Below are 72,089 nucleotides of genomic sequence, written 5' to 3' on the forward strand. Positions count from 1 at the left end.
TACGCCGATTCAGAAACGTACATGCGCCCTGCGCATTTTTTTACGTCGTTTACGTAAGGCTTTTTCCGGCGTAGAGTTAGTCGAACAAAAAGCTGGCCTAGCCAATGTTAAGTATGGACGTCGTTCCCGCGTCGAATTTTGAAATTTTTACGTCGTTTGCGTAAGTCGTTCGTGAATGGGGCTGGACGTAATTTACGTTCACGTCGAAACTAATACGTCCTTGCGGTGTACTTTGGAGCAATGCACACTGGGATATGTCTACGGACGGCGCATGCGCTGTTCGTTAAAAATGTCAATCACGTCAGGTCACGAATCATTTACATAAAACACACACCCCTATTCCTCATTTGAATTAGGCGCGCTTAGGCCGGCCCATTTACGCTACGCCGCCGTAACTTAGGAGGCAAGTGCTTTGTGAATACAGCACTTGCCTCTCTGACTTACGGCGGCGCAGCGTAAATACGGTTCGCTACTCCGGGTCAAAATTAGGCCGCCCTACCTGAATCCAGCTATATAACACATGTTTCATTGCAATGCAAAGCCACTTCTGCAGGGTTAGTGTAGGGATTAGGGAATTTCAGCTTAGATGCATAGACTTTATTTTGTATAAACAGTATTTAGCAAAATTTGGAAGCGTAATATCTATTTAAAGGTATACTTAATTTCAAATTTTTAAACTTAGGCCTTGTACAAGTACAGACTATTTGGATTTCGTTTGCAATCTCTCGATCTGGGAACCCTTTTTGTTTACTCATTTGTAATGCTCGTTGTTGTCTCATATGTACTCAAAAGTGGTGTAGTAAAGAGTTTTCTGGCCATACATGGCTCATTTTCTTTCGTTCAGTCAACAGGCTGAATAAAAACTTTTAACCAATTTCCCCATCCACACATTCAAGGTGGATGGAAAAGTAATTCCCCCTGTTTCATTGTTTTATGACAGCAGGACTCCCCCGCTGTCAGAATACACTGATTAGCACTGCATCTGATTGGTTTCATGTGCTGATCAAATGCTGTTTTTTCAGCAGGACCATTCAACAGAAACTGGCTTATGCTAAACAGTGATAGCTACACAGATTGAAATTCATCCGTTTCCTGCTGAACCGGACAAAGTATGATACATGTATGGCCAGCTTTAGTGCTAATTCAACTGTGTTGCTTCATTACAACCACCAATAACATTTAGACCATTGAAGATTTAATCTTATTGGACATATATCGAGTAGAGAAAAAAGAGATTTCACAACACAGACTATAGGGAAAAGACATACTTGCTTCACATTGGAAAAGCTCTCTGGGTTCTGCCTGGAGTGAATCACTAAGAACTCAGATTAAAATAGACTGAATGAACTTTGTGACTCTGGCAACACTGCAGTTTTCTTATATTATCTGTTAACTGATTGATTTCAGTTATTGCCTGGATTTGCTCATTAAGGTGCTAAGACATATCAATAAAACAGAAATTTTAATTCTACATTAGTGTTCTCTTCACTGCTACATGCTTACCGGATTTAATAAACTCCGATAACCATATTTAATGTCTGTTTTTTTCCAGAAAAAGGGGCATTTATGCTCAATGCTGAAGAAAAAAGAAAGGATATGAATCGGTTGTTTTCTTATGTTAATCCCTTGACTGCTGTGGTTTCCAAAACATAAAATGTAACCATAACAAAATTAAAGCTGTAGGTATGTATTTTACGTATGATTCAAGACTTTTATCAATCAAGTAGATTTGACTATTCAATAATAATATTTTTGCATGGTGCTGCTGTTCTTTAAATATTATGGTTTTATTATTAATAATAATAATAATAATAATAATAATAATAATAATAATAATAATAATAATCTGAGTGACCAAATTTAAAAAAGGGTGCTTATGGGTTAAAATTGCATTATATACTCTTGTTCAGTCATACTGATGATTTTCTGTTGGGACCTTGAATACACCCTTACCTAACTGTTTCTGTGCTATTGAGATCCTTAACCCACTAGTCATTCAGCTATAGGAACATCTTTGCATAGTAAAAATACATATTGCTATTAAATGTGTACTGTCTAGCAGTACACTCTATTAGAAAATAATCAACCACAAAAATGCATAGCACTTAAAGAGGAGTTCCACCCAAAAATGGAACTTCCTCTTAACCCACTCCTCTCCCCCTTACATGCCACATTTGGCATGTAATTTTTTTGGGGGGGAGTGGGGGCTTCAGGAGAAGGGGACTTCCTGTCCCACTTCCTCCTTCCGCCGAGGGGCTGCAAAGGCGATACGTCATATCGCCTTTTGGCAGCCCCTCCCTGTAGGCGATCGACTGGGACACGTGACAGGTTCCAGGCGATCGCCTGTCCAATCAAACAGCGCAGCGCCGGGCCGCGCACACATGAAGCCGAAAGCTGTCACGGCCGGGTGCCCAGAGTGACAATGAAGACGCCGGCCGGGGAGGGGGGGAGAGGAGCGGACCCCCGGCCGGCGCGTCGCTGGAACGCTGGAGCAGGTAAGTGTCAGTTTATTAAAAGCCAGCAGCTACACTTTTTGTAGCTGCTGACTTTTTATAAACTTAAAAACTTAAAAAATGGGTGGAAAACCCCTTTAAGGAAAGTGTGCTTTGCCCATGTACGTCAAAACAATTTTTTTTCATTAATGCTTTACCTTCTAAGCAGATAGTCACCTTTACCTAGTCATTGTAGTTGGACCATACACAATTAATGCTGTCATATGAGAGCAAAGTCACACACTCCTCCATCCCTAGAAGTACTCATTGTTTTATTTTTTTAGCTCCCGGAAACTAAAATTAGTGGCAAGGGGGCAAAGTTATGGTGCATTTGTGCAGCTGGAGGGGTTGGCACTAAAATAAATCCTATTGTTGTTTTTGCCTGTGTTTTCCAAAGAACAGGTTTCTGTTAAAGCATATCTAAACCCAAAAATAAAAATGTTAATACAAATTTTAAGCAAAATCCTGCAAATTACACACTTCCTATCCCTGGGTGGTTACGTTTCTTTCTCCAAAATGTCTATGGAAGGAGCCATGATTGTCACCCAGGCTGGACTTCAAACATTACAAAAGAAGTCAACTGAACACTTTCTAGCTACTCGGTGTAAAGAAAAAAAAATTCTAGTGTGTCTGCACACAATCCAGAAAAAGCCATCATGGTAGCCACTCAGATATGTTTAAAACTTGCAAAAAAGAGAAAGGTGTATGCAATCAAGTTTTCTAATGTGTTAAGTTTTAGGCCCCTTTCACAAAACTCAACTGGACCATCCATTGTTCTCTATGGGGAGGCAAATGTAAATGGACATGTGCCTGTTTGTTTACACCCACCTACATCTGATCCAATCTGGTCTGCCAAAAAAAGATCCATTCCCCATCTGTCTAACAGATTGTATCTCAGTTATCTACCAGATTAAAGCTGAAGTTAAGGTATGGATGTTTTTGCATAGTTATAGCAGTCCAGCTTGGGCCAAGCTCCCAGCACAGTGACTGTGTCCTTCAGGACAGCTCTCAGTCTTTGTTTATTATTAGCTGGTGGGATGGGCTTCAAGTGGTTGTAAACCAGTGAAGAAATTTGAGAAAATCTGTGCGGGTTGGTTGAATGTCCCAGGGTTGGCCCCGGTCGATTTAATTATGGACCAACTGCTATTCTAGGGAGCGTGAGGAGAAAAAGGGGTGAAGTGGGGCAAGGATGGTATTAATTCCCTGCAATGGTACTGTATGGTGGTGGAGAAGATGATGTAATTTTTAATGCAGTGTGATAGATTTCACAGATGTGGTTTGGCCACGTGAGCCTCTCTCGTGGAGTACAATGTTGTGTGGTGCTGAGTGAAGTTTTTGCTATGTATCAATGGTATGATGATGTAAGGCTGAGTTGATCAAGCACACTGTTTGGGTGTACTGTACTGCAGTTATTCAATGTATTGTTCTCTTATTTCTGGCTGTTCAATAAAAACCCTTTCTGATTTAAAGAAAAAGTGATTGTAAACCCATACAGACCACTTTAACCTACAGGTAAGCCTAGATTAAGGCTTACCTGTAGGTGCAACAAATATCTCCTAAACCTACATGGTTTAGGAGATATTTGCAGAAAAGACTGCACCGATGTCTATGGCGCATGTGCACCATAGACAACAGCGCAGGCGCACTGAGCATGACGTTAGTGAGGGCGGGAGTGACGTCATTGCGGCTCCGGCCAATCACAGCAGTGATACCCGAAAGTAACTCGGGTATCAATGGCGGAGGTGAAGAACGAGGGTCGCTTCGGGGGCTTCGATCTCAGGTAAGTAATTCATAATGAGCTAGTATGCTATGCATACTAGCTCATTATGCCTTGCTCTTGCAGGGGTTTGTTTTTAAAGAAAGGCTTTAGAGGGTTTACTTCCTGCCTTGTACAGACGAGCAAACATGTACGATGAAACCGGTCCGCCGGACCGTTTTCACCGTACATGTCTGCCCGGGGATTTCTGTATGGTGGCTGTACTCACCATCATACAGAAATCCGCGCGTAAACAATACGCGGGGCGTGGCCGCGCCGTCGCCGCGACGATGACACGGCGACGTGGGCGGCCCTGCCATTTCAATGCTTCCACGCATGCGTCGAAGTCATTCGACGCATGCGAGGGATGGCAGGCACTCGGACATGTACGGTAGGTCTGTACAGATGACCGAACATGTCTGAGCGGACAGGATTCCAGCGGGCTGTTTTAAAACAAGTTCAGAAATATTTGCCCGCTGGAAAAAGGCCCGGCAGGCAAATGTATGCTGGAATCCTGTCCGCTCGGGCCTACACACGACCGAACATGTCTGCTGAAACTGGTCCGCGGACCAGTTTCAGCAGACATGTTCGGTCGTGTGTACGGCCCATTTCAGATCATGTGACCACTGAAACAAGCAATCACATTGATCACAGGATTTGGAGGTCTGTCCCACTTCTGGGTAATAAAACCAACTTAAAGGACCACCAGGAGGGGCAGGAAGGGGTTAATCTAACTGCCTTCATTGGACATGTTTTATAACTACCTGGAGGTTCGTTTTTAAAGCAAAAACACAATAATGCTGAAATAAACTATCCATAGTTAAATATTTTTACATTATACCAATTATTTTGATTTCACACAACATTTTAACAGTGTGTATTACATAACATTCAGTGTTCCCTAAAAAGAGATAGCAGATTAGAAAATACTTATCGAAAACAAAACCCCCTTTACTAAGACCACAAAGCAATCTTGAATTTCTTGGTCTATGTTTTCTTAGCATGACCCTTGGAGGAGAGCAAATTAACCTATAAATGTGTGCCATACAGCAGTACGCATACTTTAAAAACTGAAATTTGAAACTGGAATACCCCTACTGGCATTTTAGATGAAAATTCATTCTTTAAATTGTACTTCCTTTATATTATTTACCCATTTTTCATGTCTTCACATGAAAAAAAAATCAAAACCATTTGGCAAAAATGTATATAACAGTAAACAAACTTAAACTTTTACTGGTATATAAAATGCTTTTCTTGATTAAAGTTTAGATCAAACATATATCGAACACACAATCTGTTAGGATTGATTGTCCGGAATGATTGCAAGATTATGAAGTTTCTTGATATACGTAAAATACAAATGTAATTCTTATTGCAGCATTGCTGACCAACAAAAAGCATAAGCTGATTTTTAAAGTGCTACAAATTGTGTCAGAAATGACACTTGTTCAGGTTTATCAGATTGGTTTGGATAATTATTATTTGAGAAGTGTTTGATCTCACTGATGAATACTTGATTAGATTTTCATGGAATCAGTCAAGCAAACCATTTAACATTGCTCATGTGAGACGACGATGATTTAGCTGTCCAGCAGCAACCAGTGAGCCTCTTAACGGGTCTGCCTGGCTGGTCTTTGGGGAAAAAAAGAGGTGGAAAAAGGCCAAGTGTATGGGTAATGACATTGGATTACCAGGTATTTAAGCTAAGATATTTCTCTTCTCAATTATGTTCAGTCCTTATCTTATTGGTCTGGTTGCCATGTCTGTACAGAATCAATCTTAACTCTAGAATATGTTTGTGCTATTTTAAAAAGAAGCCATCCTGACACCATTGTCATTTCTGAAATCTCTAGAGGCTTAGCTGTTATAAATAATATTTCATATGTGGAATGCTTATGTGAATTTCACGGGGAGATAATCTCGCCTCTGCCTAACTTTGATGCATTAAGATGGCTAGAGTTTTTTTTTATGCTACTAAAGTGCTTTTATGCCAGAGCTGGCAAATTAACTTAGGAGTAAGAAATGTAAAATGCAAGGCCGCTTGGACTGTGTCAGAAAGGGTTTTATATTCTGGTTGCTTGTATGCTTTTCCTTTTATTTATTTGAGCACATTTCGAATAAAATGGCCGTCTTCTGTCAACGAGCTATAGAATGCATAAGAGTAACAAATGGCGGCATGCTCTATGAGGCTGGATAAAAGCTATTACAACCTTTTAAGGATGCTGAAAGGATGAACTGAGCAAGAAGATCTCTCATTTTATTTCATGTGACTTGGCATATTGCTACACTAGTATGGTTTAGATGTGGCTTTTTATTTATTTTAAAGCTAAACTATTGAGAATATGAACTAACATACATTACACACTGTCTCCTGATTCATTGTGATAACACTACACTTTTTTCTTTTTAAATACTTGTCAAAACCAGAATGAATAAAAATTACTGATAAAGTTACATTTTATGAAGAATATAATGGTTGCACAAGCAGTAGCCCCCTTCCCCTACATGTTATGTATTCCTATATAAATATATATATATATATATATATAAATATATATATATATATATATATATATATATATATATATATATATATATTTGTGTGTGTATATATATATATATATATATATATATATATATATATATATATATATATATATATTGTAACGGAACGTCCCACACTCCGCTTGAGTGTTTCCGTCATATACCGCTTCCTATCAGTCTGGATATAGATATTGGATATTCCAGCTGCTCTCAACACACAACAAGACGAGACTTGTTTGTGTGTTAAACATGGAGTGTTTATTAGAACCAATAATGCAAACTTATATACAGTTTAAAGAGTAGGTAACCAGAACATAAATTAACATGAGCTAATTAACTAATCATTTACCCAGACTAGGCGACTCAGATATGACCTTTCAGAGTAGACGTCACGTCTCCGCTCACCTGCTATACAATACACATTATCATAAGTGTAAACACAGGACATCTTCACACAATAGCAGGGTCAATTAGCACAGAGAACAGACAGATGGCTGGAGGTGATGGCATTAGCATCTAACAGTATGTGTCCCAACAGTATGAATGAGTCACTCACGTTGAGTTCAGAATCAACAAACAGTAAATAGTTCTTTACAGATATCCTGGAATATATTGTGGATAATAATTACATACTAATCCCATCTCGGGTAGTCCAAGATATCATTCCTCAGTCATCCTATGCCCCTAGTGGACATAGGATGATTTTAGACATAAGAGGGTCCGATGATGTCCCTGGTGAGTCTGTCACATATATAATTTCCTGCTGCGCGCTAACCTTCTCCCCACATCTTTACTAGTCTGTATGTATATGAGATCCTTGCACATGCACGCTGCAGATAGGAGCAACCCAAACTAGAGATCTGTGAACTGATTCACCCTGGTCGGAATTTATGGTGAATGTGGACAGTTTTATCTGAATTAGAGTTCACTGGTAAGCTCCATCTTTTTTTTCAGTTTACCAGATTCACTCTCTGAGCTGGGAATAATGGTCCACTTTAATCACTTCAGCCCCGGAAGGATTTACCCCCTTCTTGACCAAGCCATTTTTTGTGATACAGCACTGCATCACTTTAACTGACAATTGCGCAGTCATGCTACGTTGTACCCTTTTGGTGGTATTTGATCAACTCTGTTTTTATTTTTTGGAGAGCGAAATTAAAAAAAATTAACAATTTTTAAAATTTTGCTATAAGAAATATCCCCCCAAAACATTTCTTCATCAGTATAGGCCGATATATATTCTTCTACATATTTTTGGTAAAAAAATCGCAATAAGCGTATATTGATTGGTTTGGGCAAAAGTTATAGCGTCTACAAAATAGGGGATACATTTATGGGGTTTTTACTATTTTTAATTTGTTTTACTAGTAATGATGGCAATCTGCGATTTTTAATGGGACTGTGACATTGTGGGGGACAGATCGGACACTTTTGACACATTTTTGGGACTATAAAAATGCACTGATTAATGTGTAAATGTCACTGGCAGGGAAGGGGTTAACACTAGGAGCGATCTAGGGGTTAAATGTGTTCCCTCCATGTGTGTTCTAACTGTGGGGGGATTGGACTGACTTGGGGAAGAGACTGATTGGTGTTCCTATATATTAGGAACACACGATCTGTCTCCTCACCCCTGACAGATCATCGCGGTAACAATATAGCATTAGCATACTTATTCTGCACAAATAAAAAAGCTTTCTATTTATCCTGCACAGCCCTTACCTCAGTGTCAGTACTTCTGTCCATTACTTTCTGGACATACCTTAGAACAGTGATGGCAAACCTTGGCACCCCAGATGTTTTGGAACTATATTTCCCATGATGCTAAATTACACTACAGGGTGCCAAGGTTCGCGATCACTGCCTTAGAACGTGATACAGGAAAGAGTTCACCAGCTGAACTCATTAGCACACACATCTTGCACCATTTACCCTCCTACTCCAGAAGATCACTACCACCTACCTCTGCAGGTGCACATTTTTTAAATGCAATCAGTGATCACTGTTCTCACTAAATACCCAGGTATGGATTTTTTTTCTATCTTAATTTCATATGCATAAAGCGTTTATTTGGCAGAGTGTGCAGGAGCTGAGCGATCAGATATGTGGATAGAGCTGTAGTATTGAAAACAGGAGAGGTATGTCCTGGGTTCTGTAAAGCTCATAATACACTATACAATCTGATTGTACAATCTTCTTTAGCTCTACCATCAACTATGTAGTGCAAGGATCTGCCTGATATGATACAGAGCGATTGTATAGATGGTGTGTCCTCCTATTATATTGTTTGGTAAATCTAAAGGAGATCATACAAAGATTTACAATCAGATTGCATAGTGTATGTCCTGCTTTATACAGGTACATACATAAAGGAGAAGGATCCATTTCTGTGTCCTTGCTGTTTGTCTGACCAGAGATTGATACACTACACCTGCTCTCAGCCATTCAACCTTCCATCATTGCTTGTGATCACTGTTCGGCAAAATTTAAGATTTTTGTTTGGCAATGTCAATAAACTTGGTATCTTTCTTGGATAATGTTGTTTATTTAGAACTTCTTTTGCCCCAAGATTGTGTGCATAAGTCCAGCAATCATATTCCCCATATATAAAACAGTTTCCTGGAATTTTACACTGTTTGGTTTACTTTCTTGTCATTTATTTGTCCCACTACCCTGGTGGCCACTTCCAAGACTGCCCAAAGCTATCCGTGCATCTGGCTTTGCAATTGGCTGCAGTTTTGAATCCATATGCTTGTGTTGGGGGTACAGCGCCCATCTTGTTTTGTAGTTATGGTCTGTTATCTGATTGCTCAGTTCCTACACACTCAATGTGTAGAGTGAAATTAAAGTCAATGTAAACCCCATTCATTACATTTTAACTAAGCACATATATCTGTAGTGTTTACTTATTTATATCCAAAGCTCTAAATGTTGTTTCTCTCTGGTGCTTTGTTCCTCTGTTATGAACATAAGTCACTTCTGACAAGTTCTCTGAAACATGAGATAACATGAGCTAAATATCCACTTCCCGACCTCCTCATGTACGTATACGTCAGCAGAATGGCATGGACAGGCACATGTACGTACCTGTACGTCCTCTGCTAGACGTGGGTGGGGGGTCCGATCGGGACCCCCCCCGGTACATGCGGAGGTCGGGTCCATTTGGGGAGCGATCCGGGACGACGGCGCGGCTATTTGTTTTTAGCCGCTCCGTCGCGATCGCTCCCCGGAGCTGAAGAACGGGGAGAGCCGTGTGTAAACACGGCTTCCCCGTGCTTCACTGTGGCGGCGCATCGATCGGGTGATCCCCTTTATAGGGGAGATCCGATCGATGATGTCATTCCTACAGCCACACCCCCCTACTCTAGTAAACACACACACACAGTGATCCCTAAATGTTACAGCGCCCCCTGTGTTTAACTCCCAAACTGCAACTGTCATTTTCACAATAAAGAATGCAATTTAAATGCATTTTTTGCTGTGAAAATGACAATGGTCCCAAAAATGTGTCAAAATTGTCCGAAGTGTCCGCCATAATGTCGCAGTCACGAAAAAAATCGCTGATCGCCGCCATTAGTAGTAAAAAAAATAAAAAAAATAAAAATGCAAAAAAACTATCCCCTATTTTGTAAACGCTATAAATTTTGCGCAAACCCACTGATAGACGATTATTGCGATTTTTTTTTACCAAAAATAGGTAGAAGAATACGTATCGGCCTAAACTGAGGAAAAAAAAATTTATATATGTTTTTGGGGGATATTTATTACAGCAAAAAGTAAAAAATATTGCATTTTTTTCAAAATTGTCGCTCTATTTTTGTTTATAGCACAAAAAATAAAAACCGCAGAGGTGATCAAATACCACCAAAAGAAAGCTCTATTTGTGGGGAAAAAAAGATGCCAATTTTGTTTGGGAGCCACGTCGCACGACCGCGCAATTGTCTGTTAAAGCGACGCAGTCCCGAACTGTAAAAACCCCTTGGGTCTTTAGGCAGCAATATGGTCCGGGGCTTAAGTGGATATTTGTGTTGGGTAGGGTGCTTAGAGGGAGATAAGCAGGGATCTTGTCTATTCAGAATACAGCTCTGCATGTCTCTTCATTCCTCTGCCTATGTGGAGGGGGAGTGTGTCCCTTTCATCCAATCAGCTCTCACACCGTGTAAATGCAGTCTCCCTACCCACCCCTATGTACTGCTGAAAGACGAAGAAAGATTTTTTAACAGGATCTGCACTTTTTAAAGGGTGTAGGAAGGGAAAGACAGCATATATATGCATGTACAACACATGTAGGAGGATTTGTTTAATCTCTGTGTATCATCTGAGGCTATTCACTTCACTGGGTATAAGTGAGGGTTTATAACCACTTTAAGATAGAAAAAAATGATGCATGTGTATCCTGAAGTAGGAGGGTAGATGATGCAGTGCTAATAAGGTCAGATAGTGAACTCCTGCCTGTGTCACATCCTAAGGCAGTGGTTCTCAACCTGGGGGTCGGGACCCCCTCGGGGGTCGAATGACGATTTGCCAGGGGTCACGAATCCTGGGCTGTTCCTGAAGACTGCACCACTCTCCCAGTCTTTTCGCGGCCGCCCCGCTGGGCTGTTCCTGGAGCCTGTGGCCACCATGCGGGCTGTTCCTTGGGCCATACAGCCTCTTCGCAGCCGCCCATTCAGTCTATGGCATGGCTGGGGGCAGAGACTATAGGTAAGCTGACTGGTGAGGAATGTGAAGTGGGAGGGGCTGGAGGAGACCCTATCGCCTGATTTTAGCATAGGTGTCACTGCTATGAGACACCACAAAGTCGGAGACACTGTGAAGCTGGAGACACAGTGAGTAACACTACCTGCGATTATAGTTGCCATTAAAAGTCCCCACTACAGTTCTCAGATCAGCAGATGACCTTCATCAAGAGCATCTAAGTTGGCTGATCAGAACTCTCCCCAGCATTGCCACTCATTCCATTCCCCCCACCTAAGAGTAAAAGACAGAATAAAAATAGAGAATACATGGAAGGGAGAGGAAAAGAGAGGGAGGAACAAAGAAAAAGGGAGAAAAAGAATACGAGAACAAAAAAAACGGCTAGAGAGAGGGATGGGGTGAAAAAACAAGAAATTAGGATAGAGAGAGAGAGAAAAGGGAAAGAAAGGAGAACAAAGAGAAAGAGTGGAACATCCTAAAATGTACCGGAAGGGGTTTTAATACTGTATGAGTGGAAGGGACTCGAGGAGCGCTAAATGTCCGTGGGTTAGGGGCGCAAATTACTTGTCTTGCATTGGGTGCTGACAACCCACACTACGAAAATTATTTTACTGTTAGGGGTCCCCACAACTTGGGAAATGTTATCAAGGGGTCACGGCACTAGAAGGTTGAGAACCACTGTCCTAAGGTCTGTCCAGGAAGTAATGGGGATGTTTTTTATACACTGATACTGGGTTAAGTGCTGTGTAGGATAAATAGGAAGCTTTTTTTTCTGCAAAAGAAGTATGTTAATGTTATATTGGTTCATAGGGGAGCTGGAATTTAGAAAAAAGGTGAACCTAGCCTTTAAGTTTCTCACCTTCAAACCACATTGACAAAGATTCCCATTGGGCCTCAGTGTGCCACCAGAAGCTCACCCATTTTAAAGTGTGTTATTTTTAATAAATCAATATTTTTTTACTCTAATCATAGTTGCTTTAATGATGAGTTAGAGTGGCTATAAGTTGCAAGAGATGCTCCCATATTTGAGCTTAGAAATTTGTTGAGTAGCGAGATTTGTTTTGGGAGGAATGTTTTCATGGGGTGGGACTTTTAATAGGGGGTATGGGATGTGAGCAAGCAGATTTGTGCCGGGTGTAATTTTATCTTGGGTTAGATCAGAGAGAAGAATTTAGCTGGGGTGGGAATTTTGTATGAGGTGTTTTTTGTTATTTTCTGAGGGATTATTATTACTTGGAATGCGGGAGAAGTGTTTTTCTTTGGGTGGGTGAAGATGGGATGGAGATGTTTGTTGGGGGTTAATGGTGCTCTGGGGGTTAAATATTTGGTTTAGGTTATGGGGTGTGAGGAATTGTATGTAAAGTTGGAGTACTCTTGAACACTGCATTAGGAAAGCAGGGCTGTACATTACATTTGCCTAAACACTACACTCTTGGCTGTATGTTAAGTAGCTATATTAAATGGTGAGTAAAGCTCTTGGCTTTCACACTGGAGAGACAGCAACAGCTGTTTCAGGTTGGTTTGCAGGCGCTATAGCGCCTGCAAACCAATCCAGTGTGAAAGAGGTCTAACACTGTTAAATTTGACAGTTTCCTGCTTAAAGTCCCTGGTTGTTAGGAGTCAGTATCCACTAGGGGCCTAGCAACCTGTGATTCATTCACACCTGGGTATTCCTGGCAGCTGATTGTAAACCAAAGTGTAGGGGTAGTGTAAATAAATGTGTGGGCCTCCCCTCAAAAATCATACAAGGGCCTTCAGATCTGGAATGGATTTTAAGAGGCAAACTTGAGAAAAAAAAAATTGGGACCCCCAAAATCTATACCAGACTCTTATCTGAGCATGGAGCCCAGCAGAATAGGAACTGGAGAAGAGCATAAAGCTCCCCCTCTCCTTAACCATGCCAGACCTCAAGCCCTCTTAATGGGGAGGGTATATTGCCAGAGGGGACATGAGGACAAGTTTCTTTGCTAGAGGGTGTTGATGAGGGCTGGGCCTCTTCCCCACAACCCTGATTCATCGGTTGTGGAGGCCTAAAGGAGGATGGATTATCAGAATCTGAAATCCCGCTTTATATAGGGACACTTGAAGATGCAATCTTCCCCCCTAAACATAAATAAGTAAGGTGTACACAGTACCTTCACTAATTCACAAAAAAGTACCGTAAGTAGGAAATAAACATGCCACACTTTAATTAATAATAACCCCTCCAAAAAAGTCCCACTAAATAAATCCATAATCAGTCACATCGCCCATTGACATTGTTTACCATGAATGACAGCTTCTTGTCCTAACATCAGTAACCAAATATGGAATTTGGGTGGTCTCCATACCTTTCGTGCCATTCATACCAGACCTCCATGAAGGTTAGGGGTCTGGTATGTATTTTTAGAGGAAAAAATGTTGGGTGTCCCACATTAAAGTGGAGTTCCACTCTCTACTCTCCGCCTCCTCTATGCGGCACCGTCACCTAAGCGCCTTCACAACTTGTTGCGCACTGAGCATGCACAAGTCGCGCTGCACTCTCTTAGTGGCCAGGCAATCCTCTGGGACCTGTGATGTGTCCCAGAAGATTGCAAAGAGGGAGAAGGCGAGAAGGAGTAACCTAGGGGGAGAGGAGGCGTTGCCTAGGTGGTGAAGCGATGGAAGCAGGAAGTGGGAGCTGGGTACCTGACAAAACGAGTTACCCACTATCCCCCCCCAAAAAAAATTACATGCCAAATGTGGCATGTAAAGGGACGAGGAGTGCTTAAAGCAGAAGTTCCACTTTTGGGTGGAACTCAGCTTTAACATTTATAATAGACTCTCTCTCTATTATAAATGTCTGGTGTAGATAAAGGGAATACCAGCCCGCTTTGTTTATAAATACAGTAGAACATAGAGGCTTTTACTTTTTTACAGAATTTCCATCACGCTCTGGGTGAATCCACTGTCACCTAAAGGCAGTGCCGATCCTGACCTCCCTGGGGCCCTAAGTAAATTACATGACATGTCACATTAAAGTTAAGAAGCGGGGGGCGCTGCCGACAGTGACATGTGACATTAAAGATTAAAGTTGAGAAACGGGGGGAGGGGGTGTTCGGCTGTCGGAAATTACATCTTACATTAAAGTGAGAAGCGGGGGGTGCTGACTTCTTATGTCTTCTCCCATGCAGCCAGCGAGTTGAGAAGCCGGGTGAAGGGCCGAAAAGCGGCTTGCATAGTGAGCCTATAGGGCGGATTGACCCTGCCTAAAGGCAGTGATAAAAAATCTTCTAATTGAGATCTCAGACTGCATTATTATTCAAATAAAATTAAAGTGTCTGGAGTTACAATTTAAGTTCTTATTTAACCCCTACCAATACCATACCATGGCTACATTGCTTGCTACTTTTATATTGAGGAGACCTACAGTAATCTAAAAAGAACAGTTAATATTCTTTGTTATTGTTTTAAGTTGATATATAGCTGTGTTAATTTTATTCCATTGGCATACATCTGTACAGACATGCTTTCCAGTAAATGCTAATAGAAAATATGAAGGAAAAATAATCCTCAGCATAATCATAATAATGGTCACAGTGCAGTAAATTGACTGCTTGGGTAATTACCAGTTCCTTTTTTTCTTTTCTAAAATTACTTACTGTAACTCTCCCAACAATAAAATGAAATCCATAGCACAGCTCTATTGTCTATTGTTTTAGATAATGAATGCATTATACTTGGCTAAAAAGCCAGTTGATGATGACAATGACTTTACATTTAATACATTAAAATAAATGGTATACTTTGTTTAGAAAAGAAAACAGCATATTCAGCTTTAGCTTCAATATCCCACTTGGATAACATAAGAAATATAATGTAAAAGGTAATAAAAATATGAAATAGTCACCAAACTTTGTAAACATGTAAGCCGTTTACTGTACAAAAGGGCTTGGGCAATGGAAACTTATTTGAAACAGCATTAAACAGCAATAAAGTGACTCAATCACTTAAAAAAAAAAAAAGCTTTTTGAAGTGTGCCGGCACTGAATTAGGCTTTATGCCAGACATGTCCAAAGTCCGGCCGGGGGGCCAATCGCGGCCCCCCCTGGTGATTTAATATGGCCCTCCTGTGGATTTGGATATATATAGCCATTGCAGCCTCACATGTGCCCTGGGGGCCACAAAAGATATATACCGTATTTATCGGCGCTGCCTCGGAGGGGACAGGACGTGTGCCGTCCTAATACATAAAGAGAATCTCCTGTTTACTCGGCGGCGTCTGTAATAGGAAGTCCCGTTTCCTGGGATGCCATTGGATGATTGTTCGGTTTATCATAGGAGGCAGGACTTTGTATTAAAGAGGCCACAAGTAAACAAGAAATTCTCCTGTTTGTAATCTGACGGCACTCGTCCCTGTCCCCTCCGAGGCTGCAGATAGGCGTCGATCAGACTGCACTGATAGCAATGGTAAGGCTGCATTCATGGCACATGTGAGGCTGCATTCATGGCACATGTGAGGCTGCATTCATGGCACATGTGAGGCTGCATTCATGGCACATGTGAGGCTGCATTCATGGCAATGGCGAGGCTGCATTCATGGCAATGGTAAGCATGTGCGTGTTATACGCTGATAAATACGGTATATCCAAATAACACGCCCAAGCTCAACCTTGGTCCTGAGCAGCGCTTGGGGATTTGTTGGGGCCACAAAAGAGATTTATACAGAATATCCAAATAACACGCCTGAGCTCATCTCTTCACCACACACAGCTACGAAGGCAAGAGAATTCTTGTTGGGCAGTGTATTAATGCTCGGGCAAACACACTTAGATCAAATTTTAATGGTTCAAAGAATGTCAAGCAAAATGGTCGGCCCTCGAGCATGTTCACTTCATCAAATGTGGCCCTCTTTGAAAAAAGTTTGGACACCCCTGCTTTATGCCATACCACCTCATATATACGTACAACTTGTTTTGTGCTGGGAGCATGGTTAGTTGCTCCCAGCTCCTGGTCAGTGTTTACAATCAGGAACTGATCGGACAGGCTTCCTTTCATGTGATCACTGTGAGAGCCAATCACAGTGATCTCATAATCGCAAAGCCCAGAAAACTCCTCTGGCCTGAAGATCGTCTTAAAGGAACCAACAGTAAAAGCTTAAGCATTTCCTCCAGTTGTATAAAAGGTCGAATTAGTTTTTTGATTTTGGAATAGAGTAAATAAAGAAAACCTGTGCAGGGCAAATAATATAGACTGCCATTGCTGACTTCATCTGAAAATCTTGACTGACTGATTCCTTTAATCACTTAGTTAATTTACATTGCTGAGTGTTGCAGTTTTGTAATTAAAAAGAAAGATGTACTAAAAAATTATGTAGTCTGCCAATCCCTATTCTTCTTTTAAAATTCTTTTTCTGGCTGCCATGTATAATAATAATGTTGATCCAAATGCTTCCATATTCTGTGTCAGTGAACCAAAAAATGTGTGTAGATGAAGAGTTCTGCCTCTACATCAATTTTGTTTTGTGCATGCTTGCATCTGGTCGGTGATTCAGAAAATATTATTGTCACCAAATGCCAGGCACCTAGCATTTTTAGAATTAGGTCATAAATAGTAGTTCCCACATTTCCTCATTAATTTATTGAAGCATAGTTTTGTATATATTGTTGGTTTATCTTAATTATTACTGACTACATTTATCTAAAGTTGGTTAATATTTAAAAATATAATATTCTAAAATGGTGTATACATATTCTCAAAGTACAATTACCCACAGCATATCATCAATAAGCCATTGTAATCAGAATTGCCATCAAAAGGTTAAAACAAATACAATGAAACTAAAATGGTAATTTGGTTATTTTACATATACAGTGTTACAACTCCCCACTTTTATTACATTGCTAACAGCAGATACTCTTGGAACTGTTGAAGTAAGAATAAGCACAGCAGCAGTCAAAAAAGAAAATCCCATAACATACAGTATGTGTACAAAGAATATAAGTTTTATCATATCTTCAGCTCGTAACATTATTGGGTAGATTTACTAAAGTCAAATAGACTGTGCAGTTGCACTCTGCACAAGCAGTTGCTCCAGTACTTACTCCTGCTGACTTCCATCATCCAATCATGCGCAAGCAAAAATTCCGTTTTTTTTTTCTGTATGTGGTTGGGTATTCGTAGTAACGTGAAGCTGTACCTAAGCCCTAGAACAACTGCACATGCAAAAGTGCACAGTCTATTTGCCTTTAGTAAATCAACCCCTCCGCTGTAATCATGAGCCAAACAGTTAAAATTAATCATCATAAAGTACTTTGTCAATCAGTTTGCACCATATTTTCTTTTATTTGTTAGATTCAAAATAGGGGTTTATATGCTCAGTATTAATGGCCATTTTTAACAAACATATGACATTCACAACATTAACTCAGGCCTTAGGCTGGTGTTAAGGCATTATCCATTGAGCCTAATTATTATGCATCAAAGTTACTTAAATTACAGATTTCTCCATTTATGAACACATGTGTCAGTGTTTATAGCAGTCTTATAGCAGTCTAAAAATTAAGATGAAGTAGCAAGTGATATTGTTGAAAACGTAGACACCATTTTTTTGAGCTATGAGTAAGCACCCTACCTTGCTGTGAAACATGTAAGCTAATACCTGTAGTTTATCTTTGTATCCGGCACTTGAATAAAGAAATTGCACAGGAGTGTGGCCATCCAGCCTTCTTTTCTTCTAAGATATTGTTGAAAACATGAGTGATTTCCCACCCAGTAATCTCACCAAAGAGTAAATGTCAGTTTTAAATCAGATCCAAAATCAAAATTTGTCTTTAGGTCTGCCGATAAAGTAGTTTAACCTCCCTGGCGGTATGATTACCGTTTTTTGATGCTGAAAGCGGTACAATTATTTTGCTTGGAAATTTGGCGTTTTATATTGTAGGTCTGCAATTCTTAGAAACAACTCACTTAAATCTGTCCAAATAAGAGTCTAGTAGACATCCTGGGTATGATAAAGTTTGAAACACAAAATCATTAATTATAATATAATAAATAACTATAAATAATTATAACAAATAATAATATAATAATAATAACAATTATTTAATAATGTAATTAAATCAAAAACACAGAAATTTGCTCAGTTGCAGAATTGTCGCTGTCATTACTTTCAGTGTTTGATGACAAATTTCCCCACAAATCGCTATCGCTCAAATCTGCAAGTGATTTCTAATTTATTATCGCTGTTTTCTAGCTGGTCTAAAACCACTTTTGACATAAATGGACACTTTTTGGTTGCTATGGACAATCTCCAGTTTCTAGGCAGAAAGAACTGTTTTTAGAATATACAACGGCATGCAGGACACTGGGCAGACCACTAGGAACAAAGCGGATGTGTAATTATTTGATACAGTACTGTAATCGGTAAGATTACAGTATACTGTATATATACTGCGTTTTTACTTTTTTGAATTTGGCGCCGAACTCCACCCCCGTGCTTCGCGCCCCTCGGGAACGGAGCTCGGCGGCACTCAGCAGTCACCAGTGTGTGAATCGAGCGAGATGACACATCGCAGGATCCAGGGACAAGGTAAGCAACTTCCCCTGTATCCTGCAATGCGATCCTGAGTCTGGCTCGGGGTTTCTGCTTTTGGTATGTAAAATTTACCCCGAGCCAGACTCTGGAATACCACTAGGCAGGTTAAACATCAGGCAGATATAAAAAATTAGGCCCCTTTCACACTGGGGCGGTGGGTGCATTGGCAGTAAAGCGCTGATATCTTTAGCGGCACTTTACTGCCAATTTTGTGGCGCTGTTCGGCCGCCAGCAGGGCGCTTTTACCTCCCCGTTAGCAGCCGAGAAAGGGTTAAAATCACTGCAAAGCGCCACAAAGGTATAGCCACGGTGCCCATTCTTTTCATTGGGCAGGAGCGGTGGAGGTACGGTATACACACCGCTCCTTCACCGCTCCAAAGATGCTTCTAGCAGGACTTTTTTTACCGTCCTGCTTGCGCACCGCTCCAGTGTGAAAGCCCTTGGGGCTTTCACATCGGAGAGACAGCAGCGGCTCTTTTAGGGCGATTTGCAGGCGCTATTTTTAGCGTTATAGCACCTGCAAAGTGCCTCAGTGTAAAAGGGGTCTTAGTGATTCTTCCTCACACAGTCTGGCCTTGCATCTGAGAGGCAAGGGGGAAGAGAAGTATGCTCTATCAGACCCTTGAATACCCTTATAAAATTAATAGATAATTATCTGACCTGCTCTTTTTTTTAATGGCAGAAGCAAGGGCAACCAAATAACATAACATCAATACTTTCAGCCTTATTTAAAGTCTGATTCCAACACATTTTTTTTCTTTATCCATTTTGGACAGATTGAGGAAAAATTACCTTATCCTTGTGATGCCCATACAAGAAATGGAGGTTACTGTAATCACTGGCAAAGAAAGGCACAGATATCAATAAAAACATTGTCAGAAGTTTTGACTCTTCCTTGCCTTACAAAAAATGTATTTTTGTCTGTGTCCCCATCGGAGAAATGTCCCATATCTACTAAAATCTCTATTGAAAACTATATAAAGGTTTTGGGTAGAGATCAAAGTATGCTGTGAAGGAGGCAATCCTCATCTTGTTTTATGAGGCTCATACATTTTTTGCAAGTTTGACACAAAGGTTACAGTTATATGAAGAAATAGCAAAATCCTTATAATAGCATTTATTTCCATACATGCAAATGCATTCCTGTGAATCACTAAACTAATATTTAGCTGTATAACCACTATTTCTGAGAACTGCTTCACACCTGCATTGCATGGATTGCATGGAGCCGACCAACTTCTGGCATCTGTGAACAGGTACAGTATTCCCATCCAGGACAATTGCACTACATTCCACAATTCCTCTGCATTTGTTGGTTTTATCTCAAACAGCTTTTTTTATTTCACCCTACAAGTTTTCTATTGGCTAAGGTCCGGGGATTGGGCTGGCCACTCCATAACGTTAATCTTGATGGTCCAGAATCAAGATGCTTATTGGTGTGACTGAGGTCATTGTCTTGTTGAAACACTCATTTTAAGGGCATTTCCTCTTCGGCATAAGGCAACATGACCTCTGCAAGTATTTTGATGTATACAAACTGATCCTTGGTATGCAATAAATGGGCCCAACACCATAGTATGAGAAACATGCCCATATCATAATGCTTGTGCCACCATGCTTCACCGTCTTCACAGTATACTGTGGCTTGAATTCAGTGTTTGGGGGTCATCTGACAAACTGTCTGAGGCTCCTAGACCCAAAAGAACAATCTTCCTTTCATCAGTCCACAACATTTTGCACCATTTCTCTTTAGGCCAATTAATGTGGTCTTTGGCAAGTTGTAACCTCTTCAGCACATGTCATTTTTTTAACAATGGGGCCTTGCGGGGGCTTCTTGCTGATAGCTTGGCTTCACATGGGCGTTTTCTAATTGTTACAATATTTACAGGTAACTTTAGACTTTCTTTGATCACCATGGAGCTGATCATTGGCTAAGTCTTTGCTATTTTTGCTATTCTTCGGTCTATTCTAAGGGTAGTTTTCCATTTTCATCCATGTCTTTCTGATTTTGGTTGCCATTTCAAAGCCTTTTGCCCCGTACACAAGAGCGGTTTTCCAGTTGGAAAAAAAACAATGGTTTTCCTGACGGAATTCCTCTCAAGCCTGCCTTGCATACACACGGTCACACAAAAGTTTGGTGAAATTTTGACTGCCAAGAATGCAGTGACGTAAAAGACTACGATGAGCCAAGAAAATGAAGTTCTATGCTTCCGAGCATGCGTCGAATTGTTTCTGAGCATGTATGTTTTTTTTTTTTTACCGTCGGAAAAGCATACAGAAGAATGGTTTTCCCGCTAGGATTTTTTCCTGATGGGAAAAAAGAGATCCTGCTCTTTTTTTTTTGGGCAGTTTTCCTGTGGGAAAAAGTCAGATGGAGCATACACATGGTCGGGATTCTGACGAAAAGCTCTTGTTGCAGTTTTTTCCGACGGGAAAACCGGACGTGTGTACGGGGCATTTGAGTTCATCTTAGCTGAGCAGCCTATCAGTTTCTATCAACTTTTTAATCAAAGCACGCTGTTCTTCTGAACAATGTCTGGAACAACCCATTTTACTCAGATTTTCAGAGAGAAATGCACTATACCCAGCATGTACAACATTTGCTACCTTTGTCCTTAAATAAGGGCCACCTGTGTGACACCTGCTTTTTCACAGACTGAATGACCTCACCAACTGCTATTATTCTGAACACGCCCCTTTCAATTAATGATTCAATTACACAGAATCAGCAGCATGCATGTCATGACTATTGGGTCTGTTGGTTTTCTATTACTCTGCTACACCTACTAGTAAATTATTTACCATGTAGAAATATAATTTATGCCAAAAACAGTGATTGATCTGGTTAGTGATGTTGGCAGGGCCGCCATCAGGGGGGTACAGGCATTACACCTGTAAGGGGCCCGGAGGTCCCCAGGGGCCCGGATGGCAACCCCCTTTAAAAAAAAAAAAATTTTTTTTTAGAGGTCCGTAGGTCCCCAGGATGGCCCCGGATGGCAACCCCCCTTTTTTATTTATTTTTTATAAAAAAATATTTTATTTATATATTTTTATTTTATTTTTTAATAAAGGGCCATTTTTTTTTTTTAGAGGTCTGGAGGTCCCCATATATATATAATATTATTATTATTATTAAAGGGCCCAGAGGTCCCCAGGGCCCCGGGTGGCAACCCCCATTTTTTAATAAAAAAAATTATATATTTTTATATATATATTTTTTTATATATATATTTTTTTGTCTTTATATATTTTTATATATATATATATATATATATATATATATATATATTATTAAAGGGCTCAGAGGTCCCCAGGGCCCCATGTGTGGCAAATCCCCCCTTTTTATTTATATATATATATATATATTTTTGTCTTTATATATTTTTTTATAGGGCCCCCGGATGGCAACCCCCCTTTTTTAATAAAAAAATTATATTTTTTTTATATATATTTTTTTATATATATATTTTTTTGTCTTTATATATTTTTATATATATATATATATATATATATATATATATATATATATATATATATATATTATTATTAAAGGGCTCAGAGGTCCCCAGGGCCCCATGTGTGGCAAATCCCCCCTTTTTATTTATATATATATATATATATTTTATTAAAGGGCCCTGAGGTCCCCAGATGGCAACCCCCCTTTTTTTCATAAATGTTTATTTTAATATATATATATATATATATATATATATATTTTTTTTATTATTATTAAAGGGCCCAGAGGTTTCTTTTTTTCATTTTTATTAAAGGGCCCAGAGGTCCCGGATGGCAACCCCCCTTTTTTGTAATTTCTTTATATATATATATATATATATACATACACACACACACAAACATTTATATATATTATTAAAGGGCCCAGAAGGGCCCAGAGGTCCCCAGATGGCAACCCCCTTTTTAAAAAAAATATATATTTTTTTTATATATCTTTTTTATTTTTATTAAAGGGCCCAGAGGTCCCCAGATGGCTACCCCCTTTTTTTATACATTTTTTTCTTTATTTCTTCTTTTTTGTGTAAAGGGCCCCCCCGCTTCTCAATCCGTGGCAGCCCCCACCCCCCGCTTCTCAATTTCAGGCGGCAGCACCCCCCCCCGGTTCTCTGCTCCAGGGGGCCCATGCCTGAAGCTGTGTAAGGGGCCCCATAATTCCTGATGGCGGCCCTGGATGTTGGACTGCTATTATTTTGAACGCAACTGTATCTTCCCTGATATCTGAATCTGTGGGGGGCAAAAAAGGATTTTTGAAGGCCTTGAACATGACAAATACTGTACTTCAAATTCTTTGTCAATGGAATAACCAAATCCAGGGGTGTATGCTTGTAAAAGATTTGCTTGTAATTCTTTTCCCCACATGCACCCTATTTAACAGTGTGGCCAGCTGTTAAAAGTTACATTTATAGTAAGCTGTAAAAAAGGCTCTTTCCGCTCTGAGCTCCGACCTGCTAGGACGTAGGCCAGCAGACAGGATGGCAGACTGGGAATCTGTTCCTGTTGGGGCAGAGTCCCCTGAAATTAAACTGTTCGGGAAAAGGAGTACTGATGATGTTCAGATCAATGACATCTCTCTGCAGGATTACATTGCCCTTTTAGGAGAAGTATGCCCAGTACCGTCCACACAGCGGAGGACGTTATACCGCCAATCGCTTCCGTAAGGCCCAGTGCCCCATTGTGGAGCGTCTGACCAACTCCCTCATGATGCACGGCAGGAACAACGGCAAGAAGCTGATGACAGTCAGGATTACAAAGCACGCCTTTGAGATCCTTCCACCTGCTGACTGGTGAGAACCCCCTGCAAGTGTTGGTGAATGCCATCATTAACAGCGGTCCTCGTGTAGACTACCCGTATCGGTAGAGCCGGTACAGTAAGAAGACACTTCCCCACTGAGAAGAGTCAATCAGGCTATCTGGATCTTGTGCAAAGGAGCTTGTGAAGCTGCCCTCAGGAACATTAACACCATTGCTGAATGTGTAGTCAATGAGATCATCAACATAGCAAAGGGCTCCTCTAAGGCCTCGTACACACGACCGAGAAACTCGACGGGCGAAACACATCGAGTTCCTCGTCGAGTTCCTTGTTGGACTTGTTCCGAGGCTCGACGGGCTTGCTGTGCGTACACACGTAATAGACAACAATTTACTCGTTCTCCAGCGTGGTGACGCTCACCACGTACGACGGCACTATAAATGGGAGGTTTGAATTCTTTGGCGCCACCCTTGGGGCTGCTTTTGCTGATATCGTGTTTCCGCGTGTTAGTAAAAGTTTGGTGAGTGACGATTCGCGTTTTTCATTCGTCGTGCTTTCATATCGTTTTCTGCCGTTCAGTTTGTGCTTGTGGGATCGTAGCTTGTTTATCGGGACGTGCGGTCAGGTCGTATTGTTTTACATTGCGGTTCTGTGCGCTCGTTTAAGATTTTCAGTGCGTTCTTCCTAGCACTTGCTGTTCTTCAGTGCGGTCTGATTGTGCGGTCTGATTACACGGTCGTTTCTAGCCATGTTGCAGGCACCTGATCGTCGTAGGCGACTTCGTGCTATGCAAATGTATGGTTCAGGTCTTGTTGCTTTAGACCTAGACCCAGCCATGAACAGGGTGAGGAGGAGTTCATGGACCAAGAATTGGTTGCTCCGTAGGAACCAATTCTGTCATATGCCTCTGCTGCGGGAGATCCAGGAAAATAATCCTGTAGATTACAGGAATTTTCTGAGGATGTCTGATCCTGTCTTTCAGCAGCTGTTGGCTTTGGTGTCGCCTTATATTACCAGGCAGGACACTGTTATGCGGGAAGCCATCAGCGCTGAACAGAGGCTAGTTGCCACCTTACGGTATCTGGCAACTGGGAGAAGCTTGCAGGACTTAAAGTTCTCGACGGGCATCTCCCCCCAGGCTCTGGGCCTCATAATCCCAGATACCTGTTCTGCCATCATCCAGGTTCTGCAGGATGACTATATGAGGGTAAGTTTTCTCCTTTAAGATCACATGTAATGTTTTTAATGTATGCTAATGTATTGTAATTATTCCCTTCCTCCCTACTTACCATGCTTGTAATGTACTGTGAATGTCCCCTTTGCCCCCATGCATGCTCTAAGCTCTTATTGATGTCCCTTTTTAAGGCCCACATGCCTATTTCCCTTCACTTACCTCCCCAGCATGCTATCCTGGGCCCTAACACACCTAGCCTAGTCACTTTACAATGTATTGTGTTATTGTAATGTTCCCCCCCACCTCCAAAATGTGTATTAAAGTGTAGGTTCACCCAGAAAAAGTTGAACAAATATTGGTGAACCTAGACTTTAATAGTCATTTTGGAGAGGGCTAGATGAGTTTGGGAGTTTCATGGTGGAAAAAAAAAAGGAACTCCCAAACTCATCTAGCCCTCTCCAAAATGTGTATTAAAGTGTAGGTTCACCCAGAAAAAGTTGAACAAATATTGGTGAACCTAGACTTTAATAGTCATTTTGGAGAGGGCTAGATGAGTTTGGGAGTTTCATGGTGGAAAAAAAAAAGGAACTCCCAAACTCATCTAGCCCTCTCCAAAATGTGTATTAAAGTGTAGGTTCACCCAGAAAAAGTTGAACAAATATTGTTGAACCTAGACTTTAATAGTCATTTTGGAGAGGGCTAGATGAGTTTGGGAGTTTCATGGTGGAAAAAAAAAAAGGAACTCCCAAACTCATCTAGCCCTCTCCAAAATGTGTATTAAAGTGTAGGTTCACCCAGAAAAAGTTGAACAAATATTGGTGAACCTAGACTTTAATAGTCATTTTGGAGAGGGCTAGATGAGTTTGGGAGTTTCATGGTGGAAAAAAAAAAAGGAACTCCCAAACTCATCTAGCCCTCTCCAAAATGTGTATTAAAGTGTAGGTTCACCCAGAAAAAGTTGAACAAATATTGGTGAACCTAGACTTTAATAGTCATTTTGGAGAGGGCTAGATGAGTTTGGGAGTTTCATGGTGGAAAAAAAAAAGGAACTCCCAAACTCATCTAGCCCTCTCCAAAATGTGTATTAAAGTGTAGGTTCACCCAGAAAAAGTTGAACAAATATTGGTGAACCTAGACTTTAATAGTCATTTTGGAGAGGGCTAGATGAGTTTGGGAGTTTCATGGTGGAAAAAAAAAAAGGAACTCCCAAACTCATCTAGCCCTCTCCAAAATGTGTATTAAAGTGTAGGTTCACCCAGAAAAAGTTGAACAAATATTGGTGAACCTAGACTTTAATAGTCATTTTGGAGAGGGCTAGATGAGTTTGGGAGTTTCATGGTGGAAAAAAAAAAAGGAACTCCCAAACTCATCTAGCCCTCTCCAAAATGTGTATTAAAGTGTAGGTTCACCCAGAAAAAGTTGAACAAATATTGGTGAACCTAGACTTTAATAGTCATTTTGGAGAGGGCTAGATGAGTTTGGGAGTTTAGGAATAATTGTTATTTTATTTTTTTATTTTTTTTATCTCCCAAATTTGATCATTGATCCATCAGAGGGGGTGATGTAAGTGCTAATTGTGCATTATATTTTAGTTGTAAAAAGCTCTTTTAATTTAAAAGTTAGAATAATTATGATGTCTTTGTCTAACGTGCTTGCAATGTTATGTTCCAAATATTTTTAAAATATTTTATTTTTCTATTACACAGCTTCCGTCCACGCCACAGGAATGGCAGACTGTGGCAGCGGAGTTTGAGACGCGTTGGAACTTCCCCAACTGCGGGGGAGCCATCGACGGAAAGCACGTCCGCATCGTGCCTCCACCCCGTTCTGGTTCTGAGTTCTACAATTATAAGGGGTTCAACAGTATTGTGCTGATGGCGGTGGTGTCAGCACAGTACGAATTTCTGTACGTTGATGTGGGCAAGAACGGCCGGATGTCGGATGGGGGAGCTTTCAGGCAGACTGAGTTCGGGGAACGACTCCAAGACGAAGATCTTGCATTGCCACCGGATGCGGACAACGTGGAAGGACTCCCCTTCGTCTTCTTGGCTGATGAAGCTTTTGGCCTGGGACCCCATCTAATGAGGCCATTCCCCCAGCGCACCCTCACCCCAGAGAGGAGTGTTTTTAATTACCGGCTGGCCAGAGCCCGGAGGGTGGTGGAGAATGCCTTCGGGATAATGGCCAGCCGGTTCCGCCTGTTCCTAACCTCGATCCATATGGCGGAGTACAAATGGAACTATATCGTATTTGCATGCTGCATTTTACATAATTTTTTGAGACGAAATTCCACAAACTATATGGCCATGGTTGGGCCTGAGGCTGGACTTAACAATCCCGAGCAAATCTTGCCGGGCCTGGAACCTGCCCGTACTGGCTTGCCCCCCCAAAGTGGCCGTGCAGTCCGTGACCAATATATGGAGTATTTTATGGGTAGGGGGGCCATTCCCTCACAAGCCAATTTGGCTTAGCTTTGTTTTATCACATTATAAATCAGTGTACCCAAAAATTTAAATTTGGTCGCTTGTGTTTTTTGAAGTTGCCTCATCATTTTACATAATGTACTACATGTAGTGTCAAGTGTATTTTCCTTGCCAACTCACAACCATTTCCCAGGTAACACACAAAGTAAACACATGTAAAGTTACAGGTTCTTTAATCAAAACACCACACACTTTATTTTTTACGATTATTTTATTTATTTTAACAATCTTCTTACCAATTTGTGATTTGTACATTTTTTAAACAAATTTTTGAAGATATCAAAATCTCTTTATATATTTTTTTTGGTTTTTTTGATTCACAACAATCACTTTATATATATATTTTTTTTTTTGATTCACAACAAGATAAAAATCTCTTTATATATTTTTGTTGGTTTTTTTGATTCACAACAATCACTTTATATATTTTTTTTTTTTTTTTCGATTCACAACAAGATAAAAATCTCTTTATATATTTTTTTGGTTTTTTTTGATTCACAACAAGATAAAAATCTCTTTATATATTTTTTTGTTTTTTTTTGATTCATAACAAGATAAAAATCTCTTTATATATTTTTTTTGGTTTTTTTGATTCACAACAATCACTTTATATTTTTTTTTTTTTTTTTTGATTCACAACAAGATAAAAATCTCTTTATATATTTTTTTGGTTTTTTTTGATTCACAACAAGATAAAAATCTCTTTATATATTTTTGTTGTTTTTTTTGATTCACAACAATCACTTTATATATTTTTTTTTTTTTTTTGATTCACAACAAGATAAAAATCTCTTTATATATTTTTTTGGTTTTTTTTTGATTCACAACAAGATAAAAATCTCTTTATATATTTTTTTGGTTTTTTTTGATTCACAACAAGATAAAAATCTCTTTATATATTTTTGTTGGTTTTTTTGATTCACAACAATCACTTTATATATATTTTTTTTTTTTTTGATTCACAACAAGATAAAAATCTCTTTATATATTTTTTTGGTTTTTTTTGATTCACAACAAGATAAAAATCTCTTTATATATTTTTTTGTTTTTTTTTGATTCATAACAAGATAAAAATCTCTTTATATATTTTTTTTGGTTTTTTTGATTCACAACAATCACTTTATATTTTTTTTTTTTTTTTGATTCACAACAAGATAAAAATCTCTTTATATATTTTTTTGTTTTTTTTTGATTCACAACAAGATAAAAATCTCTTTATATATTTTTGTTGGTTTTTTTGATTCACAACAATCACTTTATATATTTTTTTTTTTTTTTTTTGATTCACAACAAGATAAAAATCTCTTTATATATTTTTTTGTTTTTTTTTGATTCACAACAAGATAAAAATCTCTTTATATATTTTTTTGGTTTTTTTTGATTCATAACAAGATAAAAATCTCTTTATATATTTTTTTTGGTTTTTTTGATTCACAACAATCACTTTATATTTTTTTTTTTTTTTTTTTTTTTGATTCACAACAAGATAAAAATCTCTTTATATATTTTTTTGGTTTTTTTTGATTCACAACAAGATAAAAATCTCTTTATATATTTTTTTTGGTTTTTTTGATTCACAACAATCACTTTATATATATATATTTTTTTCTTTTGGGATTATCAAAAATAAACAAATCACTTTGTACTTTTTTTTGACCATCCTAACTCCAAAAATCATTTACACTCTCCCCAAAATGTCCAACAAATTTTTAAGTTTATTTTCAACCCTCCTGGTCCGATTTTTTATTTCCCGGTTGGCAAGATGGATCTCCTCAACTTCCTCTCTGCATGCCCATATTTCACTGATAACCATCTGTGTCGTCTGCCTGTCCAAGCCACCACCTGCCCGTGAAATGGGGGACAAAACCATTTAGTACAATTACGCAGGCCTACATCTAGCTAACCAAATTTAGATGATACTTTACCAGATGTGGTTGCAGCCTCATCCTGATCCCGCGGGGGTTGTCCTTCATTTGCCTCCTGGCTTGCTGCTTCCTGTCGCCCTACAAGAATGAAGAAAAGGTGTTTCAAACATTATAGAAAAATATTGAAGTCCTGAAAGAGGAATATGAATAATTGTTACAATAAATTATGGGACTATTGTTGGTTTTTAACAACCCTCTAAGCAGGACACAGGATTGTAGGCATTGCCAAAGATTAAGCAAAATCTGTGTACCTTTTTTTGTCTTTTTAAACATGGAAGCCAAACAAGTATCCACTGGATGACCTCACCTTTGTGTTCGCCACTAAAAAATTTATTTTGGATGGCCAACAATTGTGCTACTGACCGCATGTGTCCCCAACTGATGAGCACACTATCCTTTTCCTGTATATTCACTTAATTTGGATTACTAAAAACACATCTAAATTAAATCCTCATTGGATCTCACCAGGGCCGCTGAGCAAAATCATGTGGCCCTGTACAGCCTACCTGACGGGACCCCCTTAAGCTGCCCCCCTGGCCCCGCATTGAAACTGTCTCTGCAGCACGTTACGGGATTGGCGGCATTGGTAGGCACCTGGATCAGAAAAAAGGGGGGGGCTGCCGTCTGAAATCAAAATTACAAAGCGGAGGGGGGCCCTTTACAAATTAAGAATCAAAATAAAAAATAAAAAACTTAAAAAAGTAGTTTTCAGAAATAAATAACTAAACATTTATTTAAACATGAAAAAGGGGGGGCTTGATTTGCCATTCAGGGCCCTGGGGACCTCTGGGCCCTTTAATTTGAATTTTGTAATTGTTTTTTTATTAAAAATAAAATGGGGGTTTGCCACATGGAGACCTCATGAGCCCTTTAATCTCTCTCTCTGTATCTATCTATCTATCTATCTATCTCTATATATATATATATATATATATATATATATATATATATATATATATATATATATATATATATATATATATCTAAGGACTAAAAACTAAAAAATTTATAAAAATATCTGGAAAAAGAAATAAAATGTTGATGGGCACAATCTTTGGTCGTACGAGTCGTCGTTCTGTGAATTAACGACGACTTTCACGTCAAATATTTGGGCCCACTAACATGAAATACATAATACAGTACAACCTTCAATAAAAATCACATGGCGAGAATTACAAACACAAGACAGGATTACCCCGAAAAATTACTTACTTTTTCTAAGTTCTCTCCGGATTTTCTGAAGGGTCTCTTGTTCCCTCAACTTAAGGTCCGACCAGCGCTTTCTCAGCTGCTCCCGAGACCTTCGGATCCCAAATTTCCTGAAGATCCTCCTTTCAACTTTTGACATGATCAGGGCCTTGAGTTTATTAGGGTGGAGATATGGCCCGTGTTTCCCGTCATAATCCTCCTCCCGGAGGATCTGGACCATCTCCACCATCTCCTGGAATGTCATGTTGGTTGCTTTATATCGGCGAGATGTGCCAGTGTGTCTGTGGGCTGGGGCAGGCATGTTGGGGTGCTCGGGTGCTGCTGCCATCTTGTTGATGCGGGGTCAAGGAGAGAGAAGGGGCGGGGAAAAGACTAAAAAGAACGTCAGGGGTGTGGAGACGGGCGGAGCGTCACGCATGCGCGTGTATAAAGGGATACCACGTGAATGAAGGCGGCGTTCACAATCTGTAGAAGGAGACGGAACTATCGACCGTGTCATACGACGGTACGTAACGTTTTATTGAAACTTTGAGTTTGGCGGCTAGCTAGATATGTTGTTAACCGAGCAGAAAGCAAGAAAATAAAGAAATTTCGATGTCAGTCAGCCAAGATCTGACATGGAAATGTCGTACGGGCTGTACGTAACCGCTGCATGATGAACCTCGTCGTTTTTAGCATGAACCTAGTCGTTTTTGGCCTGAATCTCGTCGTTTTAGGCATGAATCTCGTCGTTTTAGGCATGAATCTCGTCGTTTTAGGCATGAATCTCACAACCTGCTCACATAATTACTTCTTGTCGATTGCGCGACGAAAGCTAAGGGGCGTGATAACATACACACGTGTCGTACGTACGTTGGGGGGTGCGGAGGAAGACGGTTGACCGACGAGAGTGTAGCTATACTTTGATTTTGTGTCGTCATTGGCCTATACTCAGGGCCGCTGATAAGCCAGTACAGCTGGCCCTGTTGTAGGGGGCCCAGGGCCAGCAGGGGCCACGGATGGCAATCCACCTTGTTTTATTTATTTTCTAGAAATTATTATAATTTATTTAGTTTCTTCTTCTTCCATATATACTAAAGGGCTCATGAGGTCTAGATGTGGCAAACCCCCTTTTCTTCCATTTTTCAGAAAAATGATTTATTTGTATTTTAATTAAAGGGCCCAGAGGTCCCCAGGGCCCTGAATGGCAACCCCCCCCCCCCCTTTAAAAAAAAAAAAAATATATAAAATAATTTTTTTTTTTTTTTCGGTTTTAATATTAATTTGTAAAGGGCCCCACTCCGCTACTCAATTTGCGGCAGCCCCCCCCTCCCCCGGTTGTCTGCTCCAGGTGCCTAACAATGACGCCAATCCCGTAAATACAGTTTCAAGGCAGGGCCAGGGGGGGAGCTGAAGGGGGCCCCGTCAGGTAGGCTGTACGGGGCCCCATGATTTCTATCAGCGGCCCTGCCTATACTGCAAAGACATTTAAAGGCTATATGGGGATAAAGATTACTACCGTTTCTAGACTGATTGTGTGTTTTGCATATTTTTTGTCTTGCAGAAAAATGAATAAGTTCAATGACCCAGATTTTCTTGCCATTTTTATTGACAAATTAAGAGAGCTGCCCGTTCTTTGGGCCACAAAAGACCCAAGGTCAAAAAATAAAGAACGAAGAAAGGCAGCACTCAATAGTCTGCTACCATTTGTACAAAGACAGGTGGGGACCCATGTTACAACTGACATGCTGGATACTCGGATTGGGACATTGAGAGGCTCATACAGAAAGCAACGGAACATGGTCCTGGCTTCTCAGAGGTCTGGAGCAGGAGCAGAGCAGGTCTATGTCCCATCGCTGTGGTACTACAGCAGACTGTCATTTCTGGATGAGCACCTGGAAGTTAGGGAGTCACTTTCTAGCCTTCCCCCCAGACAGAGAAGATCTCGCTCCAGCCTTCCTCCCAGACGGGGAAGAGCAAGGTCCAGCCTTCCCTCCAGCCTTCCCTGCAGCCAACCTGATCCTCCTGAAGGGGAGCCCTCTCACAATCAAGAGGAGCGTTCCACCCTGGAGGAACAGCCTGATTTGCCTGCCTGGAGCCCGGTATAGTACTTTAAATGTGTTATTTGGTGGTGTTGAATTGCTGACAAAGAGATGTTAAAGCGGATGTTACATTTCTAAAAAGTAAAATTGACAAGTATGAAAATCATAAACACTGTAGCTGATGACTTTAAAATTATCTCTAAAATATTCCAATTGCACACCTTCCGGCAAAATGGCCAAGTAGTAAAAGGGTGCTGAAACGATCACCGGCTGGGAACCGGAAAGCAAATCATATATATATATATATCTTCGCCAGCACACCAGGGATCATAACGTCCAAAGATTTAATGCATATCTATTATTTCAAAAAGAGCAACGTTTGGAGGCCACGCAGGACCTCTTCGTCAGGGAAAAAGATGCCTGACGAAGAGGTCCTGCGTGGCCTCGAAACGTTGCTCTTTTTGAAATAATAGATATGCATTAAATCTTTGGACGTTATGATCCCTGGTGTGCTTGCGAATATATATATATATGACTTTAAAATTATGACACGTAACTTTCCGAGCCGCCAGCGATGTCAGCCCCCGCCGAGGCCCATACTCAATCCTAGCAGCTCCAAGCGCAACCATCCATAGTTAAAGCGGATCTCCACTCTAAAGTGGAGTCCCACTGATCGGCACCCTCCCCCCCTCCGGTGTCACATTTGACACCTTTCAGGGGGGAGGGGGGTGCAGATACCTGTCTACAGACAGGTATCTGCACCCACTTCCGGCCCTACGATACGGGCAAAGGACGGGTTTTTTCCTTCCTTCCCGTCCGTCCCCCGTTGTATGCTGGGAACACTCGGCTCCCAGCACACAGCGGGAGCCAATCGGCGGGCGCAGCGCGACTCGCGCATGCGCCGTAGGGAACCGGGCAGTGAAGCCGGAGCGCTTCACTTCCTGGTTCCCTCACCGAGGATGGAGGGGGGAGCAGCAGGGTGACGAGCGATCGGCTCGTCATCTGCTGCGATCGGCGCTGGACTCCAGGACAGGTAAGTGTCCTTATATTAAAAGTCAGCAGCTGCAGGATTTGTAGCTGCTGGCTTTTAATATATTTTTCCCGTGGCACATCCGCTTTAAGGGAAACAGGCAGTGATGCCAAACGGATTCACTGCCCGTTTCATAATGCGCATATGCAAACAGCGTGGCGCTTTGTGAATGGGCCGGCTGCTTTTGGGGACACACACAGTTCCCAGAATGCAGCGCGTCCCATTCACAAGTTGACACCCAGTGTAGGAGGAGGAACATAATACACCACGGCGGATGAAGAGGCAGATTTTTTATGTCCACATAGCAACAGCTAGTTAGGGCGAGTAAAACTTCAACATTCTTTTAATGTAATTTTTTGAGTAAAATGTTTTATTTGTAATTTAGGGTTATGGTGGAACCTCCTCTTTAATATGTTAAAAAAAAAAAAATTGGGCGAAATGTGGTTTCCATATCATTAGTCAGTAGTTGCCACAAAAGTATTTGTAAAAATAATGCTAACTCCTGGTGTCAGAATTATTAGCTTTTCAAAATATTGCCTAAAATATATCAATAGTCAGGAGCTGTAAATTGTGTGTGAATTTTAAAAACCACTTTAAAAATGACCCTTTTTGATACACAGGTGGACACCGGCCAGGAGGTTCAGGAAAGTGCCAGGCAGGAGGAGGCCAGGCCTAGTGCCACAGAGGAGGTGGCAAGGCCTAGTGCCACAGAGGAGGTGGCAAGGCCTAGTGCCACAGAGGAGGTGGCAAGGCCTAGTGCCACAGAGGAGGTGGCAGGGCCTAGTGCCACAGAGGAGGTGGCAGGGCCCAGCAGCAGCACAAGGTGCCAGGTGCCTCCCATCCGCATACCTAATCGAAGGGAAAGGAGGGATATGAGGGTCAGTGAAGCAGCACTGGCCCTGATACGTGATGCACAGGCCGCCCTCCAGCAGCCTACCACCACCGAGGAGAGTTATGGCAGCCTGGTCATGTCAAAAATGGGGCAAATGACTGAGGAGCAGCGCCTCCGATTTGAGCCCCTCCTCATAAGCCTGCTCAATCAGGGGGTGAGGGGCCTAATCACTGACGAAACAGTGATTTGGACCCCCGGCCGTAGTCACCCACCATATAATTATCCTCCTCCTCCTGCTCCTGCAAATCTTCAGACTTCTTCTTCTCCTCCTGATACTCTTCTAACTTTTCTAACTCCTTCTCCTCATCCTCCTCCTGCTCATGAAACTCATCACACTTCTTCTTCTCCTCCTGATCCTCTTATAAATTTAACAACTCCTTCTCCTCATCCTCCTCCTGCTCAGGAAACTTCAGAAACTCCTTCTTCTTCTCCTCCTGCTGCTCACGAAACTCTTCTAACTTTTCTAACTCCTTCTCCTCATCCTCCTCCTGCTCACGAAACTTCCGCAAATCAGAATTCTTCTCCTCGTCCTGCTCCAGAAACTTTGCCTCCTACACCTTCTCCTCCTCCTGGCACAAGTACTACTCCACTGGCACCACCTCCAGCCAAGCAGAGAAGGAAGGCTGCAGAGAAGGCTGCAGAGAAGGCTGCAGTGAAGGCTGCAGTGAAGGCTGCAAGGAAGAAGGCTGTCCGGAAGACCAAAAAGTGACTCCCTTGCTTCCAGGTGGTGTGACAGAAGGCAGTCTGCTGTGGGATCACTTCCTTGGGACATCTGCCTGACCTGCTCCTGTTCCAGACCTCTGGGAGTCCAAGACCAGATTGTGCTCCTTCCTGGATGAGCCACTCAATGTCCCAATTCGAGGATCCAGCTGCTCATGATGTAACATTGTGCCCCACCTGGCTTTGCACAAATGCCAGCAGGGTATTGAGTGCTGTCTTTCATTTATTATATATATATTTATTTTATTTGTTCTGTTCATGACCGAAATAAATGGTCTTTTTTGGATTTGAAATTCATACTTGTCTATGTGTTTTTCATCAGCAAAAATATGTCCCTTGTGAGAAGGAAGGTTAACTTTACAAATAATGTCAAAAGGTAATATTATTAAGGGACAGATCACATAAGACAAAACAAGAAGGTTACAATGGTGGTTACTTTCCAGAAAAAGAAAAAAAAATGATTACAATAAACTCATAATATAAATTATCTTAAATGAAAAACTTGTTTGCTAAAAAAAAAAAAAAAAAAACAGCAGAGAGAAAAGATTTGTCTATATTCATGATATCAGCATTAAAAAGGTGAAACAAATTTGACAATAATCTGTGTGAAGATAAGCAGCAAAAGAATACATTTAATGTACATTTTTTTACATTCTAAAGATGGTTGAAATGCGCGGCATTTAAACGATGCTATAGAATGTTGGCAGCGTGACGAATGTGCTATCTCCATGACAAACGATACTTTTACTGAAGTTGCGCTCCCGTCTACTACTTTAATCTGAGCATGCGCGGGTTTGTTAGCATACAGACGTCCGAGTTGCTCGTCGTAAACCAGCCCGTCGAGAACCTCGGCGAGCCAAATTTGGACTCCCGACGAGGAAATAGAGAACTTGCTCTCTTTTTGGCTCGACGAGGTTCTCGTCAGTTTCCTCGACGAAAATGTACACACGACCGGTTTCCTCGACCAAAAAATATCTCCCAACAAGGTTCTTGCTGGTTTTTGCCGAGGAAACTGGTCGTGTGTACGAGTCCTTACTCCTATGCCATCAAGAAGAAAGATGAACTGGAGAGAGTTGCCAAGTCCAACCGTTGAAGTTGTCAAAAGCCTCCTGTTGCTAATCTTGCGATAAAATTTTAAAATTGTAAAAAAAAAAAAAAAGGTTTCGACCAAGCGGAGCAACTTTGCTGAAATATTTTTTTCACACCATTTTGACACAATCAGGGTTACAGATGTTTTTTTCTTTCTTTATATATTGTTTATTTTGAATTCCTAATTTAGGGTAAGGAGGTAGAAGATAGTTGGCCCCTCCCTAGTGAACTGTATATACATGTACACACCCAGAGACACATAAAAATATTTTAATGTTGGTAATTTTACTAATGCGTACCTTCCAGATTGCTTTGGCATCTTCCAACCGGTCCCCTGAAAGAGAATACAGCTTCCTCCCAACTTCTAGTTAAAAAATGAGGAATCACTTGAAGGGTTTTTGTGTGAGCAGGGAAATCTGGGGAGGTTTCTCAACAGAGCTCTTTATGGCATCTGGAAGTCTATATTTGGTATTAGTCCAAATATGGCAAATTACATCATAACATAATTCTTTTAACAGAGGTTCATCACTCTCTTTTGGCAATCATTTCATTTTCATTATCCAATCTCAATCTAGCAAACGCTATGTTCAAATATGTTCATACTGTTAATGTGCAGGGAAGATAACATCAATAATGATATAGGGATTACCTTTTCCTATTCAAAAACAGATGTCGCTAGTGGTGGCTGGTGAGCAAACAGACTGAAAAAAAAAACATCAATTGCAGCCACTGTGCCCATCAAACGCAGCCACTGTGCCATCAAATGCAGCCACTGTGCCCATCAAACACAGCCACTGTGCCATCAATTGCTGCCACTGTGCCATCAAATGCAGCCACTGTGCCTATCTAATGCAGCCACTGTACCCATAAATTGCTGCCACTGTGCCATCAAACGCAGCTACTGTAACCTTCAATTGCTGCCACTGTGCCCATCAATTGCTGCCACTGTGCCCATCAATTGCTGCCAGTGTGCCCATCAATTGCCGCCACTGTGCCCATCAATTGCTGCCAGTATGCCCATCAATTGCCGCTACTGTACCCATCAATTGCTGCCAGTGTGCTCATCAATTGCTGCCACTGTGTCCATCAATTGCCGCTATTGTGCCCATCAATTGCTGCCAGTGTGCTCATCAATTTCCACTACTGTGCCCATCAATTGCTGCCAGTGTGCCCATTAATTCCGGCTACTGTGCCAATCAATTGCTGCCAGTGTGTCCGTCAATTACTGACACTGTGCCCATCAATTGCTGCCAGTGTGCCCATCAATTGCCGCTACTGTGCTCATCAATTTCTGCCAGTGTGCCCATCAATTGCCGCTACTGTGCCCATCAAATGCTGCCAGTGTGCATCCCCCACCCGCCCAGCAATTGCCTGTCTCAGTGAGGCAGCGGGTCACAGCGGTGGTGTCCTCCATGCTCCTCAATGTCTTCCCCCGTCCTCTCTTCCTGTCCTCTGCTACAATCACAGCGCCTGTCGTTTCTGCCAATCGGATGACAGGTAACAGACCTGAGCACCTGATTGTCTTAGAGGCAGTTCAATGTTAGGAAAGCAATTAATTTGCTTTCCTAACATAACGCTGAGTGAACATCGAGCGCCTAGCATGGTGCTCGCTGGTCACTGTTTTGGACGCCTATTAGAGCCTATGGCTCTAATCAGGTGCTTCTAAAAAAATACCCTGCCGCTGTAATTCAGGCTCCTGGCCCCAAATGCACATTGTAAAAAGGATGAATATTGCCTGGCGAATGTTGGGTCCATGTACTGTGAATGTTATGATGAATCATTTATACAATTACTCTACATTGTCTATCTCCCCAAAGCACATCCTACACAGTGTAATGTTTGCTAAGTATAAAGTATAACCAGGGCTTTTTTTAGCGGGAATGCAGGGAATGCAGTTCCAGCACTTGCAGCATGGACTGTATGTATTAACAAGGGGTGCTGAGGTGTGCTGCAGGGTCTATTGATGCTGGCTGCTGGGGGATCTATTGTTGATGGAAGGGGGAATATTTTTGTGGTGGGGTCAATTGTTGTTGATGGGGAGTCTATTGTTAGTGGGAAAAATCTACTGTTGAGTGAGGGGTATATTGTTGCTGGCTGCTGGAAGGTCTCTTGATCCTGGTTGTGGGGTAATGTGTTGGTTCTGTCGGGGGTATATTGTTGTTGGGGGTCTATTGTTGTGGGGAAGAGGGGGGGTCTATGGTTGCTGGCTTCTAGGTCTATGCATGCTGGTTGCGGGGAGGCTTGTTGTTGGTGCTGGGGGTCTATTTTGCAGGGAAGGGGGGTCTACTGTTGCTGGTTGAGGGGATCTATTTTACTGCATTTCTTGTCATCATTAAGAAATTCAATGAAAATAACTTGGCAGCACAAATGTTAGTTAAATATGTATTTTCTAAAAGGGGCAGTACCAGGAAATGGGTAGTGGGTAGAACCAATGAATGGTACTCGTAGGTGAGTAGGAGGCGGAGACAAGGGGTGACTTAGAAAGGAGGAGTTCCTGCACCTATTCTCTGAGAAAACGAATATATAACAATTAGTTGCATAGCCAAGTTACATACAGTACATGAAATACATATTGCTTTTTGTTAATGTGTAAGATTTTTGCTAGTCACTACTCCTGTTATTGTTAAAAAATAAAAAAATATTGCTATATCGGTAGAATGATATTGGAAGGGATTTTCTTTTGTTTTAAGCATTTGTTGATTCATCTACATACAGTATATCTTTTAATAATAATGTATTGGTTTGCAATTGCCTTCTTGTAACTTTCAATAAATAAAGCTATCTTTATCTTTATTGTTCTCCTTAAGCTTTGAAATTGTAAGTAGTAACAGCAGTTAGCTACTTGCTGAAAAAAAACGAAAGTACTGTATATTAAAAATTTTGTATCACACCCATAACAATTGGTTCTGAGATGAAGAATAAGACATTGTTTGATGCATAAAGTATTGTATTTTTTTCTTTTTGATAATTGATTTTTATATTTATTTTTGTTTAGGAAACAATAGTCTCTTTGAAATGTTACTTTCATTACTCCATAACGTGCAGTATTTACTACATGTGACTTTTATACGATAAATATATGCCGAAAGGCATTTTATGCCCTCTTTTTTAATTATGTGCCATTGCAATAGAAAAACAGATGAAAATGATAGTGATGTTTACAAATTCGCAATGTAAATAATTGTGGTGTTTCTGTGAAATGCAGCAATTTAATGTCGCTGACAGAGTTGCTAAGGAACAAACCTTTTGATTCTGCACAAGTCTTGTTTGGTACAGATACATGTTTTGACAGTTAAAGTTACTGAACAAGAGTGAGAATTTTTTTTAAAGAAAATACTTGACATTTGCTATGTTTCTGAATTTTTTTACATATTGTTGCATATCCTTTAATGTCACTTCTGCAGAGATTGCCTTTCTGAATATGTTTAATATTCTGTGTATGCTTGTAATTAGATTTTCTGATATTTCATAAATTTGTAAACAAAGAATAACCCCTGAAAATACCCTACTAGTTTGTATGCCTCCACAGGATCATTAAAACTGACCTACAAAACCCCAAAAATGGAACAATAAAACCATTATTTTGTGCTGATTATGTAATATGAAGTGTATGATTTATCTCAGTAACTACCACTGGGCCTTGCAGGACAGAGACATCTATGGACCAAGAAAGTCTTCTTAAATCACATGTCCAGTGCTAAAGGGTTCATACTAACCTGCCTGGTATTAACGCTGCAGAAGTCCATATCTAAAAGTTTTTTAAAGTTGTCAAAACTCTCAGTTAGTACCACTTTCTGGGAGAGGGAGTTACGCATTTTTAGAAGGTCAAACCTTTCTTCTACCCTAAAGTTGCGGCTGCTTGTCCTCTTCAGGGACCTTAGAGTAAACCGTTTATTACAATTACTGGAGTCACCCACTGCAATTGTAACAATATCTGTACATATTTGTACATTGTAAGCATATCCCATCTTAAGCACCTCTTCTCCGCAGTGAATAACTGTAATCTACATAATTGATCCTCGTAGCTAAGGTCCTCCTTCCCCATTTTATGTTGCCCTTTACTGAACTCTTTCTAATTCAACAACATCTTTCATTTAGATTGGTGATTAAAACTGAACCGCATATTCAAGATGAGGCCATGCCAGTGTTTTGTAAAGGGGTACAATTATTGATTTATATCTTGAATATACAGTATGTCCTTTGTAATTCATGACAGTAATTTACAAGCTTTGTTAGCTGCAGCTTGGAATTGCATGTTATTGCTAAGTCTGTGATCTATAAGCACCTATAGATCCTTTTCCATCTATGTTTCTCCTAAGGGAGTCCCTCCTAATGTGTAATTTGCATGTGCGTATTTAGCAACCAAGTGAATGACTTTCATCTCTCAATGTTGAATTTTATCTGCCATGTAGCTGCCCAGCCCCCCTTTTTTTTTTATCAAGGTCTTCCTGTAATAATGCTACATCCTGAATTTATTTTCCTACATAATTTGGTATCATCAGCAAATTAAGGGATATCTGCTACAGGAACCTTGACATGGACTTCAAAATAATTGTCTGGCTCTCTGAGATGTGTAGTAGCTGCTTTCAAAAGAAAGGAAACTATGGTGCTTGCTGGGCTATGCCACACTGATAACTGTTTTGTAGACATGTGCACAACAAAAAAAATTGTTTCCTTTAGTTTTGTCTCGTTTCGTAGATTCGTAAAGATTCATAATTTTGGAAGATGTGAATCTTCATATTCGTACTCGTTTGTATTTTCGTAGCAGTTTTATTTTTGTTGATACTGAATGATTCGTAATTCTGTCTAATTTATTTTCTTTGATTCGAAATTCGTAATTTTGTTGGATAATAATTTTTGTTTATTCGGTACACTACTCGTAATTTAGTAATTGTTACTTTTGTGAGATTGCCTTTTCCGTTGATTCGTAACATTGTTTTGTTTTCGTTGAGTCGTGTCTACTACCATGCTTCGAATGGATTTGTACTTTCGGAAATACATTGCGGTCATTCGTAATGATTCGCAATCTTGTATTTTAGTTTCATTATCAACACACGGCTATAGCCTCTGCCCCTGTACGCCATTTTGAGAGGGTTATCTTGCTTAAAGCGGAGGTTTTATTCCAAAAAAAAAAAAAATTAAAAGTCAGCAGCTACTAACACTGTAGCTGCTGACTTTTAATAAGGACACTTACCTGTCCTAGCGGCCAGCGATGTCGGGCCCCGCCGAGGCCGATCCTTGATCCTGGCAGATCCAAGCGCCGCCATCCACAGTAAGGGAAACAGGCAGTGAAGCCGTACGACTTCACTGCCCGTTTCCTACTGCGCATGCGTGAGCAGCGTGGCGCTTTATGAATGGGCCGGCTGCTTTCTGGGACACACACAGTTCCCAGAATGCAGCGCGCCCCATTCACAAGAAGACACCGAGTGTAGGAGGAGGAAGAGAATCCACCGCGGAGGATGAAGAGGCAGATTGGGCACTTCCGCATAGCAACAGCTATTTAGGGTAAGTGAAATTTTTTTTTTTTTTGAGTTTTGGTGGAAAAAAAAATTTCAGGTGGAAACTCCACATTAATTTCTAATAAGTCCTGTACTTAATCCCAGCCCACTTCCTAAGTCACGAGACCTGACTCAGTCTCCTCCTCAAATGAATATAAAAAGATTCAGGAATGCATTGTGTGGCTAAGATATTAAGTAAGATACATCACTCACTACACTGCCCATTCGAAAGAACGATTCAAGAACATGAAATTACGAATAGACAAAGAAACAAATTTACGAACATACGAATGAAAATACGAACATATGAAATTACGTACATACATATTAAGATACGCTTTCTTACACTGTCTATTCAAAAGAACGATTCGAGAACACGAACAAATGAAATTGCGTACATACAAATAAACGAAATTACGAACACACGAATGAAATACGAACATACGAAATTACGAACAGACAAAGGATTGAAAATACGGAATGCAAATCATTCGTTATAGATGTCATTTTCGCTCTTTTACTGTTTCGGTGTTTCGTATTTTCGTAAGTTTGTCCATTCCTAAGTTTGTATTTTCCCATGTTTGTTATTTTGCTTATCCATAATTTTCATATTTTGGTTCTTTCAGCTATTCGGATGTTCGAATTGATCCGAATGTACGAATACTAACAAATTTGTACGAAAATCCATTCATTACGAACCAAATCGCACATGTCTACTGTTTTGTAAAGATACGTTCACTTTAAGTTTGCTCTACTCAGCATATACATTAAGTAAACCAATGTTTTATTTTATCCTTAAAAGCCAGCCACTCTATTATTCTGATCTTTACTGTGTAAATTGTACTCTACACAATAATTTCACTGATGGACCAGTCAACAAATTGAGATACAATGAGTACTTTCCACTGAATGCATTGTAGGTGAAAGGTCACTGGAAATGTGACAAGTCATTTTCTATTAATCTATGTCGGGCTACTTGGATATGGGTATACATATTTTATGAATATCTTATATCCTAAATGCATTATGACCATTATTATGAAATGGAAATTCTATCAATATTGTCAAATTAAGTTAATTTTCCTCAACCTTTGTTGGTTTTTCTTAGTGTTTTATAGCCATATAATATTTAATAGAGGAAAACAAGTTAAATGCATTATCTATTTACATTGATCTACAAAAATACAATGTCCTTAGCATGTTACTACAGACAAAAAATATATATATATATATATATTTTCTTTTGAATGAATACTATCAGGTAGAATGATCAACTCTCATCTAAGCTCCTATGTCCATGCTACCAACACAGAAAATAATTATATTTTATCTCAAATGTAATTATTTCAAAATTAACATTTGCATCTACTTAAAGCGGAGTTCCAGCCACATTTTTTTTAAGTCAGCAGCTACACACAATGTAGCTGCTGACTTTTAGTAAGGACACTTTTCTGTCCAGGGAGTCCGCGATTTAGCCCCCCCACCAAGCTGATCCAGCCATCGGATCGGGTGCAGGCACCACCATTGTAACTAAGGGAACCTGGCAGTGGAGCCTTGCAGCATCACAGCTGGTTTACTACTGTGCATGCATGAGTCATGCAGCGCTTTGTGAATGGCCAGCTTGTCTTCTGGGACACACACAGGTCCCAGAAGACAGCGAGAGTAGAAGGAGGAGGGCTCACTGCATGATATTATGGGCCGCAGTCAACCTAATGCAGAAGTACACTTAGTACATCAAAAAGGTATGAAAGAAAAGAGGATATACCCCTCTCCCCCTCTCCCCCCCCTACTCCCCACTGACAGTGGGCAGGTATCTTCTCCGGGCGTCCACTGTCACTGTTTGAAAATAACATGGCCATAACATGGCACCACCCGCTAGACCACATCATTCATTCACAGTCCTCTGTGAAAGGGAAAATGCAAGTCCTGACAGCCGCAAAGGTTTGTAGTTGCAATGAACTACTATGGCGCTGTTGATTGCTCTGGTAGTTCATTGTCTTTTCCTTTCAGTGTGTATCTGCCTGCCCATATAAGGTACAGTCGTTTTTTTAAGTTTATTTTTTTATCATGACTTTTTGGAAAATAAAGAAATTAATAACAAAAAAAAATTGTTTACAAACAGGTTATTTAGAGATATCGGAAAACAGGCAACATTCAGCATAAAATATAACTGCCTTTAGTATACCAAAATAACAGTATACAGAGATATAATTTTTATTTTTTGCATATAATATAGTAGAAACAAAAAATAAACATATAAAAATAGAATACAAAATAGGTCTTTAACAGATATTATCTTAAAATCTGTTGCATAATACCAAAATAAATTAATACAATTAAATTAAATAAATAAAGATAAAATATAAAATTTCTGCAAAGTTGCCATTTTAAGTTGTTTCTCACGCATAGCTTAGACACATTTAGAATTATACTCCAAAACACATTATTCTATGCATAATGCATATGGGGATACTGTAGGACTTTTTTTACACCCTAGATGCATAGAGGAGCACCTTTGGACTTTCATAAAGCATAAATAATGCATACATTGGGCATCTAAATTCCCTACTACCTATTACATTTTTGGAGGCCCTGAAGCACAAGAACTGTACAAACACTCACAAAATGACCCCATTTTGGAAAGCAAACACTCCAAGGTACAGATACTCCAGGTTTAACGACTTACCTGTTTAACGACCACTCGGACTTAGACCAGCTCTCTACCCACCCGAACGACACGATATACATCATTGTATTGTACAGTACAGTACAGAATTTTCATTTGTGTTCTGTACTTATGCAATTTAAAACAATGGTATTGAGCTGGCGTTTTGTGTTTAGACCTTTTTTTCACAATACAGTACAGTACAGTATAGTAGTTAAGAATGCTTAAAGTTATTGATTACTTGTGGCTCCTCGTTTAACAATCAATTTGTTTAACGACCTCGTCATTGAAACAGAACCTGGTTATTAAGTGAGGAGTACCTGTGTGTTTTTTTTCAATCCATAGTAAGTCTTTTGAAAAAAAAATTCACCACAAGTTTTTGCAAAATGCAGGAAAGAAAATAAAATATATATCTTTTTACACAATGTTGTCAATTTAAAAATACATTTCTAACACACATCGTGGGCATGTGAGACTTTGTTTTACAGCCTAGCCTTGTAGAGGGGCCCAAAATCCAAGGAAGCACCTTCAGGCGTTCTAGGAACATAAATTAACAAATAATTATCTAATTTCTGGACTACCTATCACATTTTTGGAGTCCCTAAAGCAGCAGGGCACCCAAAAAAAGACCAATGTAAACACCCTAGGTATTTTTAAGAGGCACGGTGAGTGTTTTGAAGACTTTTTTTGCCACAAGTTTTTTAAAAATGCAAAAAAAAGTAAAACATATTCATACAAAGTTGTCAGTTGTATAAGATATTTCTAACACGTAGCATGGGCATACTTAGAATTACACCTCAAGACACATTCTACTTCTCCTTCCAAGTATGGGGATACCACATTTTTCACTGTCTGGACTGATTCTACATCGGACGTTGTATCTTGTGTATCACACAAATCAACCAATTGTGTCAAAAATGTAATGTAATGGTCACCTCTATATGAATGATCAGGGAATATAGTTTAGTGTAGCATCACCTATAACAGTCCCAGTTCCTATCGTCCAAGCAAGCCTAGCCTACTGGTATATGGTTACCCCCAGGAATTAATAAACGGAAATAGTCGCACTAAAGTGAAAACAATATGAAAATTGAAACCCCAACAGTGTAAATCATTGCAAAATACAGTGCATATGAAAATTAGTAACACTTAAAACAATGTTTTCTAAGAGAGAAAAAATTATACTTAAAACAATGTCTCTGAAAAAGAAAAAAAGTGAAAAACAGGAAGTGACTCTAGAACACAATGTCTCTAAAAGATGATATGTAGACCAGGTTCTAAGGCAAAATGAATCTGAAGAGGTGGGAACATTTTCAGGGTTTCCACCGCCACCAAGGAAAAAGGATAGATATCTCCATGAGACACACCGGGAGAAATGGAAATTCTTACCGGAAGGAGTGGACCTCCTGTTGTTCGAAGGTCATCAGTGCCTGCAGAGAAAATTCTCTGTGGGGTCTGAGACCCTGATTCCAAAGGATTAATGTAAGCCAACTGCAAAGGGTTATATTTGCAGGCGCAGGAGACCTTGCTACACCAAGAGGTCCACTCCTTCCTGTGAGGCCCCGTACACACGACCGAGGAACTCGACGTGCCAAACACATCGAGTTCCTCGTCGAGTTCAGTGTGGAAGCCGCCGAGGAACTCGGCGGGCCGACTTTTGCCATTGAACAACGAGGAAATAGAGAACATGTTCTCTATTTCCTCGCCGAGGTCCTCGTCGGCTTCCTCGGCCGAAAGTGTACACACGGCCGGGTTTCTCGGCAGAATTCAGCTCTGAACCGAGTTTCTGGCTGAATTCTGCCGAGAAACTCGGTCGTGTGTACGGGGCCTAAGAGTTTCCATTTCTCCCGGTGTGTCTCATGGAGATATCCATCCTTTTTCCTTGGTGGCGGTGGAAAACCTAAAAATGTTCCCATCTCTTTAGATTAATTTTGCCTTAGAACCTGGTCTACATATCATATTTTAGAGACATTGGGGTTGATTTACTAAAGGCAAATCGACTCTGCACTACAAGTGCACTTAAAAGTACACTTGGAAGTGCAGTCGCTGTAAATCTGAGGGGAAAAGCTGAAATAAGAGGAAGTGCTGCTGATTTAATCATCCAATCATGTAAATCAAAAATGATGATTTTTTTCCCCCTTGCATGTCCCCCACGGATCTATAGCAACTATAGATCTACAGATCTACTTGCAGTGCACTTGTAGTGCAAAGTGGATTTTCCTTTAGTAAATAAACCCCATTGTGTTCTAGAGTCACTTCCTATAATTCACCTTTTTTTTTTCCAGAGAAAATTGTTTTAAGTATTACTTTTTTTCTCTCTCAAAGACATAAGTGTTACTAATTTTCATATGCACTGTATTTTGCAATGATTTACGCTGTTAGGGTTCATTCGTTCCTTTACATGATTATATTGCATATTATAAGTTTGTGTTGCAGTTTTTTTCCTTCACAGAGTTTTTTTCACTTATTAATAGTATTAGCGCAGTATACACCCTTGATTACCCCCAGGAATGCCATTTCCCCTGGCCTGGTGTCGTTTAGGAATGTAGTCAGCGGAATGTGAATTTGGCTCAGTTCAGGCCACAGGTAGAAACATGGTCAGCAAACAGGCAAAGATTCAGTGCAGACAGCAGGAAGAACATGATCAATAAAGAGGTCAGGGTTAGTACGGGCAGCAGGCAGAGATACTACTGCACTGGTGTGGCAGTGATCAGGGATACTGTAACTGGTGTGGCAGTGATCAGGGATACTGTAACTGGTGTGGTGGTGATCTGGGACACTGTAACTGTTGCGGCGGTGATTATTGATGCTGTAACTTGTTTGATGGTGATTAGCGACACTGTGAGTGGGTTCTGGGTGATTAGGGACACTGTGAGTGGGTGTCAGTGATTAGGGACACTGTGAGTGGGTGCTGGTAATTAGGGACACTGACTGTTTCAGCTGCGATTAGCTCCGATTATATGTCAGCAGACCTATTCGGTCATGCCACTTTGACAGAAGCAGGCAGAACAGTGTCTGTCGGACCGGCTGATGTACACATGGGCCTAATGATGGCCGTTTTCTATTAAACTGGCCGATGCCATCCGACATTTTGCCCGTGTATACTAGGCTTAAAGCTGGGTACACACTATTTGTTTTTTTTGTTTAACCCTCGTGAGTTTGGTCGGAGCCGTCGTACTAACCATGCAATGTTAGTTCAGCTATCTCTCCTGCTGAGCTGTTGTGTTCTGACAGGGGGATGCCCCCGCCCCCGACAGAACACTTTGATCAGCTCTCTCTGCCATTGGCTGAGAGTGCTGATTGGGAGTCAGTCGGCTGCTGGTTTTCCAGCATGCAAGCATGACAGAAGACAGGTCGACATACAGTACACACAGGCAGAATGTCGACCGTTTTTTTTTTTTTAACTGGCAAATGTCTCCTGACATTCTGTCGTGTTTACAGGGCTTTAGTCATGGATTCTGTGAGTGTTTTAAAGTGGTTGTAAAGGTTCATTTTTAAAAAAAATAACAAACATGTCATACTTAGCCCCACTGTGCAGTTCGTTTTGCACAGAGTGGCCCCAATCCTCCTGTCCTCCTAGAGTCCCTCCACAGCTCTCGTGGCTCCCCCCGCTATAGCTAACCCCCTCTGCGAAGCTCTCTCCCGAGGGGGTTACCTTGCGGGTGCGCTCCTGTGTCATTCACCCGGCAGCCGCGTGATTGGATTTGATTGATAGCATCGGGAGCCAATGGCTGTGCTGCTATCAATCTATCCAATCAACGTCGAGACTCTTTCAAGAAGATGACGCCCGGGGCGCACAAAGCAGGTGAACTGACTCTGGTAAGTAAAACGGGGGGGGGGGGGACTGGGGGCCCATGATTGCCAGGTGTTTTTTCACCTTAATGCATAGGATGCATTAAGGTGAAAAAACACAAACCTTTACAACCCCTTTAAAGTGGTTGAGAGGTATATGAATTTTCCTGTTTACAAAGGCTGCAGCCTGAGAATTCTGCCAGCACTTCATAACCAGTGAAGTTTGTTTATGTTATCTATTATACTGATGTGTTATCAGTTCCACAATACTTTTATGAGTGCTGCTGAGATTTTAGAGTTGTTACAGTAGAATTGGCATTATGTTGTTGCCTAGAAATACTGAATGTAACCCACGTGATGTGGCTGTTTTGTCACTAAATACCTGCTGGTGATTCAGGCCTTGTAAAAATCACACTGTGATCACTGGAGGAGAGAAGAGTCTGTTGTGAGGTGTTGTTTGAGATGGAAAAGCGCTGTTCGGACAGCCGTGAGTTTTACATGCTGCGCAGTGGAATATTGCTGAGAAAAATGTATTATTTAAAGGAATTATTTGTAAGAGAAATCAGTGCAGATTTTCATTGATATATAGAACAAATGGGAAAAAGGTTGTTTGGACTGCACTTTAAATTATTTAATGCAAATACGGACACTATAATCTTACTAATGTAGTTTTAAAAGACATGTTCAATATTTTTTTAATCTGCAGCTATAGTACTTGGTGACTTTGCCTTGAAATGTGTAAGCACTCTCTGCTATGGGATAACAGCGCTGTTTCTATGGCTCACAGTTGTGATCCAACAGTGTTCCCCTTTCACATGGGCTTCCAATAGACATTACAAGACCATTTAAACACACATTATGCAAGCCCGGTAAACTGTTGTTCTTATCAAAAAATTTGCCTTGGGAAATGTCATGTTGGAAATGCATGCATGCAAAGTACTGGCAAATAGGTCTTTGTTACCCTGTCACATTGGAGGCTTCAAGTGGCTTTTTCCATATGCAATAGAAAGGTATAGTACGTAGTAGGCGGGCATGGTCCACTGTTGTTACTATCAAGAAACATGTCCTGAGAAATGGCATGCAGCCTTTAACCTCCCTAGCGGTATGATTATTTCAGATTTTAGCTGCTGAAAGCAGTACCATTATTTGCAAGGAAATTTGGCGTTTTATATTGTAGGCCTGTAATTCTTAGGAATAACTCACTTAAATCTGTCCAAACAAGAGTCTAGTAGGCATCCCGGGTATGAATTTTTTTTAAAAACAAAATTATAAATTATAATATAATAAATAATTATAAATAATTATAACAAGTAATAATATAATTATAATAAAATTATTCAATAATGTAATCAACTCAAAATCACTGAAATTTGCTCAGAATTGTCGCTGTCATTACTTTTATTTTTTTATGACGAATTTCCCCACAAATCGCTATCGCTCAATTGTGCAAGTGATTATAATTTACTATCGCTGTTTTTTAGCTGCTCGAAAACCATTTTTGACATACAGGGACACTTTTGGTTGCTATGGACAATCTACAGTTTGCAGGCAGAAAGAACAGTTTTTATTATATAAAAGTACATGTAGGACACTGGGCAGACCACTAGGGACAAAGGGGTTTTTTTTTTTTTACATACAGTACTGTAATCTATAAGATTTCAGTATACTGTATGTAATGTGTTTACCTTTTTGAATTTGGCGCCGTTCTCCGCCCCTGTGCGTCATAACGTCGCAGGGAACGGAGATCGGCGGCACACAGAGGCACTGTCTGAATCGAGCGAGCACCCGCTCGCTCACACAGCGCGGTGGCATCGCTGGATCCAGGGACAAGGTAAGTAAACCATGCCTGTGGATCCTGCGAGGCAAGCCTGAGTCTGACTCGGGGTTACTGATCGCAGCACAAAAATGTAACCCCGAGTCAGACTCAGGAATACCGCCAGGGGGGTTAAGTGCATGCATGCAAATCAGAAATGGCTGTAAGGAGACTGCATGAGAGTAGCAGCACAGAGATGCAACAAATAATGAAAAATAAGTATATTATATTTACAAAATGGCAGTCATTTTTTTATACATAGTGTTTTAGCAAACTAGGTGCAATTTAGCTAGGGTTTAACTTTTGCTGCCACCGTCATATACCGTATGTTGGAAGCAGGGGGGGGGGGGGTTACCCATACACATGTACTGTATATTTAACTAGCCAACTGTAAGCTTTCAGTTAGAAGCCGTCTGATGTCTGTACAGCTGCTGGATCACTTCCACGGACACCCTGAATGGGCACCCTTTTGGATAGCAATGTGTTAAAGGGGTTGTAAAGGTTAGATTTTTAAAACACAGCGTCTCCCCGCAGGGATGTAATTCCAAGGGAGGGGGCGAGCACGCTGACTAACCTTCAGCCAGAATGGCTCGGATGATGGGGGCAAGCTTACTGAGGAGAAACAGGAAGTGAGAAATTCAAAGGAAAAAAAACATTTAGAAGGGAAATTGAAGGAAAAGGGTTAGTGAATCAACAATGCACTAGCTTAAAGGAACCTATTTAGAAAATAAAAAACTAACCTTTACAACCCCTTTATGTAAAATAAAGTTTAAACTTTGCGCTAAAAAAACTCCCCCAAAACATTTGGTGAGCATCCCTGCCCCAACGTACACACACATACTTACAAAAATACACAAATCAGAAATGCATACATATGAAAATGTTGATTGCTTCACACATGTTACATATCACTGTAAAACCTGTATTGAGAGCAATAGTTCTAGTTGCATTATCCATCTAAACAGATGACCTATAAAAGATTGTAAATTGTTGCTTACGGAAAGTTTAGGGTATGGAAGTTTTGCTGCTTTATAGACATGCTCAATTTTAGGGATTGAAATGTCGGGTATCTGTTTACCTGGTGCAACCTCATATTTTATGTGCAATCAAAAAAGGGTTATACAGTATATTGTGCTTGTGTGCACTACAATTTAATTTGATGTATTTTTTACTGAAAATTTGTGCTTAACAAACTGTTTGTCAACATGTTTGTGTCCATCGTCTCTGCTTTCAGAAAATATAAATTGTTATGGGGTTTTACTAACTCTTTAGACCTAAAATGATAATTTTAACATGTGTGCAAAAAACCCCACAAAAACAATGGCTCAGGCAGTGAAAGGGTTAAAACCGCTGTAGGTAAAATTGTTTAAGCGATCCTTTATAACCCCTGTTTTACGCATATCTTCATGCAAACCTTTAAAAAAACTATTTATTATTTTAAATGGGAGCAGAGCTGAAAGTGCAATGAGCCTCCAATTATTTTCCACAACATATAGAGACAGTGGGGGTTATTTACTAAAGGCAAATCCACTTTGCACTACAAGTGCAAACTATAAGTGCAAAGTGCCCTTGAAATTGCATTAAAAGTGCACTTGGAAGTGCAGTCGCTGTAGATCCGTGGGGGACATGCAAGTAAAATAAAAAACAGTATTTTAGCTTACACATGATTGGATAATAAAATCAGTAGAGCTTCCACTCATTTCAGATCTACTCCTCAGATTTACAGTGACTGGACTTCCAAGTGCACTTTCAGTGCAATTTCTACTTTGCCATTATAGTTTGCACTTGTAGTGCAAAGTGGATTTGCCTTTCGTAAATAACCCCCAGTGTCTTAGTAACCATGTCTTGGAGATTGTATTTGTTTAATGAAACTTTTCTGATCCTCCATCCCCGCTTGTTCCCCATGCCGTTGGGCTTTTCTTTAAGGGACAGGCTGTGAGAGGAGGCATGTCTGTATCCATAAATGTGAACAACAAGTCTTCCGCTGTGAGTGCAACCTTTTTGTTTTTTACATATTTTCCAATAAACGTTAATATGCTAGGGTGGCTGTGCGCTCTCCTTTCTTTTATTTTTGTTTAATAAAGCAATGTGATGACGAGTTAAAGTGTTACTAAATCCAGGACTCTGCATTCACTTATATCTGGTCGCCCACAGTACACAGTAAATGGAAATGCAATTATTTTAGTAAATATAAACTGCTAAATACATTTTCTCATCAGCAATATATAGCAGTCTTGGAACTTCTATCAGTGTCTAGCCAAACACTGGTTAAAGCTTGTAGGGGGAGTTTTCTGACTGTTCTATGAGACTGCAAGACCCCTGACCCCCTGTCTGGATCAGAGGCGGTGAATCCATAGAGGGCGCAGGAGTGCCGCCCCCTCTCACTCCTGCACCGCCACTGAATACAATACATAGATTTATGCATTGCATGAATTTATGTATTGTCGCCGCTGCCCACTATTCAGATGGCCGGTCCCCTGGTGAGTGCGGGCCATCTGAATAACGGCAGCTGGTTGGCTTTGGAAGTGTCTATCAGAGCCAACGGCTCTGATAGGCTTTCCGATTACAGCCTGAGGGCTGTAATCTGCTTCCAAATAGTTAACCAGGGGACGCAGTGGGTGTGCGTTCCCTGGTTAACACTGACAGGCGTCTCAGCTAATCAGGTTTACCGTTTTTGGTTACCGGTAACCTGATTGGCTGAAGCAACATCGAGGGCAGGACTACTTCGAGGGATCGTGGAGGAAGATCTGAGGATGGCTGACCGAGAAAGGTAAGTGCCAGGCCGGGGGGGGGGGCAATCTGGCAGCATTTTAGGGGCAAACTGTCAGCAATTGATGGGCACAGTGGTGACAATGGCATGGCACAGTGGCGACAATTGATGGGCACAGTGGCTGAGTTAGGCATGGCACAGTGGCGACAATTGATGGGCACAGTGGCAATAATGGCATGGCACAGTGGTGACAATGGCATGGCACAGTGGCTGCGTTTGGCATGGCACAGTGGCAACAATTGATGGGCACAGTGGTGACAATGGCATGGTACAGTGGCGACAATTGATGGGCACAGTGGCGACAATTGATGGCACAGTGGCTGTGTTTGGCATGGCACAGTGGCAACAATTGATGGGCACAGTAGTGACAATGGCATAGCTCAGTGGTGACAATTGATGGCACAGTGGCTGTGTTTTATGGCATGGCACAGTGGCGACAATTTTATGACACAGTGGCGACAATTTTGTGGCACAGTGGCTGCGTTTGATGGGCACAGTAGCGGCAATTGATGGGCACAGTGGCGGCAAATGATGGGCACAGTGAGGCTGCAATTGATGTGTTTTTTTCGTTTGTTTTCGCTCCCCCAAAAAATTTGGAGCACCAGCCACCACTGGCCTGGATAGTGCTGATTGGTCATGTGCATCCTCCCAAGAAAAAAAAAAACCTCTCTAGTAATACACACCAAACTGAGCATGTGCAGCCTGACTCCATAGAAATTATTAGAGGATAGTGGAAGGAAGGGAGGATCAGAGAAGACAGGATCAAACAGCCTTTTTACACAATGATTAACCCCTTAGGTTCCACAGTGAGCATGCTTTACTGAATATACAGAAAAATAAGAAATGGCTGCACATCCAAAGTTTCCAAAAGTGCCTTTAATTGCAGACAGTCAAAATACACCAGGAACACCAGGTGTTAGTCACGTAGACGAGTTTCACACATCGAATCTGTTCTTAATCATTAGAGTAGTAATAGAGTAATGAGTAACCACTGCTAGGACTGCCCTCTATTCCCAGCACAGCTCAGCGCTTAGGGGGTTAAAGATAGGGTGATAAGAAAAATATGTGTGATTGAAAACCACCTCAAAAGCACATAATAAGGCTAGCAGCCGCTTAAATTAAAATTAGATAAATATCAAACAATAAATATAGTACTAAAAGTCCAATATAGATTATAGATTGTAGCAGCGCTCTTTGCTCTCTTTGAAGTGAACAAACTTCTTTATGTTGTGAACATCATAAAGGTAGATGATAGAAATAAACAGGATGGGTGCTCAAAGAAGTAAAATCTGTAAATGACAGCGATGAGACAGGTGAGATAGGTCCTCTTCCCAACTCTCCAATCACCAGTATACCACCACGTGCAAGCAAAAAAAAACCCTCTTGGGTATGCACTTACCCACAAGGATAAGTCAAATAAGCCTTCACAAGTCAGCCCATAGCCTTCTCTCCTTACTAGAATCACCTCACGTTGTACAAAGATGGGATCCTCTGGTTCATGAAAGCAATAACAGAATACACTACATAGCGTGATACTGTTTGAATTGGTTTAAACTTTTATTGCTTCCCCCAGTGTCCCCTTCTCAATATATACGTACACAGAACACAATAAAAACAGCAGAAATGCGGCTGCGTCAATGATCAGCAGGGGTATAAATACCGGTACCGTCAGCTGTAGATGCGGAATACTTCCGGGGATGCCTCCGTGAACCGCAAACCGTCACTTGCTGATGGAGCTGGTGGAGCGATGAGACCCCGGCCCTGACATTTCGTCCCTGTCGGACTTCCTCTGAGGCTAGTGATGGTTTGCGGTTCACGGAGGCATCCCTGGAAGTATTCGGCATCTACAGCTAACGGTACCGGTATTTATACCCCTGCTGATCATTGACACAGCCGCATATCTGCTGTTTTTATTGTGTTCTGTGTACGTATATATTGAGAAGGGGACACTGGGGGAAGCAATAACATTTTAAACAGTATGACGCTATGTAGTGTATTCTCTTATTGCTTGCATGAACCAGAGGATCCCATCTTTGTACAACGTGAGGTGATTCTAGTAAGGAGAGAAGGCTATGGGCTGACTTGTGAAGGCTTATTTGACTTATCCTTGTGGTAAGTGCATACCCAAGAGGGTTTTTTTCTGCTTGCACGTGGTGGTATACTGGTGATTGGAGAGTTGTGAAGAGGACCTATCTCACCTGTCTCATCACTGTCATTTACAGATTTTACTTCTTTGAGTAATAGAGTAATGATTAAGCACAGATCAGATGTGTGAAATGCATCTAGGTGACTAACACCTGATGTCCCTGGTGTATTTTGACTGTCTGCAATAAATGGCACTTTTGGAAACTTTGGATGTGCAGCCATTTCTTATTTTTCTCAAGTTTTTACTGAGGAGGGCCGGGGCTAGCACTCCTACTTGGTTCCAATCAAGGTATTGCATACACCTGGAGCAGATTCCTCTTCTTTTGATTTACTGCATATATATACAGATTGATTTTACTGTAGTAGGTTTAATAACACTTTAACATACAGAATAAAGTCCAGCAACCAATTATATTTTAATTTTCAATAGATGAATTTTGATTAGTTATTTTGTGTTAGGGCTAATGTCCTAGCACTGTCTGCTTAAGGCTGCACTCAACAAATTTGAATGGGTCCCCATCTTCTGCTTATACAGTCCATTAAACCCTACAAGTAGTGATGCCTCAGTGTGCACATGCAGCTGGCTGTTTTGCTGAGCACAGATATTCGGATTCTACACAAGCCTTAAATGCATTTTGCCTTATTAAATAAGCCCATAGTTCAGCAAATTGACCAGCAAGCTGTAGAAGCAGCTGTCATATAAGTTCAGACTTGTACTGGCAATTCTGACATTTGCCAGCATGGCTGCTGTGTTTGTAGGCTGCTGAACCTCCATGGGTTACTTAACTGCATCCATCCATCAATCTTACAATTCATTTTAAATATAGAGTTATGTTACATATATGCTACAGAAAGAATTTTGATAAAATATACAAATGTGAGTGACAGAAGTCGTTTGTTGGAGCTTCTTCATAGACCTAGTCCAACCCTGGCCAAGTTTAGTGGCAACTATCAGCCAAATTTCATTGCAGTCAGCGAAGGAGAGGGGATTATGAACTAAGAGACTGAAAGCTTTTCATTCTAACTTGACAGATGTCAGCTGAAATATCCACTACAGCAGCAGCTAATGTTACTTAAAATAACTTTTAAACATGTTTCATTTTTCAACACGAAATATAAAAAAATAGAAATACAGTCATTTGCAGGCTGTGATGTTGGTTAGTTTTTTTATTTCTTTTTTATTCTCTTAATCAGCAAAACATGTCTTAATCAAGAAAAATCTATATTGGGATACTCGTCCTCCGCAATTAAAGAAGTATAGCTTATTGTGTATTTTTATTCTTCACAAAGACAAACATATTTTTTCTTTTTGTATTGCCCATGAGCACTGTCACCCATTCTAGAGTTCTTATCTTTGCATTTAATTCCCAAAGGGAGAGTGTGTGTAAGTCCCACAGCTCACAGGCTTTTCCTTATCAAATAAATGGAAAAGTCTTGACAATACCCAGTGGAGGGCATAACATGGAAAGCATTTATTAGGATTGACGAAGCCACATGACAGGCCCTAGATAATTCTCCAGTCAATGCGCGATTGCCTTAGGAGGGAAGTCTTTTGTTCCTGTTAAGGATGGAAGAATGACAATCCAATGTACCAAATACTGTTCTGTAGCTCTGCAGCAGAATTAGGCCAGTTAATGTGTCAAACAGAAATAAATAATAACAAAAACATTTTGCAAGTGGATACAATATCCAGTAAAAAAATAAAAAATAAATGAGAGGTATCTTTATTAGAGTGTACTATATATGTGTCATTTTGCACATGCCTAGAAATATATCTGGGACGAATTATGTAAATCTCAAGATATATTGGGATGGTGGCTATTTATATAATAATTCTTTGCTGAAAAAAAGTAGAAATCAATAGTTCCTACCAGAGGCGGTACTAAAAGTCTGGAGGATGCACAGCACAGGCTCAGGGGAAAACACAGGCCTGGACTGGTAATCTGGAAATGCTGGAATAAAAGATGACTTTAAGAGTATACTTGGTACTGATATAGGCTCAGATTAGCCCTTTCGCTACCAATGTTTAAGGCAAAACAGAACTGCAAGCAGCTGGCCAGCTCAGTAACCCTTATATCGGTCCCATTTTTTTCAGTGACTAGAAACCTATAGTAGAAGGATCTTCTAGATTCAGCTTAATGAATAGCTGTAATTAGATGCTGATAAACCAGCCATTCATTAAAAATGTGACGCCCCCCCATCTCCACTGTCATCGCCACCCCATAGTATGCATTGCCTGTCACTGATTTCCCCCACTCTGTGCCCAGGGCCGTTTGAAATAATTAGGGGGCCCCAAACAAAATGGACATGGAGGCCCCCCCCGTGCGCACATCGCAGAACCACAGCAAGCAGAAACCAACAGCCGGGTGGATGGAAGGGGTGATGGTGGGGCAAGATGAATCACTAGTGCCCCAGCATAGCATGAAATATAAAAGAGGGCTCCATATGGTGTAGATCAGGGGTGCCAAACCCTTTGAAGAGCGAGGGCCACTTAAGCAACTTGGTAACCAGTCGCGGGCCACATTGAGCGGAGCGGACGGAAGACAGGTCTCGGCTACTCTATAGGTCCTCCGATCCGCCCAGATGGAATGGGACAAATTCCCTTTTGTTTTTTGGATTGGAGGTAGGCGAGCGTAAACGGACATCTGTCGCTCTGTAGAGGTTAATTGAGGGTCCTATTTGGTTGGGCTGATCGTGTGAAAAGGGCCTAAGACTGCTTTCACCCTGATGTGCTGCGGTTTACCCACAATGTGGGTGCAGCATAAGCACCTGTGTCTATCCTGCGGGTTAGCTTAACTTTGCCATAGACTAGCTGTAGAGAAAGCATCGGCCTATGGGGCTCTGCTCCGTAGCCGCTTTCTTCCTCTACCACCACCATTCACAACACTGATGCTGCAGTATGGCTGGTTGGCAACCTGCGATCTGGGCTTGTCAACCCATCATTCTAGAGCAGGAGGTCGCGGCCACATCAGAGGGCTCTGCAGGCCACATGTGGCCCCCGGGCCACTGGTTGGCCACCCCTGGTGTAGATCAACCAATGAATTTTATTTATAAAAATATCTTACAAATCAGTGTAAATATAGCGAATAAAAGTGATCACAAAAAGGTAAAATATGAATAAAAGCAATGTGGGAAGTATAAAGATGCCAGCATCTTTATGATTCCCACATTGCTTTTATTCATATTTTACCATTTTGTGATCACTTTCCATACACCCGGCTGTGCCAGTGTGCCAGTGAGCTCTCTTCTTTCTATTCACAGTCACTGAGAGACTCTCACCATATAGCATTATTTGTTACAACTTGTGATTGTATTTTTATTTTATTCACAATTTCTTTTACATATTGTCACCAGTGTAGTGCAACGTCATCATTTGACGGCTGCATTTAATTATTTTTTTTACATACTGGTGACAGCATGTAAAAAAAATAATAATCCTTTTTCATTCAATTCTTTAAACTTTTTTTAGTAAAAAAAAGAAAAACATACTGTAACCAGAGTACTGTAGTTTAGTGTCAGCATAGTGACATAGTAAAAATATAACAGAAAGGCAGCCTGCCCCACTGTGTTAAGTTTCACCAAGTAGAATTTTAATGAGAGAAGTATACTGTACTGGCCAAAGGGCTGGTCTTAGAGAGAGAGAGAATAGTGGCTCCCCATGGAAAGCAAGGTTGAAATGATTCTCACCTCCCCTTCTTACCTGTAGCATGGCCAAGCTCCTCTTCCTCCTGTCAGTCAGGTGTCCTGCCATATTTTTAGAGACTCGGCGTTGCGCGTGTGCAGTAAAAGGGGGGTCCTTATCCCCCGGGCAGAACTTATTCGGCAGAACACCGGCCAGGTCCCTGCGCTACAGGAGATTCAGTTTCCTGTTCCCGGCCGGACTGAAAGGAAGTAAGCACTCAGTGTGCACTTCCTGTCAGTCCGGCCGGGAACAGGACACTGAATCTCCTGTACCACGTGGTACTCGGCCGGACTGACAGGAGGAAAGAAGAGGAGCATGGCCACGCTACAGCCTGAAAGGGGAAGTTGGGGGCCCCAGGCCAGCTCGGGGCCCCAAGCAATTGTTTGCTTTGCCTGTCCTGTAGCAATGGGCCTGTCTGTGCCCAAAATCTGATCCCCTCCCACTGTTTCTGTTTGTCTTATTTGAGACCTCTTGTCTCCACTGCTCTCTGCCTGTACCAGCAGAGACATTGGTTGTGGGCACACAACTCGGTACTAAGTTTTGTAAGTTATATTTATTCACAAACTGAAGAGATAGTAAAAATGTTAATTGTATTTATGATCCCCTTACTTTACTGATGAACACAGGAGTGGTCAGTACTGAGTACTTGGGTACTCATTCATAACTGAAGGGATCGTAAACATGATCTACATGTTTAATATTTCCTTTATTTTTGAATGGACATAGGATTACTCAGTACTGAGCACTTCCATGTTCAGTAGTAAGCTCAGGGCAGCAGGGGAGAATGGGGACCGTGTGTATGTTGGTCTGTCAGATGTGCATGCTGCCAAACCAGCAGCCAGCAGAGTCCCGATCAGCGCTCTCAGCCGAAGGCTGAACCCACACATGGATCACACACATGGCTGTCCCCCTGTCAGAACACAACAGCTCAGCAGCGAAGATCGAGCTGTCACTTTTTTGTTCAACCTGCTGGATTGCACTAAAAAAAACTGTAGTGTGTACCCAGCTTAAGAGGAAACATATAGGGTCTGCTCAGACCCCTGGTAATTCCCCAAAAGCCTCCACTGGTAAAGCAAAAATAAACACATAAATAAAATTGTAAAAAAATAATACACCTCACACACATAACATATACATGTGCACTACACACATTGCAGGTGTACATATTGGTGTGCATAACATGCAAGAACTGGTGTGAGTTGTGCACGTGCACTGCAGTGAATTGTTACAAGGCATCCCAGCGCTTGAATTTATTTGTAAAACTCTATGGACAGGAGTACTTTGTGACAAGTTTCTGTGTATTGTAACATGCTGGATTGTAATAAAATGTATGTCTGGATAATTTTATCACAACACACATCAACACAGCACACACATGGCATTGTGGATTAGGCATTACCACAGTGAATAGGTGTGAAGCCAACCTCCAAATTTGGACTATGGAGTGAGTTGCTTATTTATAGTTTTTCATACCTTTGATTTTCCCCATTTTGCTAAAAAGACACATTTTAAACATTTTACATATAGTATATTTGTTATTAAAGGGGTTGTAAAGGTTTGTTTTTTATTTTCTAAATAGGTTCCTTTAAGCTAGTGCATTGTTGGGTGGGTTGGCGGTGGTCGCCCTGGGCGCAACATTTAGAGGGGCACAGAAATTAGTCCCACGCCATCCTGAGTGTGCTGGGTCCGATGTTCCAGCTAAATGCATACATTGTTCTTGATTTTTCAGCTGTGTGTTGCAGCCAGCAACAGCCACCTGTGCTCTCTCCAGTAGCGGGGAAGCATGCCCCGGGAAGGTAGGTTTTTCTGTCCCCCTTTTGGACCCCCGAGCTCCCAAAAAAACTGCAGCCTAGCTCCCAGGAAGCCCCCCTCTCCCAGCTAGCCTGTGCCCAGATGATCAGGGATGAGCGATCCCTTCCTCTCCCAGCTATTCCTCTGCTCACGCTGCCTTCTTTAGATGAAATCTCCCAGTCTTCCCACCCGATGCCCCCCCCCTCATCCTCACCAGACTGCCCCTCACACTCCCGGCTAACAGGTGAGAGTGGCTTTGTGGATCCCAGAGTAGAGTAAGTGCCAGAAAATGGCTGCAAAGCTCCCCCTCTGTGTCCTCCGAACCCCGGTTGTGTGATGAGCTCTCTGTCAGAAACCATGAATCAGACCGAGACAGAAGTACAGTTAAATCACACTTGTTTAATAATAATAAAAAGGTAAACAGAGTAAGCGTAGTCAAACAAGCCAGAGTTCAGTAACTGGATTGGGTAGTCAGCCAAGCCAATGTCAGAGAGCCAGAGATAAACTCAGTAGTCCAATAAGCAGGATCAGGAGCCAGAAGGAATGCCAGCCGAGCAAGTCCACAACAGGAATGCAGGAGAAAGTCTCTGTGATGTTGACAAAGGCAAGGGCAGAGAGGAAGTGAGCTGGAAGGCTTTAAGTAGGCAGCACTGACGAGCAGATCATCAACAGATGAGTCACTGTGGAGAGAAAGGAGATGGCAATTAGCCGACAGCTGAGTGGCCAGCTCACAAAAGGAATGGCTGAGCCCAGCCCTGACACTCTCACCATCTTGTCTTCTCACTTTGGTCACCATATTTCCTGCCTGCCTGTGTGGCAAAATGATACTTATTGCCTCCCATATTATACACCTCCTGTTCCACTTGTGGTGGTCTCCTCACTTTCAGCAGAGTGGCCAGCCGATAACCACAAAATAATGCCATTAGTACTGATTATTTACAGCCAGAGTCTCTGATTGGCTGACGAAGGAGCATGCATGCTCCAAACGAGTGCAGGTATCAGCCTCCTTCCCCTTCCTGTATGATGGCTTCCTCCTGCGCCCTCTCCATCAAGCCCGGGGCACCTGAAACCACCGGAGCTGCCGGGTACAATGACACTGCGCTTCATGGATGCCGTCCTGGACCCCTGAAACTCATCTGCTGTTCTCTATAAGATGTACCTGTTTTTAACCACCTCTCAGTGAGTGCATTACTTTTATAATTAATTTGTTTCCTACTTTGCTACACTCAGATTGGCGCTGCTTTTCTGTTCTCTCATGTTTTCATCCCAGAGTCTCTTCTGCTCTTCTGCCTGCTGCCTCCAGAGGGTAAACCCAAAGACCCTCATCCCAGTTCCTGTAGCTACCACCCAGGACACATGGACTTTGCTTGGACAATTTCTACCTCAATTTTGTTTCAAATCATTAATATATTTCCTCTGCATCCTTACCTGCAACCTAGACTAATAGTGTTTCTTTAAAAAAACAAAAAAACTTTTGAATATATTTTTTTCTAAACTCTCCATTAGAGGTGTTTTGCTTCTGCCTTTAGATTATCTAGCACGACAATTATTGTTTTTCTTTTAGTCTCTGATTGGCTGACTGCAGCCTTTAGCCTTTTAATACCGGTTGAATCTGGGATAGCTCTTTAACTACTGTAGTCAAAGAGCTATCTCAGACTTAACCAATAATAAAAGGCTGTGGGGCTAAGGGGCTAAGACTAAGGCTCTGAATAGCGAGGATCCCTTAATAATCTATCACAGCAGAGCAGCCAGCCAATAACACCTACATAAATTATATAGGGGTTAATGGCCAGCTGCTCTGCTGTGACAGATTATTAACCCTCCTAGCGGCATTCCCGAGTCTGACTCGGGGTGAGATTTTTATACCAAAAGCGGTAACCCCGAGTCAGACTCGGGCTTGCCTCGCTGCAGCAGCAGACAAAGTTACTTACCTTGTCCCTGGATCCAGCGATGCCACTACGCTGTGTGAGCGAGCGGGACCTCGCTCGATTCACACAGTGTCCTCCTGTGCCGCCGATCTCCGTTCCCTGCGACGTTACGACGCACGGGAGCGGAGAACGGCGCCAAATTCAAAAACGTAAACAAACACATTACATACAGTATACTGTAATCTTATAGATTACAGTACTGTATGTAAAAAATACACACACCCCTTGTCCCTAGTGGTCTGCCCAGTGCCCTACATGTACTTTTATATAATAAAAACGGTTCTTTCTGCCTGCAAACTGTAGATTGTCCATAGCAACCAAAAGTGTCCCTTTATGTCAAAAATGATTTTAGAGCAGCTAGAAAACAGCAATAATAAATTATAATCATTTGCAGAATTGTGCGATAGCGATTTGTGGGGAAATTCGTCATAAAAAAAAATAAAAGTAATGACAGCGACAATTCTGCAACTGAGCAAATTTCAGTGATTTTGAGTTGATTACATTATTGAATATTTTTTATTATAATTATATTATTACTTGTTATAATTATTTATAATTATTTATTATATTATAATTTATAATTTAGTTTTTTTTAAAATGTCATACCCGGGATGCCTACTAGACTCTTGTTTGGTCAGATTTAAGTGAGTTATTCCTAAAAATTACAGACCTACAGTATAAAACGCCAAATTTCCTTGCAAATAATGGTACCGCTTTCAGCACTTTTTTTCTGAAATAATCATACCGCCAGGGAGCTTAAGGGCTTCAGTCCTCTCAATTGACAGCCTGAGCCCCAAACCCCCCCCCCCCATTGGCTTTAGGTGAGGGGGTAAAGAAATTTGAGGAAAGAAGGAACACCCGACCCTACTCCCATCCCCAGATGTCTCTTCTTTAATTCCTCCTACCTTACATCAGGGTTATTTTTGGATGCCTGCTCTGCTGTATATAAGTATTTTCATTATTTATAGCCGGAGCCTCTGATTGGCTGCCCACAGCCCGCGGCCCTTTATTATTTGACTACTACTGTAGTCAAAGATATATCTCAGATTCAACCAATAATAAAAGGCTGCAAGAAGCAAATCAGAGACTCAGGCCCCGTACACACGACAGAGGAACTCGACGTGCTTGGCACGTCGAGTTCCTCGTCGAGTTTTGGGATGAAGCCGCCGAGGAGCTCGGCGGGCCAGCTTCTCCCATAAAAGAACGAGGACAACGAGAAAATAGAGAACATGTTCTCTATTTTCTCGTCGAGTTCCTCGGCGGCTCCATCGAGCCAAAACTGTACAGACGACAGAGATTCTCGGCAGAATCCGGGTTTTGACCGAGTTTCTCTGTGAATTCTGCCGAGAATCTCTGTCGTGTGTACGAGGCCTGAGGCTGTGATTGGAAGGAACCCTTTGCATTTTCATGACCAAAGCATTTATGCAGCTGCAAAACAGGGATAACAGTCCCTGGGCGTCCATTCTTAGATAAGGACAATCAGTATAATATATATTCTTCCATTATTCAATAAATAATAATAAACATAAAATATATTTATTAAATAAACTACAAAGACCACATATATATTTGTGAATAATCCTAAAATGTACTATTATTGTACTAGTGGAAGGGACTCAAGGAGTCCATGAGTTTTGGGTCCACAAATGACTTGCCTTGCCCAGAGCACTGAAAATCCACACTATGCTAATGAATGTATGGCTTGGAGGTATTTTACAAACTTTCAAAGCTGTAAGTAAAAAATAGCAAGCATGATAAAAATGCAAAAAATAGCAAAAAAAATGGTCTGTCCACCAAAGGTTAAAAGTGGAGGACAGGGCCTGACGCCAAATGGGTTAAAGTCTAACTTTATCCCAAACTTTTTTTTGGATAGCTCTATGATTAGTATGCACTTTTTAATTGCTGTCTGTACACTGCTGGGAGATTTCAACTCACCTGTGGCAACTTAAGACAGCAATTTAAAAAAATGTCACCGAAAACACAGACAATGGCCAACTAAGTAAGTAAGCAAAATGTACCCAATATATATTACAGTGTCTCTAGCCTTTCCCTAAACTGTAAAACAAATAAGAAAACGAGTTTTGGCTGGAGTTAGGATTTTATCAGCCTGCTTTTTCTCTTTAATAAAGCAGAAAACTATAATTGATACACAAAATGTATTATTATCATAGTTATGTATTTATTGCAGAGTTTATAGTGGTAACAAAAGTACTTATGAATGATGACTTTGGCTGTACAGGCTCTACCCACATACCCAAATATGCTTAGTCCAACACATTGCTAAACTCAATGAACACAAAATAGTGAACATTTATGAACTCTGTCATACAGCAAGGCAATAATACTCAGGAATAGTGCAACAGAATATGACACAGATTTATTTTAATTAGGCAGCTTCATTCATAAATTCCTAATTTTGCTGCTCTATAATAGCACTGAGACATAGTAAAAACTGCCCTTGACCACTTTTTAATTTTGTATCTGTTCGCAGTGAAAATCTGCTTTGTCTCCAATGGTAAATCTGTCACAAACTGGTGCAAATCTGTCTCAGTTGACTACTTAGGTTTACAGATGCAGGGGTCACAAATTGTTTTACATAGACTTTATAATTTTGTATATGATTTGGTCACTAATTTGCTTAGTAATTGTCCTTTCTTGATTCAAAAGAGTGGTGATTCCCCCTTATCAGACAGCTAGCTGAGAGTAAGTTTTCTATCATATAGTTAGAGATGCAAAGCAATCAGCATCTATTGTGTTGTCTCTTTATATGGCACCTTTCAGGGGAGAGGAGGGAGCAGCCTACTCCCCCCACTGTCTTCTGGGAGAAACACATGTCCCAGAAGACAGCAGGGACCAGTGGGATCGGGCAGCGCGACTCACGCATGTGCAGTAGGTAATCAGGAAGTAAAGCTGCAAGGATTCACTTCCTGATTCCCTTACCGAAGATGACGGCGATAGCACCTGAGAGCCAAGGGAGAGATCGGCTTTGGGTGCCGACATCAAGGGCACCCAGGACATTATCGTTATACTTGTCTTTAAACTACTTAGTGGTAATCCCGGGTGTTGAAATTTCAGTACCAAAAGCGTGTGCGAGCTGTCTCCTCCGCTCGATTCACAGTGCCCAAGTGCCGAGCTCCGAGCTCCGTTCCCTGTGAGCATTGCGACGCACAGGGACAGAGCTCGGTGCCAAATTCAAAAAATGTAAAACACAGTATACAGTACTGTATCAAATTATGTCACACCCCCTTTGTGCCTAGTGGTTTGTCCAGTGCCCTGCATGCAGTTTTACATTATAAATACTTTTCTTTCTGACTGGAAACTGGAGATTGTACATAGCAACCAAAAAGTGTCCCTTTACGTCAAAAGTGGTTTTAGAAAACAGCAATAATCAATTAGAATCCCGGGATGTCTACTAGACTCTTGTTTAGACAGATTTATTACAGGCCTACAATATAAAACGTCAAATTTCCATGCAAAACCTTGTACCGCTTTGAGTATCAAAAATCTGACATAATCATACCGCCAGGGAGGTTAAAATACTTATAAGCATTATAGCTTTCCTTTGGCTGTCACAGAAAGTAAACTCTAAAGTAATCACTACAATTAAAGAGTTGTTTTGACTTGAAATGTTTGCATAAAAAAAAAATAACATATAGTACTTATACTTTAAGGGCCAGATTCTCAAAAAAGCGCCTATCTATAGGCGGGCGTAGCGTATCTCAGATACACTACGCCGCCGTAACTTAGTGAGGCAGGTCCCGTATTCTCAAAGAACTTGCGGTCAAAGTTACGGCTGCATAGTGTAACTGTGCCGGCGTAAGCCCTCGTAATTCAAAGTAGGCTAGTGTGGGCGTGTTTTATGTTAATGTATCGTGATTAGACGTGATTAACATTTTTAACGAACGGCACATGCGTCTGTGAATGTATCCCAGTGCGCATGCTCAAAATTACGCCGCAATAAGTCAATGCTTTCGACGTGAACGTAAATTACGTCCAGCCCCATTCACGGATGACTTACGCAAACAACGTAAAACACGACGCTGTTCGTACGTTTCCGACGGCCATACCTAACATGACTTACCCCTGCTTTATGAGGGGTAACTTTACGCCAGCGTATGTCTTACGTAAATGACGTATCTTGCTACACCGGGCGTGCGTACGTTCGTGAATCGGCGTATCTAGCTCATTAGCATATTAGACGCGGAAATCTACGGAGGCGCCACCTAGCGGCCAGTGTAAATATGCAACTAAGATACAACGGCGTAAGAGACTTGCGCCGCTCGTATGTTAGCCGAATTTATGCGTAACTGATTCTAAGAATCAGCCGCATAGATACGACGGCTCTCATTCGGACTTACAACGGCGTACATGGCGCTACGCCGTCGTAAGTCCTTTGAGAATCTGGGCCTAAATTGCAAAGGAAAGAGGTGATCTCTGCTTTTCTTGACATATATAACAGTGTTTGGTCTGTAGCATCATGTTTTATATGGCAACAAAGTTCCTTTGTACTACACTTATATTTAACAGTAAAGCAAAGGCTGAATTGCTCCCCATACATTGATGCAAAGTGGCCTTTCTCAAAGATCACACCATTAAATTTACCTTATGTTCTGCCTTTTGGCATTCATAATTTTAATCTCATTATTTTGAGTATCACAGTTTATATACCTGCTTACTCAAACATTTCAATATGTGTGATCATATCAAATGATTAAAAAGATATATTTATGGATTTTTTTTTATTTTATAGCTTGAGCAAATGCAGAATACTTGAGTATTTTTTATTTTTTTTGCAAAGTGTTGACACATATACAATAGAAAAGAATGAATAATTCATGTGGGTAAGTGCTACAAGACATAAACACAACATTGGGAGAGAGGCATCCTTGTACTGGAATGCTAACAATCTAATCCACAGATGGGGAAATTAATGGGGATAGTAAAAATTAGAGTGGCTATGGGTGTAAAAAGCAATTTCATGCTTGAATATCAAATACTAGCACCTAAACAATTGATTAGAAAGGTGACTTTGTGTGTTAGACTTGAAGTTTCCCAGACAAGGTTAACTGAGGACATTGAAGAGAGGTCAGTTTACACAGTATACTGCAATACGCCATATGATTATGGATTATCTCAATTTTTTAATAGGAGAAAACAAGAATAAAGATATAAAATTGTATATAGACAGGCCTATTCCATGAAAACAAAACAAAAACATATTGACGTTATACAATTAAATTTTCAGAGAAGGAGCAAACCGGGGGCATTTGTTTGGGTTTAGAGGAATTGTATTTTAACATTTTTTTTTGTCAAGACTATACCTTTTTATAATGTTGTTTTTATTTGACTTTTACTATATGCATGTAACATTTGTTTTACGAATAAGCATTTAATACATGACAATGGGTTCCCAAAGGACTATAGTTTTAAATAAAAGGTTAGTTCACCTTTATCAAAAAACGGATTACGCTGGTAAAGGGCATCTAGACATAAAAACAAACTGTGCAGCCCTGGCTAAAATTGAACGATGCCCTTGCTATAGGTGTAGGCCATTTATATACCTCCCAAAGTCTGACTGAAATGCTCTCAGGTTTCAAACCCCCCTCACATGCGCTTTCTCTCCCCTAATGCAGCAGCTCAGAATTTGAGAGCTCACTCCTATGATGGTGAAGGTGAGCAGTAACGTCTCTGCCTCACTTAGCAATGTCCTAGCAACATCCTGGGAGTATTCCAGTCAGGCTTCAGGAGGTAAATGGCCTACACCTATAGCAAGGGCATTATTCAATTTTAGTCAGAGTTGCACAGTTGGAGCTAGATTCACGTAGGACTTACGCCGACGTATCTCAAAATACACCGCGTAAGTCAAAATGTGCGCCATCGTATCTTTGCGCCGTACCCACAGAACTAGATATGCCTGAAAATAGTCTTCTTCCGATCTACGTAACTTTCCTACGCCGGCGTATCGTAGGCGCATATTTACGCTGAACGCATCTGGCACACCCATTGATTTCCTATTCAAATATGCAAATGAGGGAGATACGCCGATTCAGAAACGTACGTTTGGCTCGCGCAGGCTATGCGTGGTGCGCGTAAGTTGTATGTCCGGCCTAAAGTTACCCCTCATAAAGCAGGGGTAACTCAGCATCAGACGTGCACAGGTCAGCTGGAGAGCAGCTACAGCAGCACCGTTACGAACGAGCTGAGCAACCCCACTTGCAGGACAACACATCTGTATGCCAACATGCCAGGGGCAGCTATGGTCATAGCACTACTACTGTGTCCACCGGCACGTAGGAGGGCACGGGAGAGGATATACCAAACGCGCATGAACGTCTTTGGCATGGGTGATTCGGAGGTGTTTCGCATCTTCAGATTCAGCCCTGCTGCCATCCTGGGATTAGCCACAACCCTGCATGATGACATCACCAGCAAGACACAACGCTCACATGCAGTGGAACCACTGGTCAAGGTACCGGCAACACTGCATTTCCTCGCCAGTGGATCATTTCAGCGTACAAGTGGAGTAGTGGCTGGGATGTCACAATCCAGCATGAGCAGATGTGTGCACCAGTTTGTCCCCGCAATCCTCAGACGCATGTTCCACCACTTCATCAAACCCACCCATGAGCATCTGCGGCAGAATCGAAAACTTTAGGCTTTTTTTTTTTTATTCTAATTTGGCAAAGTGAACAAACAAAAGAAAAATCTTCAATCTTCATCAATTGATTAAAATGACTTGTTAAATCACCATCGGCTTAACTAAAACAGCATTATTTTGAAATGGTACTCTAATAACACATACAGTCTTTAATTTCAGCAATATCTGTACATTTAGAATTTGACTGAGTTCGATGTAAAATTTGATTTGAATTTCAGTCCGAATTTTTGAAATTCAGAGGAATTTTGTTTCCTTATTCGGCGCATTCAGTAAAATGTGTTTATATTGCAATTCAGGTATTCGTATATAACCGAATCTCTGAATGATGAAAAATTTGTCCGAATAGTAATTCAGAGCGAAACGAACCGCACATGTCTACTGACGTGGCTGCATATAACACCTGTCATTCCCTGGGTGCATAAACATAACCCTCTGCACAGAGGTACAAGTCTATGCATCTATGTGAACGGGACCTTAGTCTTTTGCTTGCAATGTACTTATTGATTACAACACCAGTGTTCACCTATACTAATCCCTAAATTATTTGTCCTCTCATATACATATATGGCATCCTAAATGCTGCTTCTTGTGTCCTCAACATACAGGATTGCAAAAAGTTCAAAACTTTGCTCAATTTGTGAGATGTCAGTGAGAGTCTAAAAATATGGAGCAGTCATCTCTGTCCATAATGCTATTAATAGGCATGTTGTTATGAAAAACTAGACAGGACATCTCCTTCCTATCTCAACATCCATGCTTAACCACTTACAGACCGGAAGATTTTCCCCTTTAATGACCAGGCCATTTTTTGCGATACAGCACTGTGTCACCTTAACTGACAATTGCGCAGTCATGCGACACTGTACCCAAACAAAATTTACGTACTTTTTTCCACAAATAGAGATTTATTTTGGTGGTATTTGATCACCTTAGCGGTTTTTATTTTTTGCACTATAAACAAAAAACTGCAAAAATTAAAAAAAATATATACTTTTTACATTTTGCTATTTTTTTACCATATTTTGGTAAAATAAAAAATAAATGAAAAAAGCGTATATTGATTGATTTGCGTGAAAGTTTTTGCGTCTACAGAAAAGGGGACAGATTTATGGCATTTTTATTATTATTTTTTACTAGTAATGGCGGCGATCTGCAATTTTAAGCAGGACAGCGGCATTGCGACAGACAGATCAGACACTTTTGACACTTTTTTGGCACTATTGACATTTATACAGTGATCAGAACTAAAAATAACCACTGACTACTGTATAAATGTCACTGGCAGGGAAGGGGTTAACACTAGGGGGCGATCAAGGAGTTAAGTGTTCCCTAGGGAGGTGTTTCTAACTGTGGGGGAGAGTGGAATGCCTGGGAGTAGAGAGAGCTCACTGTTCATGATCACTAGGAACAGCAGATCTCTCTCTACTTCCCTGACAGAATGGGGATCTGTCGGTTTACATTGACAGATCCCCGTTCTGGCTCTTTGAGGAGTGATCACGGGCTACCGGCAGACATCGCGGGCGCCAAGCACGTGCATCGGCTCCAGAGTCGCACCACCTATGTCCCTTAAAGCAGCCATTCTACAGCTATGGCGATTTGCGCAGGGAAGCCTGTATATCCTCCAGTTCCTTCTTTTAAAAGCTCAGAGCATTCTGCTTCCCTTCCCAGGGAAACTGGTCTGTGAATACATTAGAGATTATTAGAGGGAGAAGCTGAAGAGTTCAGTGCTTCTGCTGTGAACTTGAAGAATAATTTCACAGTGACGGCAGCTACGGGGGTCAGTAAAGGCTTGTTTAAAAGTTGATTTACTGTTAAATAAGAATATTTATGTCCATAGTCTGGACACAGCTACGCTTTCACATCAAAGAGATATATTGTGGTGGTGGGACCCTGTGCGACCGAAGATTGCTGGTTTACGCCAGATTTTGTAGATGAAGACACACCGATTGCACAGCTGTGTTCAGCTATTTCAGCTATTTAGTTCTGACCTGACTATGGCTCAGAGCCCCACCCAACAGACAGGAAGTCTGTCCTGGGAGTCAGGTGAACTCCCATCCCTCTAAGAGGAGTAAGAGGCTGCATGGGTGCAGGAGGCAGATGTCATTGGTGAATGAGCAGCAAGGCGCTGATCAGGAGTAAGCTAGGAGAGAGCTTAACTCTAGGAAACTCTGTTTGTTCTGAGGAGCTGACTTAAGGCCTAGGCTAAAGGCCTGAAACAGCCGGATGGCAAGAATAAAAGCCAGGAGGCTAAAGTGTTGAGTATTCAAGATACAGTAATGGTGGAACCCCCCTGTGAGGGCTACTGATGTATTTGTGCTTTTAAATAAAAGTGGGCTACTAGGCCTTAAAAATTCAGTTCTGGACTGGCGTACTCACTAAAAACGCACATACCGCTGGAGTCTGATCACCCCAATCTAACAATATATATATATATACATATACATAATATACTCTCGCCAGCCACTTTAGTAGGTACACCTTGCTAGTACCGGGTTGGACCCCCTTTTGCCATCAGAACTGCCCCAATTTTCATGGCATAGATTCAACAAGGTACCTGCATACCAATCACATATCTGCCTTCCACCTGAACCCAACTAGACTGTTTATTAACCATGTGTCTGCTTGCTGCCTGGGCCAATCCTTTTCTTGTTTGCTGACCATGTCTCTGCCTGCCACCAGTACTGACCCATCTGCAGGTCCTGCTGATTACGTCCTTGCAAGACACCAGTCCCACCCATCCTGCAACAACTGAACTACTGTCCATTAGGTAAGGCCTGATTGGCTTGTTGGAACAAGGACTGCTGTAGGTAAACCTACACAAAGCTAAATTCTCTGGCCACTGGTAGAGAGATGACCATTATTGTATTGTTTTCTAAACAGTGTTGGTTGATTTTTGTGAACCACAAGATGTGTTTTTATTAGTGTTTCTGCAGTCCTGGTGCTCCAGGGCCTCCAAAATGTGATAGAGAGTCAGGAATTAAGTGTAATTTG

The 72,089-nt window shown here is 41.0% G+C and overlaps 1 protein-coding gene, 1 long non-coding RNA gene and 1 pseudogene across 2 annotated transcripts; 2 read left to right on the forward strand and 1 right to left on the reverse strand.

Annotated features, from left to right (window-relative positions):
* The first annotated feature begins 23,512 nt into the window (after nucleotides 1-23,512).
* Nucleotides 23,513-24,528, forward strand: LOC120928249 (annotated as a pseudogene).
* A 33-nt stretch (nucleotides 24,529-24,561) lies between these two features.
* LOC120928250 (putative nuclease HARBI1) lies at nucleotides 24,562-27,502 on the forward strand. Its single transcript, XM_040339356.1, has 3 exons — nucleotides 24,562-24,657; nucleotides 24,796-25,020; nucleotides 26,694-27,502. Exons 1-3 carry the CDS (start codon nucleotides 24,562-24,564, stop codon nucleotides 27,456-27,458), a joined length of 1,086 nt encoding a protein of 361 aa, XP_040195290.1. The 3' UTR covers nucleotides 27,459-27,502.
* Nucleotides 27,503-29,071: 1,569 nt separating this feature from the next.
* Nucleotides 29,072-30,002, reverse strand: LOC120928569. Its single transcript, XR_005747232.1, has 2 exons — nucleotides 29,396-30,002; nucleotides 29,072-29,312 (listed from the first exon to the last, which is right to left on the reverse strand). It is a non-coding gene; the product is annotated as an uncharacterized LOC120928569 (long non-coding RNA).
* Between the last annotated feature and the right edge of the window lie 42,087 nt (nucleotides 30,003-72,089).

Source organism: Rana temporaria, chromosome 2, assembly GCF_905171775.1.
Source record: "Rana temporaria chromosome 2, aRanTem1.1, whole genome shotgun sequence".
NCBI classification, from domain to species: domain Eukaryota; kingdom Metazoa; phylum Chordata; class Amphibia; order Anura; family Ranidae; genus Rana; species Rana temporaria.

What these genes read in the sequence shown, in the direction of transcription:
- LOC120928250 (XM_040339356.1), top strand. Translation starts at nt 24,562, where the DNA reads ATGTTGCAGGCACCTGATCGTCGTAGGCGACTTCGTGCTATGCAAATG. An exon ending in TAGACCCAGCCATGAACAGG is followed by an intron (nt 24,658 to 24,795) that starts GTGAGGAGGAGT and finishes CCTGTCTTTCAG; the next exon opens with CAGCTGTTGGCTTTGGTGTC. An exon ending in TGCAGGATGACTATATGAGG is followed by an intron (nt 25,021 to 26,693) that starts GTAAGTTTTCTC and finishes TCTATTACACAG; the next exon opens with CTTCCGTCCACGCCACAGGA.